The following is a 72089-nucleotide window of genomic DNA, read 5'->3' as shown; positions in this document are numbered from 1 at the left end:
TCCCTGGTGGAGTATTGGCACCCTATAGGAATGAAATTAGAATGTTTGGGAGTGGGAGTCAGACTTCAGTAGGTTTTAAAGATTCCCAGGTATGAGAAGAGCAATAAAAGTGTCTTTTGTTATGTTAATTAGGTGACTTTTGGATCCCATCTAAGGATGGGGGATGGTTACAAGGAGAACCAACCATGTGATTAGAGGGTTGGAAATTTTGGTCTTGCCCCTCTGCCCACAACCTTCTGGGAGAGGAGAGGGGCTGGAGGTTGAATCAATCGCCAATGGCCAGTGCCAATGATTTGATCAATCTTGCCTATGTAATCAAGCCTCCATAAAAGCCCAAAAGGCCTGGGTTTGGAGAGCTTCCATGTTGGCGAACATGTGGAGGTTCTGGGAGAGGACGTGGAAGCTCCTCACCCTTTTCCCATACCTTGCCCTATGCATGCATCTCTTCATCTGCTGTTTCTGAGTTATATCCTTTTATAGTAAACCTGTGATCTAGTAAGTAAAATGTTTCTCTGAGTTCTGTGAGCTGCTCTAGCAAATTAACCGAACTGGAGGGGGTTGTGGGGGCCTCTGATTTATAGCCAGTAGGTCAGAAGTACAGGTAATAACCTGGACTTTCAACTGGCATCTGAAGTCCAAGGAGGAGGTCAAAGCAATCTCCAATTTGTAGCGTGTGGCTCAGAAGTGATGTGGGCTGGGTGAGCCAAGGACTCAAAAGAAAGATTTCTTGGACTCTCAAGGTCTAGTAGTAGTGCTCCTTTATTCAGAGAATAACATGGGGACAGGACCCACGGGCAGTGAAGAGCTGCAAACATGAGTTGAAGGTGGGGCTAAATTTATAAGGCATAGGTATGTGAGTTATCTCATTACAAGACAAGAAAAGATTACGTTAAAAAGTTGTTAAAATGGTATCAGTATAGGTGGGGTCTGGTTATTGGGTGGTCCTATAACTTTAGATAACAATCAGATTGGCTCCAGGTCAGGATGTCCTGTGCTTCCCAGAGAATGATATAGATTGGTATGTAGGGCAGGACTCCTTGGGCTTCTCTCCCTGGGGCAGCCTTGATCTTCATCAAGAAGCACAAGCAACAGCCTGGGCTTGTGATTGTCATCTGAATCGGGGGAGGCAAGACAGTCTTGATACAGGCTCAACACAGGTTGACATAAGGGAAGCCATATGGTAGAAAAGAAACCATATTGTAACTTTGAATGACCTCTGATTAACTAATCCAGCCCTGAACCTCTTTTTCTGGAGAAGATTGGCCCTGAGCTAACATCCATGCCCATCTTCCTCTATTTCATATGTGGGATGCCTGCCACAGCATGGTTTGATAAGCAGTGCATAGGTCTGCTCCCAGGATCTGGACCAGCAAATGCCAGGACACTGAAGTGGAGCCTGAGAACTTAACAGCTATGCCACTGGGCCGGTCCCTACATATTAACTTTTTTGATGGTCAGATAATTCCTGTCTTTGAATGAAGTGGAGCTCAAGATAAGATATGGTGAAACACATTAGAGGAAGACCAGGAGTCATGTGGAATCTCCAGGTATTGGAAATGGTGCATTACCAAGTGGTTCCACTTGGCCTTTATAGACTGGAAAGGAAGGGCTTAGGTGGCAAATCAGGGGTAACAGAGAAGGAAGCAGAGAAGAGAGGAAAGGAGGAGAGGGTACTGGGGAGAAGAAAAGGAAAGGAAGGAGGAGGAAAAGCCAGTAGTAGGGCAGGCATGCTGAAAAGTGAGAAGCAGGAGGGAAGTAGATTCTGAGAGAGATGGTCTTCTCTAACTGAAGAAGCCCTTAGAAGTATGTCACCTCCCTTTTTTTTTTCCTGATCCTAAACAATCCAGGAAATCCCAATGATGAAAGTACAGAAAAGACTCCAAAGAGGGAAACAGACTTAAATCTCCTGTCTTATAAGTTACAACCTTCATCCTTCATTCCCTGTCTTTTGATTCTCCTGAGGTTCCTCCTTGTTTCCTCCAGTCATTACAAAATTGGACACATCTTCTACTCAAGTTCAGAAAAGAACCTACATGTCCTGCTCTTATCCTGTCTTCTGCCATCTTCCAGGGCTCTGCTCTGGCCAACTACCCCCTTTCTCCAATCCCTGACTGACTCCAGCGAAAATGCTCCCAAATGGATCCTGCCCTTTTTTGAGCTAGACTTTCGTCTTCATTTCCCCTGCAATTGTGCGCTTTAATTGGTTGTTTAGGGAATGTATAGTGTGGGGGTTAAATGATCTGCACAGTGATAAAAGGCTCCTGTGCCACTTGGAGGCCCTAGGGTAGAGGAATACTTCTTCCTCCCCTGCAGTCTCCATGGTCTCTCTCTATAGGTGCCCAAAAAAGTCTCATGAACCAATAAACACTGAATGAACCATAAGCACTATTTCCTCAAGTGCTAGGTCATTCTTGTCTTTGAATGATTTGGGGTTCAAAATAAAACATGGAGGAGAAAATTAGAGGAGGCCCTGGATTTTTTCCACCCCAGCCCTAAAGAACCCAGACATCTCATTTCTGCAACTGCGGGGAAAACATCGAAGGAGACAACTGGACTTGATTCCTCTGCATTGTGTCAAAGTTACAAGCTTCGTCTTCTTTCTCCATCTTTCCACTACTTCGAAGATTCTCCTCAATTATGTATTGCAATCGTTGCTAAAAATGATCATCTCCTCGCCCTCGCTCACCGGTTGGGGAGGTGGCCTGTGTGTCTGCTCTTCAAACACATCTGAAGAGTAAATGCAGTCTCCAACAGTCCTTCTGCCCAAACCGAAGAATTCCCTTCGGCAATAATTGACTCTAGGAATAATCATTTTCCCTGCAATTGTACACATTAATCAGCTGCTTAATGAATGTACAGTGTGGAGGTTAAACAATCTGCTCAGTGATTAAATGACCCAAGTGGTTGAGCCACACTTTCGGAAGACCTTAGGATTTCCTGAAGCCATGGATTGCTCCAGTTTATCCCAATGATCAAAATTATTTATGGAGTTTAGTTATTTATGGGACAAATTGGAGCCATAGTCAGGGCCTGGATAGCTCAGTCGGTAGAGCATCAGACTTTTAATCTGAGGGTCCAGGGTTCAAGTCCCTGTTCAGGCATAAAGTTCAAGTTTTATTTCAGTCACCTATAGAAGAAGGACCCTGTACTTTACCCAGTCGAGCTCATTGTCCTTACACAGTTTCAAGTGTAATCTAGCTTCATTTAATTTTTCTTTCTAAGGACAAACTGAACCACTCCTAGATTTTGCAAGAAAATTTGGAACCATGGGTGATAGGAAAAAGAGTATTATAACAATGAAAATAATTCGTGGTTGGATTACTATGAATTATGCCATTTAAAAGTTCCCTCGTATGGTGTGGTTGTAACACCACGCTCTTTATTCTAGAAGGCGGAGTGCAATTTGGTTGAATCCTACTAGAATATTAACTCTCTGACAGCAGTGGCCTGTATCTCCTTGATCTCTGAGGTTCCCCAGGTCTTACACGCAGTGGTAGACACGGAAATTTTGCCCACACTGCAAAACACAGCTGATAAACAAAAATCCAAACATGTTTTGAAACTGTTAGCCATGCACATTGTGCTTTCATTACAGTTACTCTCCTTACCCTGGGATTTAGATAATCTGTAAGAACTCTGGAAATGGGCATTTGTGGATTTTTCTGCGTACAATGCTATAGATTTTTGTAAGACTTTAAATGGTTTTTGGACAGAAAGTTGAGATTTTCACCTGGTAGGTATTGTGCATGCAAAGCAAGATTGTATTTATTTATTTATTTATTTATTTTAAAGATTTTATTTTTTCCTTTTTCTCCCCAAAGCCCCCTGGTACATAGTTGTGTATTCTTCGTTGTGGGTTCTTCTAGTTGTGGCATGTGGGATGCTGCCTCAGCGTGGTCTGATGAGCAGTGCCATGTCCGCGCCCAGGATTCGAACTAACGAAACACTGGGCCGCCTGCAGCGGAGCGCGCGAACGTAACCACTTGGCCACGGGGCCAGCCCCAAGATTGTATTTATTTTATAATCATTTCCCTTATTTCCACTATGTCGCATGTCCCCAGGAGAAGAGGAGTGAAGGGATTCCTGTGTGAGAAACAGGTATCTGAAAAGTTATGGGGGATTTTCCACCTCCTTAAACTGGACCTCAGAAATCCTCCAGTAGACAGAGCAGAAGGAATCCTCTGCATCTGGATGCGCCTGACAAAAAGTCTGGTAGCTCCCCCACAGAAAGATTTATTAAAAGATAAGAAGTCTGCTGTTCTCCAAATTGAATCTCTGGCCCATGCGCTCTTGAGTCCTAATTCGGTCAGTGGAAGGATAAGATTCCCAGGAAGAGCTGGAAGAATCCACGGCTTCAGGGACTGTCAAAGTCTCCCCAAAGTGTGGCTTAATCACCAATCAACTGGTTCATGAGACATTTTTTGGAGCACCTACAGAGAGAGCCCATGGGAGCTGTAGAGGAGGAAGAACTATTTCTCTACCCTCTATGTCCTCCTGCTGGTTTAAGAATTAAATTGATGTGAGACAGAGTAACAGGAGAAAAACAAAGTTTAATAACATGTATACATGTTATTATACATGTATATTATACATGTATGTATTATACATGTATACATGTAACTTGTATAGGAGAAACCCAGGAAAACTGAGTAACTCGCCAAAATGGCTGAAGCTACCACCTTAAATACCATCTCCAGCTAAAGACAAAGGAGGATGTTGGGGGTAGTGGTTTGGGACTACAAAGGGGAGGCAGGGAGGAAGGCAATTTATATGGAGTTGAAAAAGCAAATGCTTGATAAACAAATGTTTGTTGGGCTATCTATAGACAATGTGACCCTTAGCAAGGGCCTCTCCCAGTCTATCATACCCAGGGTTATCTATGGTGATGGTCTGGCCTGGGGACAGGCCTTCTACCTTAAATTCTTTTAGGCAGTTAGGGGTCAAAGTTTCTTTCAGAATCTTTAGCACTTAAAAAGTAATCAAGCCAAAGAGATGCACTTTGGGGTGGCAAATTCTGATCCCCCACAGGAAAAAATCCCTCAGCAAAGGTGGCAAAAGAGGAAGATAGGAAGAGCCTAGCTCCATGAGGAGCCACACCAGCCCAAAACTGCCTAACCCAAGACGACTTACTTTTGAATGAATAATCATCCTATCATTTAAGACATTATTTACTGGTTTTTCTATAAATGAAGAGAAATGGAATCCTGACCAAATATGAAGAAAATAATCCATAAAAGTCACACATTACCCATGATACCAACTATTACAAAGTAATATATGTGTATATGTCATTGCATTATATGTTGTGCATAGAATTTCGGGAATTAAAAATAATGTGAGAAATATATACCTGGGGGAGCAGCATTTAGATGTTACTAAATATTGATCAGAGGTGAATGTTCTGGTCACAAATTCCAATGTGTGTTTGTGTGTGGGATTTCCTCACATCAGCAATTCTCAGACACCAGCTAGGTGTCCTACAATTCAACTCTAGCATTATCTACTGGGAGATAGCATCAGATTCCACCCACAGGTCTTAACAATCCCACAAGACTGCACTCCACTTCAGGCACCAATCACAAGTCCAGGTTGTTACTTCTGACTCACAACTATAGAGGGGGCTCCCAGACCCCCTCCTTGGGTTCAATTAATTTGTTAGAGCAGCTCATAGAACTCAGGAAACCCATTTACTCACTAGATTATGGATGTATTACAAAGGATATTAATGAATACAAATAAACAGCCAGATACACAAGGCAAGGTATGGGGAAAGGGCACAGAGCTTCCACGCTCGCTGAGGACACCACTCTCCCCAAATCTCCACGTATGCATCAACCCAGAACCTCTCCCAATTGGCTCCTTTCTGGGTTTTTATGGAGGCTTCATTACATAGGCATGATTGATTAAATCATTAACCAGTGGTGATTGACCCTCACCTAGAGTTCTAGCCCTCTAATCACCTGGTTGGCTCCCCTCGCAACCAGCCTTCCCACTCCACCATCCTTAGGTGCTTTCCAAAAGTTACCTTATTAACACAATAAAAGACACCCTTGTCACTCTCATCACAGGAAATTCCAAGGGTTTTAGGAGCTTATATCAAGAACAGGGACAAAGACCAAATATATATTTCTTATTATAAATCACAGTATCACCGAGATCATTTTGACTTCACCTATTGTCCAGGAAAGGAATGAAATAGACATCTTCATTCTGTCTCTGAGCTTTGCACAATTTTAGGCACCTTGTTCTGACTCTCAAGGTCATTGATAAGATAAAAATCAGAAGTGGAAGAAAGGATGGGATAGGAGATCAAGTGAGGACTAGAGATGGAGTAGTGGGCTGGAGAGGATGATAATCTTGGTTGGGAAAGAGTGGAGACAGGTTAGGCAATGAGATTGTGTGTTGCACAATTTCTATTCGAGCTTTCCTTGCTCTTACTCAAAAACACCAGACTTCATCCCGTTTCATCAACTTTGCCCTTGCGATTCCCTTTGCCTGGAAATATCTACCCCAGACATTCACATGACACAATCCCTTCATTCTTTCAGGTCTTTGTTCAAATGTCACTTTCTCAGGGAGGCCTTCATAAACAACACTATTTGATATTGTGAAAATCTCTCTCAAATCCCATATGTCTTCCTTCCTTACTGTTTCTTTATGGCATTTGTCACCATCTAGCTGTCTACATATTTTAATTATGAGAAGGAGAAAAGCAGCCCTGGACATCTAGGAGCTGACCTGGCACTTACAGCTAGGTCTTGATGTTTTATTGTTGAATTTAAACAATTTCCCAGAACATCAATATCAGATGAGGTCTCTTTAATAGATTAAGACAAAAACAAGACCACTCCATAATCATGTCTGAATGCAAACAAAACATGAACATTGTCCAAGCCACAGAATACCAAACATTTCCCTCTCCCACTGAATATAAATAATTTCTGCTTCTTTACCAATTTCAGCTTTACGTTAGCTCTAGTCTGCCCTCCCTTTAGACAAGATTTGTTACAATATCCAGTCATAGGGTCTGGCCCTGTGGTGAGTGGTTGGATTCATGTGCTCAGCTTCAGCAGCCCAGGGTTTCCTGGTTTGTATCCTGGGCATGGACCTACACACTGCTCATCCAGCCATGCTGTGGTAGCATCCCACAAAGAAGAACCAGAGTGACTTACAACTAGGATATACAACTATGTACTGGAGCTTTAGGGAGAAAAAAAAGAGGAAGATTGGCAACAGATGTTAGCTCAGGGCCAATCTTCCTCACCAAACAAAACATAACTTAAAAAAAAAAAGATATCCAATCATAGAATTGCCCTCACCTCCTGACAGTATACAGACCAAAGCAAAACTACTTCCTTAAACCCTCCCCCAAATCGCCTAATGTTACCACCAAAGGGAGGTTGCCTACCGCAAGACATGCCAATAGTCAGGAAGCAAGGTGGTAGGAGAGAATGGGTTTTATTACTGCTTGCTAGCAAGTGGGAAGATGGCTGACTAATGTCCGAAAGAACTATCTTACAGAAGAAAAACTACAGGCTGGTTATATAGGGGGCTGGAGGCCACCTCTCCGGGTGGGAGCATCCATCTGATCTCCAGGTGGGAGAGACATCTGGTCTTAGTTCCTGATAGTCTTTCGTTTTACTGGATATGCATCAGAGACGGGAGCAATGCCCTACACCCAGATCTTTCAGTTGTCCTTGATGATGGCTATCAGCATAGATGCTCTGCCTAGGGGGTCATCACATTCCTAAGGAACTCAAAAGAACAAAGTTGTCTACTTATAGCAGCTGGGAAGGGCCATAAAACCTACAGAGCATGTATATCTCCTGGAGAATGCATATCCAGCTGGGTTAATTAATCAGCTCATTCAAAGTTATAGTATGGTTTCTTTTCTACAATATGGCTTCCCTTATGTCAACCTTGTGCTGAGTCAGTATCAGTAACCTAAGTCCAAATCCTGTCATCGGTTCTTTCTAACATTCTCTTACTGAGACCCCCATGGTTCCCCTGGTGTGCTTTCTCCCTCACTGCAACATGTAATAAAACTAACTTGTTCAACTACAGGTGTGTCCCTGGGGGGTCTTTGGTAGGAGAGCATTGGCATTCATTAGTTTGGTGTACCGTCTGTCCCCCCACTGTTCCATTTCTGCATCTTCAGTACCAACTATGGAATCTGAAACTGAGTCTACAACCAATAAATATCTCTTAAAGAAATAAAGTCAGCTTTATCCACAGCAAAGCAAAAGGTAACATTCTTAGAAAGGGATGGTCAAGAAAGCAGCAGATATTGCCATATACTTGGCTCTCCAGAAAGGTTGGATCAGTATAGCTGGAAGAAAGCTAGCTGTTTTCATTCAGAGTAGCATGCTGCCCTTCTTGGCAAGCTCTTATTTGGCAAATCCATGTAGTATATATATACTCACTGCACCTCCACTCCCTCCTTACGTTACCAAGCAAAATCTGGTGTGAGTGGGAGTTTTAAAATTAAATCAACCATACTGCAACCGGGAAGCTCTCTTCATCTGTCAGGATCCATGCTGGATTATCCTGCCAACCTCATCAATAGTTAGAGTTTATTGACCTATATCGAAATAAACGGTGACTAATGCAAGTCAGTAAATTTTTCCATGCCTGCTTTTTTATCAGTTTATGTCTCTTCCTTCTACCATGTGACCATATCTCTAAGTATTTCCCACTTTAAAGACCAAAAAAAGGTAAAATCTGTTTGATCTACCTGATAAACATCATCCTATTGAGGAAGCTTTTGTTCACACTGCTCATAGGTCACTTGATTGACTGCATTTGTGACTTCTGATCCAGTCATCTCTGTTCTTCATATGAGTGTCAGGGAGCTATCCTATAGATTATGGGCATTACTGCTTAAAGAAAAAAATAGGTTACCTTTCTAAATGGAACAGTTTCCTTTAAATGCAGACTGTGGAAATAACTTTGTTGATAGTCCTGCTCAAAATCCTTTTGGATATCTCAAACTACCTTCCATCATTTAGACTTTATTAGAGTTCATCCAAAGACTGCCTTCAGTTGTATTGGAACGGGGAGGGGGGGAATCATTGAGTATTTTAACAATTGTTTTACTGGTGAGAATTTCCACATTGATTTTATATTTCTAATGTGTTCATTTTGGATTATGGACATGTGAGTGACAAATTGTGATCTAATATCATATGATGGACCTTGTATGAGGCAGTACCAAGTTTATTTCTGTTAAATATGCTTCTTGCCCATGGATCACATCCTTTCACTCTTCCTTACAGATAAAGCTCTTGGCTCATCTTCCCAATCTGGTGCTTCTCACACCCTGCACTGCTGCTCTCCTAGTCCAAACCATCATCATCTCTGCCTGGATTACTACAATGTTCTCCTGAGGATGGAGCCTGAATTCAAACCCACTTATATCTGAATCAAGTATCTCATTCTTTCCACTTTTCTACAAGGCATTAAAATAATATTCTAGGTGCTTAGTCAGACAAAAAAATTACAGACAAGTAAACAACAGCAAAACCAAAACCAACTCCCCTGTGGCCACTGTCCATACACAAAGTAGCCTGCAGTAACTGATTTACAGTTGGTGTCTGTAATGCTGGGAGCCCTACCCTTAGGAAGTGGAACCAAGGACAGTGTGAACTAGCCAGAACCATTATGTCACAAAATGAAAAATAAACAATAGATTAAAACCTCTCACCTTCACCATTGAGAGAGAGACAGAAACTATTTACTACTTGGTAATGGCCATCAACCCTTTTCACTTTTTTTCTCCACCGTCATATATCATGTAATATTATTTCATCCCCTTTCCCTAGACTATTGGGAAGGAATTAATAGGAGAAGGAAAATGAGGGAGTTTGAAGCCAGTGGATGAAGAACAGAGACGGAAGAAGTGGAGGTCGTGGGGAGAAACACCGGGAAGAGTGTGCAATACTCCCGCCTCGCACTCTTAGAGGGACAAATAGGGTCATAAAAGGGGAGTTTAAGCTCTTCTCACTGGCTCTCTCCTTTCCTATGCTTTTTAAATTTATTGTGGGAAGGAAAGAGCGTGAGCACCGCGGGAAGCTGCCTGAAGCGGTCTTCGCAGGCAGCGCTAACATGATCTACCGGTCCCTTTTATGTGATTTGCAGAATTCCCACGCCACGGGGACCGTCGCGGGCCGTGTGGCTGGCGGGTCAGTGGGAGGAGGGGAGCGCGGTTCGGGGCGGGGGATGGGCTAGGGGGGTGGCGGAAGCGGCCTCTCATCCTCCCGGCTCCCGGGCTCTGGGGCTGCCTTAACTTTGTGCCGTAGCGACAGCCTCTAGCTTCCGTCAACACTTGTCTTTTCGCGCCTTCCCTTTCTCAGGCAATCGCTTCAGAGCTTGTGTTTGACCCTATATGTTCTGGATGTAATACAGGTCTCACGAGCTGTTGACTACAGTAGTTGATTATACAACCTTTGCAGACGAGCGTGTCAGAATGGCCGAGTGGTCTAAGGCGCCAGACTCAAGTTTCAACTTCCCATACTCGGGGTTTCTGGTCTCCGAATGGAGGCGTGGGTTCGAATCCCACTTCTGACAGGATGCTGTTTTGGTTTTACCACGTTCACATTCTGCAACCTCTCTGGTTGAATCACAACCTCCTCCTTAGGTGGCATTACCGAATTTTACCCTTCTCCCTCCGTTATCACCCATATTTCACCCTTCTTAGAGTGGTTTAGATGTCTTTCCCTTATGCCTACCTGCCTGCCCTCCTATCTTTTCTTTCTTCCTCTCTTCCTTTAGCTAGAAATGACATGTTTATGACTATCTACATGGAATAATCATGTAGATTACTGTAATATAATCATAATAATACTGTAATATATCAGCATTAAAATGTAAGCCAAGGTACAGATAAAGTAAAGGTTAGAAGTTCCTATTTTCAGTATTTTAACAGTTCTGTGAGGGTAAGTGGCAGGTGTTTTGAGCATCGTTCCACACTTCTGCATGTCCCTCCTTCTCCATTGCCCTCGACTGATCCTCTCTTTTTCTTCCTCTGTGGGCCTTCCTCTTTCCTTTCTTGCACACCTTCTCCCCCTCATTTCTCTCTGCTAGCCTAGGGGTATGGGCTGTGAAGGGAAGAGGTTGAATGTGATATATTCTATGACATAAGATAAGAAACGTGATAGGCAGAAGCACTAGAACTGTGATTCTCAACCAGGGGTGATTTTGCTCCCCATCTCAGCCCCCATGGACATTTGGCAATGTCTGGAGAGATCTCTGGCTGTCACACTGGGGGATGGTGCATTGGCATCTAGTGGGAAGATGTCAGGGATGCTGCTAAACAGTCTGCAATGCATAGGACAGCCCCTGCAACTAAAAATTATCTGGCCTAAAATGTCAATAACGCCAGAATTGGGAAACCCTGGACTGGAAGGAAACTCTGTCCTTGTTTTATAACCACTGTTGATTCATAAGTGGTGTATTAGTTTTCCATGGATGTCATAACAAATTACCACAACCTCATGGTTTAAAACAATACAAATTTATTTTCTTACAGTTCTGGAGGTCAATAGGCTAAGATTAGACAAGGTTGTGTTCCTTCTGGAGTCCTCAGGGGAGAATCTGTTTCCTTGCCTTTTCCAGCTTCTAGAGGCCGCCTGCATTCTTTGACTCATGGCTCAGTCCTCTGTCTTCAAAAGTACATCACTTCAACCTCTGGTTCCATCAACACATCTTCTTTTTCTGTCTTTTTTGACCCTCCTGCTTTGCTCTTATAAAGACTCTTATGATTACATTGGACTCAACTGGATTATCAAGGATAATCTCCCCATTTTAACATCCCAAACTTAATCACATCTGCGAAGTCCTTTACATGTGAGGTAACATATTCACAGGTTCTTGGAATGTGGACATCTTTGGGAGTGCCACTACTCAGCCTCCCACAAATGGTTTCTTCTATCTTTCCTGAGTCAGTGAAGGTGAGAGTTTTTCATGCACTGGTCGCTCTTCATACTAATATTTATTAGTCCTCTAGTTAATAGCTTTCAGAAAATTTTAATTCCTATGGAAGTCAATCCAAGTATTATAAGCAACAATTGGTGGTCAGTTATCTAAGGTTACCTATTTCATGTGTGGGTGATGATTTGGGAGTGTTGTTTTGTTTGCTGTTGTTTGCTTAATTATATTTGTTTTGGTCCTCAGGTAGAATACCCAGAATATTATTTTAAAGCAATGTAGAAAAGTAAAATTAGAAGGACTTTGAGTCAAGCACATATATGAGTTTGAATTCTGGCCCTCTCTAAAAGGTAGGATTTTCTTGTCTCCAGAAATGTCCTAGAATTCCAGTAGCTGAAGACTTCAAATATCCCTGCCCTACTTCAGATAACCCGAATCCAACATTCTCTACATCTCGGGTCAGCAAATCTTTTCTGTAAAGGGTCAGATTTTGCCAAGAGGCAAAATCAAGGATGTTATGTAGATACTTACATAATGAAAGAGAAAACAAAATTTTTAACCAAATTCAAAATATAATTACAAAATTGAGTAAAATTTTTTGTAATATAGGCCTATTAATGAGAAGAATGGATTCTTTTTGGAGAAATAATGTTTTGCTTAATTGAGATTCAAAATTAGTATTCTCTATCATCAAATAAACTAAGCAGAATTGGTAACATCTATCCACACATCAAAAGCCAAGGAAAATTTCTGAAAAGCATTTGCCTTGTTTGTTGTAATTAACTATTGGCATTGCTCACAATGTTTTCAACTCCTTTATCAACTATTAGAAGGCTAATTAGATTACTGTTGGAATTAACTCGTAGGATTTCCTTCTCTTCTCTCCTTCTGTCCATCTTATTTCCAACCAAATTTTAGTCAATACTACATCTCTTAGCGTTTGCTTTGGTAGCGTTTAATAATCTTTTTTTTTTTTTTTTTAAAAGATTGGCACCTAAGCCAGCATCTGTTGCCAATCTTCCTCTTTCTTTTTTTCTTTCTTCTCCCCAAAGCTTCCCAGTACATAGTTGTATATTCTAGTTGTAGTTCCTTCTGGCTGTGCTGTGTGGGATGCTGCCTCAGCATGGCTTGATGAGCAACAGTGCTAGGTCCATGTCCACGATCTGAACCAGCAAAACCCTGGGCTGGTGAAGTGGAGCAAGCAAAACTTAACCACTCGGCCACGGGGCTGACCCCTAACAATCTTATGCATAGAATATTTGTCATCATTAAATAATATTTTTTTCTCTAAGTTATGAGAGATTAAACATACAGTAAGTTTATTATACTTTCTATGATATTGCTCCATACTCTTTCAAATTTTTAGTTATGATGTTATAGCATACACCATTTCTATTTTCTCTGGTTATCCTTAACTTTCTCATTGTTGTGGGGCTAGATCTTCAGTTTAATACATCCAGTACCCCATCCCAATTCTTTTGCTGGAATTTCTCCCCTTTTTTTGTTTGCCTAGAATACTTCCTATTGTTGTTTCTTCAAGGAAGGCCTATATGATCAATGTTTCCAGACCTCTTGCATTTTCAAATAGTTAATCCATAATATTTGACTTAAAACAGAGCTTAGCTGAATATATAAAACCTTGGCTCACAGTATATGTCCTTGAGTGCATTGTGGATGTTTCTCTACATCAATATTTCCAGCATTGGATGTTATCGTAGAGAAATCTGACACCAATATAATTTTCTTTGCCCCAGTGTTAACTTGATCTTTGGAGCTGCTACCCAAAAGATTCTTTATCTTCAAAGTCAAATAACTTTACTAGAAAATATGCTGTTGCTGACCATTCTGGATCAATTTTCCCTGGTATGCTTTATGACCTTTCAAATAGATATATTCTATCTATATTCTTCCTTTAGATTATGAATATTTTCTCATATAATAATATAGACTCTGTTTTTCTTTTCATGGGAATTCCATTTATGTGTATTTTTTAAAATCTTCCTTGCCTATATTCTATATCAGCAGTTGGCAAACTTTTTCTGTAAAGGGCCAGAGAGTAAATATTTCAGGCCTCACTGGCCATCACGTCTCTATAGCAACGACTCAATTCTGGTATTGAGCAGAGTAACATGAAAGTGGCCGTAGACAATAATAAATGAATGAGCATGGCCACTAAAACTTTATTCAAATAAAGTTTATTTTGAATTTTCTACAATTTTCATGTGTTACCAAGATCATTCTTCTTTTGATTTTTTGAACCATTTAAAAATGTAAAGATCGAGGGGGCTGGCCTGGTGGTGCAGCAGTTAAGTTTGCACGTCCTGCTTTGGCGGCCCCAGGGGTTCGCCAGTTCGGATCCCAGGTGCGGACCTATGCACTGCTTGTCAAACCATGCCTTGGCAGGTGTCCCAGATACAAAGTAGAGGAAGATCGGCACAGATGTTAGCTCAGGGCCAATCTTTCTCAGCAAAAAGAGGAGGACTGGTGGCAGATGTTAGCTCAGGGCTGATGTTCCTCAAAAAAGAAAAAAAAAAAGTAAAGATCATTCTTAGCTTGAGGCCATACAAAAACAGGTAGTGGAGTGGATTTGGCCCCTAGCTATAGATTAGCAACCTCTGTCCTACAACTATAGTTACTTTTATAATTTATTTGATCACATTTTTCTGGGTTTTCTTTTTTTCCATTTTCATTTCTATTCTCACTATCCATTTATGTGCCATCACTGGTGTCAATTCCCCCTTGTGGTTTTTGTAATTTTAGTCTTTAATTCTGACTTTTTTTTTTGGTGAGGAAGACTGGCCATGAGCTAACATCTGCTGCCAATCTTCCTCTTTTTTTTCCTCCCCAAAGCCCCAGCACATAGTTGTATATGCTAGTTGTGGGTCACTCTGGTTCTTCTATGTAGGATGCTGCCACAGCATGGCTTGATGAGTGGTGTGTAGGTCCACACCCTGGATCTGAACTGGTAAACCCTGGGCCACTGAAGTGGAGCATGGGAACTTACCACTCGGGCATGACACCAGCCCCATAAATCTGACATATTTTTGTCTTTTGCTTCTGCTTTATAAGTTATCTCATTCCCCATTTCGCAACCTTCATTTTCTTGTCACAAAATATTTATTTCTGGCACTATATTCCCTGAATTCTTGTATTTCTCTTTTGTGGTTTTTTCTTCATAGCTATTAATGCTTCATTATGATTTTTATAAATTAATGGTGGAATGATAAGTTATTTGTTATTATTCTTTGTAGCCATATTTTGTTGACAAATTTATAAGGTATAGAAGAAGATCAAGCTGTAATTTTTATATTTCTATTTATTGCAGCTTTCATGGATATCAGCATACTTCTATTCAGATCTAAATGAGATAGATTTCCCTGAAACAGTAGCAGGAGGCTACTGGAGATAAAAGAGGAAGCAGGGTAACCAACTTTCCAGGCTTCAGGTCTGAAAGATTCCCTGTTATGCTGCTTCAGTGAAGGCATGAGCTTTGGTCCCTCTGTAATCATGCTTCCCGTGGCTCGCAGAACCCAGCCCAAGTCAGGAGGATTTCTATCCATCGCTCTGAAAAACTTGGACTTCTTTTCATGGACTGAAATGATGAATGGTATTTCCTTGATGTTTTAAGGTGAAGTACTCAGTTTCCAAAGTTGTGTTTTCCTGGCAGTCGTTTAGATGCTCCCAAGTCAAACACAAGCACTTTCTCAGCCTTCTTAGCCTCCTTCACCCGAGACAGTGTCTTATATAATCTTAGTTCTATTTGCAGAGATTTCAGCTCAGGTTTGGTTCTCTACTTCTAGGAGAGATTAGAGCTCAATGTTTCTGAGGCCTGCTCCCTCTGGGATTCCTCTGCATCCCTATTCTGCCCTGAGGGCCTGTCCTAACTCCCTATATGACTCCTGTTTGGCTTTCTAAGGCAGCACTTAGTGCATTTTGCAGTGTCAGATTTTAATGTGTCGTAAATTCACTGGGAATTTTGTTTCTGTGTATGAGTTCTTATTGCTCACTACGGTCTCCGGATGAGGAATCCGGAAGATTCTAACTAAGCAGCTGCCCTTCCCCTTCCAGCAGTACCTCTCTTGGACCTGGCAACCCCGGTTCCTGCTCCGGCCTGTCGCCGTAGGAGGCCCGGCGAGGTTTCCTGAGAATTCTAAGTCTGAGACTGTGTCCAGCCTTTTCGGATGGTCGTGCAGTGTAGAGGAGACCGGTTCCAAAAAACCCACCTGGGAAGCGAACAGCTCCTGCTGATGGGTGTGGCATTCCTTACATGGGATCCTGAGAAATCTTGCCGCCAGATGGTGCTGATACGCCGATTTGGGGTGACTGCAACTCACATCGGACACAATTTAGGTCTCTGGGCTCGCCCGTCCGTGTTCTCACCAGTAGGCTACCTCCGCTCTGCAGCGCCTGAGGGCAGTGGGGGCGATAACAGGCATCCTTTATCCTGTTCTCTGCTCCCACTCCCACCGCTGGCCCCAAAGGCAGTCAACACTTCCCCTCCGCACACTCCACGTCAATGTCGGGGAGTAGCAACACCTTTCTCCTCCGCGACTCTCGAAGCCATTGTCTCACAACGCCAACAGGCCCTTGTGATTGATATCCCTTCTTGGCTCCAATCAATGTTCTGGACAAGGAACAGACATTCTTTGCATGAACAGGACCCTCTTCTAACCTCACCTACAAGACCTTTGCCTAACCTTCTGTATGGTGGCAACGTATGGAGGAATGCATAGTGCAACGCAATCAGCATAGAAAGCAATGATATTTTAGGAGTGTAAAATGTTGTTCTTCATTTTCTCATTACAATTCCAAAAAGAGATAAACTTAACATGACCAGAAAAAGGCATTATATTCACATTATCCTGCATATTCTGAGTAAGACTTGCATTTGTGGTCTTCATTAACAAAGCACAGTGAACTTTGAGTCACCATAAGCTAGCATTTACTGGTGACAGATCGGTGATGCAGTGTCTTGAGTAACGATGTAACCAGCACTAAGTAAATGATATTAAGGAAATGCAGAGGAAGAGATCTGTGTTGTTTAACTACAAATAGACAAGCTGTTGAATTGTGAGTAGCAATAGCAAACTTTTTCTCCTGGTAGGAAATACGAAATTAGTCAGGAACAGTGCATTTGACAATAAAGCATGTGAAGGGTAGTTCTCGGTCCTGACCAGGAGGAGATGGTGCCTGCCCCCCCCCTAAAATTCTCCGTTTGCATCAATTGGACAATAAACAAATATGTAAGCACCTCTGTCCATTATTCTAAATCTTCATCAAGTTACTATGCCTCACACTGGCCCATAACTTTTCAACACACTTTAAAATTAAGTTATTTTTGCAGACAGAAGCCCTGCAAAAAAAAAAAAAAAGGGAAAAAGGAAGAAAGAAAAAGAAATTTGCCTGTGTCTCACTGACCCTAAGGGTGGCTCTGCCTACTAGAGCCCAAAGTATTTATTAAATACATGTTCTGCTTTGTTTCTTTGATGGCAAATCTAGTAATTCTTGTGTTGGATTCCTTTGCTTTTCTTTTTACTTATCCTTGTCTGTCTAACCCTTTTTGAAATTTTAGATCTGTTTTTGTGCTTCTCCTTCTCTATCCTCTGTATTGTTCACTGTTTTTCACACTGTCAATTCCTTTTGTGCTCATGCTATTTTTTTTTTTTTTTTTTTTTTTTTTTTTGTGGCTCTCCAGATTCACTCTTCTTCCTACTCCACGCTGATCTAGGCCTTTGGAACCCACCTGTATGGGTTTTCATGCTCTCTGGGTTCCAGTTTGCTTAGGTCAATGGGAGTCCCAGCAGGAGATAGGTGGGAGCAAAGAGGCAAACTTTAAAAGGAGAACTTTAATGTGCCTAGGATCGTTTGCATCTATTGCTAATTCTTCCTTAACTTCCAAATAGCTTTCAGTAGAGTTTTGCCACAAGATCAATCAAATCAGGCAATCTATCAGCCCAAGTATTTTTTCTTGAAGATATTTTTCCCGTTGACCTCTGCTGGCCTGCTGCACAGCTGTCTTCTGAACTTCTCTTTGCTCTTCTGTTCATAGTGTGTTGTATCTCTCTCCTGAGCTGATTTCCTGCTTCTTAAGTCTCATCTTTTTTGTTTGTTTGTTTTTCTCTACTGTTTTAGTGGAGAGGATTCTAAAGGGGTTTTTAGGTTATAAAAACAACTCAGAATCTGAGGGAATGATGGAAAGAACCCTTGATATGCTTATCTTTTAAGTTATACTCTCCCAATTTACACTGGTTGCCCTACACATATGTTCTCAGTATTTTGATCATTCATTTTGGACTGGTCATTATCTCCAGAGTTTTTCTTTCAGCCTGTCAGCAGGGTAAAGGGCTATGTGGCAGAGATCTGAGAGTAGGGCTTGGGAAAGAGTGAGGATTTCGGCCTTCAGCATTCATATTCCTTTGGATGCTTAACCTCTCCTGTTCTCATTATGGTACTCATATCCTCAACTGTAACAGTCTAACCCCATTCTTTAGTATCTTTGAAAAATAAATCTCCAGATTTTTTCCTGGGTGGGGGAAGGACAAACACTCATTAATACACACGTACAGAGAATGTAGGGGTTTAACACCTTCTCAGATTTCAGACAATCTGCCTTAGTTTAAGTTTCCCTTTAGCCTCCAGTACATAGTGCTCTCAGTTCTTGAGCCTTTTGAAGAACTTTTTATATAAATCAGGTCAGTTCTGCAAAATCTACTACTATTTGTCCATCTGCTTTTTAGCTTTGAAATTTCTTGCTTTTATCTTCTTTTCTGTTCTTCCTATATTTGTGCTTTAAAAAATCTTTTTACTATAGTTTCAGTGAGTTTTAGGAAGAAAAAAATAATACAATATGCAATTTCTATCTCAATATCTTAATTTCAATATGGATAATGTTTGTTATAGAAATTCCATGTAATTTCTAATCCATTTAAATTTTTAAGTCCATCTGAATCAAGCTAGCAATGCTTCAAGTCTTTCCAAAATATGATGACTATTAGGCAGCATACTATGACTTATTAGCATTGTCTTCAAATAACCACACATTGCTTCAAGTGATTTTGTGTTCATGTCTTGTCTCCCATGACAATTCATCTTGACTTGATTTTCCCAAAAATAAGCCTTAAATTCAGAGTACTGAAAAGTAAGATGTCTTTTATGCCTAAATTCTTTAGGTTTTCTAGAATGGCCTCCAGGTAGCACAAAGATTTATTCCTCCACTTTATAAAAAAGAAGAACAGGGCTGGCCCAGTGGCACAGCAGTTAAGTTCACATGTTCTGCTTCAGTGGCCCAGGATTCTCAGGAAAAAAAAAAGAAGAACAATAGAAATAATTAGGCTTACTTAGTCATTTTCAAATTTTGACTAACTCAGAAATATTTGAGAACTCTTTTATTTACCAAGATTGAAATTCAAAAGAGAAAAACAATCTTCCTAGGTTAATTATGCGTGAGAGTATAGTTTGTTACAGATGCCATAACAAAACGAACCAGGTGGCTTAAACAACACAATCAATCACAGGAGGGTGGCTTACACAATCTTAACATCTTAAACAATCACAAACTGAGGGGTTTAAACAACAGAAATTTATTTCACAGTTCTAGAAACTAGAAACCCCAAATCAAGATGCTGGCAAGGTTGGTTCCTTCTAAGGGCTGTGAGGGAAAATATGTCCCGGACCTCTCTCCTTGGCTTGCAGATGATCATCTTCATGTTCACATAGTGTTCCCCCTGTAGCTTTTCATATCATCTTCCTTCTATGTGTATCTGTCTCTGTGCCCAAATTTCCCCTTTTTGTAAGAACACCAGTCATGTTGAATTAGGACCCATCCTAATGACCTCATCTTAACTTACCTAATTACATTTGCAATGACCCTATTTCCAAATAAGGTCACACTCTGAGGCACTAGGGGTTATGACTTCAACATATGTGGCAGGGGGAACAATTCAATTCATAACAGTAAAATATATTAATATAAATATGTTTCAATGATCTTTTACTTTTCAGCTTACAGAGAACATGCTCATGTTCAAGCACAAAGACAGCTATAATAATTGTCTGTAAAGTGATTGTCAATCAAGAACAATTGTAATATATGTTATGATGTAAATCAAAAGATCCTCACTGCTCATGCTCTATTCCTACTCAGAGGATAATCTTTGGCTACACCTCACAAATTATTTGTGTTATGCTACAAGAGATGATCCCACTATCTTAATTCTGCTAGAGCTGACTTATTTAATACATTAGCTGGAGCTGTAGTCTTACAACTATGCCATAGATAAGTTGACAACAATCTTAAACCAGGATTGGTAAGAAAATGTTAAAGGTGCAGCCAACAATGTTTCTAATGCTTATCTGACCTGCTTACAATGTAACCCTCTCAAAACTGTGAAGATGCTGGGGTCAGAGCCTCAAGTCCCTTTTGCACATCCTACAAATTAATTTTATTTCATTGTCCCTAAAAATAGGATATAAATATGCTGGGTCATTATGTGACAATTTTCAAGTGGATCAAAGTTTTTCTTTTGTCAAAAAACCATAATTTTAACAATAGCAAGAATGTTGCATGACTCAGTTTTCCTACTTGATGAAATCTGTATTACCTATTTAGTGAGGTAGACTCAATTTCTCAGAATTGTTACTAAGGAGATTTGTAAGACGCTAATGCTTACTCCTACTCTCCACTGCCCATATCGTCCTTGTTCTGCAGATAAGATAGAAAGGAGAAGTGAAAATTTCAAACTTAAGCTTGCCAAACTTTCAGAACTTCTTAAACTTCGTTAGCCTTAATATTATTTTTGGCTTTAATAACAGTGAGATAAATTCCTCTGGGAGCCCATTGCTCTGCCTATGAATCAGTAACTGAATACCATGAATCTGAGACTACTGCTCTAGTCCCAGTCTCTGCCTTATTACAGGATAACACTGCTAAATATTACAAGAGACATACACAGAAGACAGTTTCATATTCAACAGTTGCCAGAAATATTTTCTACAGCATCCTGTGAAACGTCATCCTGTTTTAAATCCCACCCTTAAATCACTAGAAGACTGTCTCCACTGGAGACCTCCAACTCTGGATTCTTAGGAATCTTTGAAAAGCAGATGACTACGAAAAGGAAACAGCTTCCACCCAAAACTGCTGAACCAAACTGATAACTATATGAAGTAGACAGCTTCTTCCTAAGATCCATGAAACAAATTAATGAAAGCAACAGATTGGCATGCTTTGCATTGTGTACTGTTGTTATTTATTTTCTAAGATATTTTATTTCTTTTTGTTGGTTTGAGATTTTGAGTTGTTAACAGACATGTGCTCTTAACTATGAAAGCTGTAGGGTCCCTATCTTTAATATTACTCTTTGTAGCTTGACTAACTTCTTGGTGTGAATATGGCTTCTGGCTACAACTTGCTTATAATTCAGCTAAAAAAAACAATTAAACCAACTACTGAATTTGTACTCACTTTCCTTTGGATCCCACCCAACGTCTCTGGTGCCTGCTCCTTTTGATATAGGACGAGGTTCCGCAGAACTTTGGACTTAACTACAAAGTGACCTTTTAGATAATAAACGAAATTCCCAAATTCCCTGTCACATTATACCCAGAAAGGGAGATTTCTATCTCCATCAAACACCACTGGTGACTTTTCATGGGATTTAGCTTTCCTAAGTTTGGGCAGAAATAGAGCCACTTTTGATATAATACTGACATTGACATGAAACAAGTACTGTCTCAGGCAAAGGATGTTATACTTGCATCCTGATAGACTTTTCTGGGATCACAAATATTATTAAAAGTTCAAAAAATAAATAAATAAAAAGTAGATAGTTTAGCTATTATGTCCACATTGACTTTGTGAACACTTCAAATTGGGTTGAGGTCTGTTCTCCTGGTTTAATTTAGATACATATGATTCACAACTTTAAAAATATGCTGCAAACACTGACAAAAATCTTTCTTTTACTAATTATCTATATTGCAATGCTCAAATGTTTAATCTCCAGAGCCTTAAGTGCTACTACACAGCTATTGTTACGTCGAATGTTTCAAGAGCTCATCTTACATAAAGAGGAATTAAAAATAAAATGTGAAAGGCATATGATTTTAGAGAGAATGTAGGAAAATTAACTTCTGGCTTCGGCAATGGAAATTTGCTTAAACAAAGGTACAAACATTTCTAAGTATTATTAGAAGAATTAATATAGACAAATACCTAAAATTTAAAATTTTATTTTTATCAAAAAACACCATAAAAAGTTACTGCAGAGATAGAGAAGATATCTACAATGCATATAACTGTCAAAGGACTATGTTAATTATATTTTAAACTATTAAAAATTACTGATAAAAGGCAAATAACCAAATAGAAAATACACAAAAGTCCTGCGCAAGCACCTCAAACAAAATGAAATCCAAGTGGAAAACTAACATTTGAACAGGTGCTTACTCATTAGCAATTAATAAAATGGGAATTAGAAATCACAGTATCATACCAATGTACACACTTCATATGAGAAAAAGAAATATTTCTGTCAAAACAATTTATTGCTACAAATTTAGAACAACAATAGCTCACATATATTGTAGTGAAAATTAAATTGGTGCAACTACTTTGGAAAACAGAGAGGTATTATTTAATAGACTTGAAGATCCAAATGGCAGAGTCTGTTAGTGCTCACCAGTATCCACATGTGCCTCCATAATTGCCAGCCTCCTTTGGGTACATTGTTAGTTCTGGCCAATAGAATATATATAGAAGTGATATGAGTAACTTGTAGGCCAAGAATCTTCTGCATAGTGTGATTTCCCTAAGTTTTTGAATCATTATGGATAGAAGTGAAGCACTAAGAGGTAAAGGATATAGAAACTAGAAGCAGCCTGAATACTTGTGTTACCACATGGAGAAGGGCTACCCAACAAAGCCATACTATCTGAATTGGTCTTTGCATGAGCAAGAAATAAATTTTATTGTGCATTGAGATAAGCCATAGAAATCCTGGAGATGTTTGTTTCAGCAGCCAGTGTTGATTATTCTCACTACTACATCTCCCCTATATCCCCTGCCATATACATGAGAAAATAAATTAATAGAATAAATAAATAATGAAATATTGTATAACAATTAAGATAAATGAACTAGATAATGCAACAATATGAAAAATCATATCAGTATAATAGTGACCAAAAAGAAGGGAATCATAAACAAATATGTATAGTATGACAACGTATTTGAAGTTAAGAACAACCAAGATAAGTCTATAATATTTGGAATGCATACTAAATTAGTAAAATCATAAAGATAATGATGTGATTACCATGGGAATCAGAATACATAATTATTACTTCCGTTGGAGGGAACATTATTATTGGAAAAAGACACAGGGCATTTTGAGGGTGTAATAATGTTCCATCTTGCCCTCTTTGGTGGTTCTACGGATGTTCACTTTAATCATCTGATAAAATCTACATGTAGGAGTTACAGCTTCCAGTCATGATCGAGTCACTTGTACTGGATGAGCTCTCCTGCTGATAATAATTAAAACCCTGAAGAAAATGTAAACTATTTAAAAACCACTGGTGAGTGACCAAAGGCTGGAAGAAAACGGAGGGAATTTTACTCAATAGAAGGAAGCGCACTGGATTATGTCTACATTTACACAGCTCTTTCCCCCTGGAGACCAGTTCATTCAGTGTACAGTGGACTGAGCTCAAGGAGAAAGGGGCAATATTGCTAGACTGAGGAAGGTGGATATCAGGGAAGCCAGAATACTAGAAACTGAGAGAATTAACTCAAAAAGAAGACAGAAAAGGAAGAATAGAGGGACAAAGAACAAAAGTGACAAATAGCAAAACGGTACACTTAAACTCAACCCTGTTAATTATTACATTAACTGTAAAAAAAAAAAAGCAAAAAACAAAAAACTACAATTCTAATTAAAAGAGAGAAATTGCCAGATTGGATAAAGGAGAAGGCCCAATTATTTGTTGTTTATAAAATATGCATTTTAACAGAAAGACACTGAGAAATTTGGAGACAATATCATAATACATAAGAGGAAATGTATCCAGTGACTCTTTTCACCAATTTACATCTACAATAAATTTTTTATTCTATTGTTTGTTGTTGTTTGTTTATTTGTTTAAGTTTCAACCTTATAACTTTCTTTATTAATAGAGATAGGATCTACTGTGAATATTTACATTCCCTCCCACACAATCACACAACCACACCATCAGAGCCAATTCAGAAATTCAATTTTGAAGAAGCCACCTGCTTCTTGTCAGTTGGACCCTCATTTAGTTGTCTGGCTATAATTGTATAAGAAATGCATTATTATATCTCTGAACACAAAAATGATATAACTGAAAAAGAAGTCAGGATTGCAAGCAGCGACCATATTTCTTTCACTTATTGCTGTATATCTAAAATGTAACAGAGACTGGCATAGAGTAGAGTCTCATTGAATTTTTTTAAATTTGTTACACTTATGTATTGTAATATGATTGACATTGTAGTGATAATTAGCACCTTTATCATGTTACATAATTATCATTTCTTTTTAGTGGTTGGAATAATTAAGTTCTAGTCTCTTAGCAAGTTTGATAATTATAGTACAATATCATTGTCTGTACTGTTTATTTGTTCTTAAAAGAAAAATGAAATGGCCATTTCACTTTATATAGAAAACCAAAGGAATTTTTTGTAGTGTCTTGACCACTTGATTTATGGATGATGGGTTGGAAAATAGAGCCTAAGATAATCACTTTATGGTTATCTCTGTAGGTTTTTCTTTTTTAGATAGTGACAGTCCAATGTTCCAGAAGAAGAATTGGGCAAAGCCATTTTAAACTGTTTTATTAAATTATTTTTAGGCAAAGCCATTTCCGCCAGGTTTATTTCTTGTTCCCTCAGACTAACTTTCTCCTTTCTTCCTTCTACCAGAGAGGCTGCTTCCTTGCCAAGCAAGAGTGGTCCTTAAAACTTGTTCAGACATTTTCGGTGCCTTCTTCAAGTCTGTGCAGATCCTATATTCCCTTGGTCCTCTGTATTATTATTAATCTTTTAGTTATCAAAGTCCAAACTTATCATCCTTCCTTCATCAAAGTCTTTGGTGAAGCTAATTTTAGGCTCCTTCTCTTGTGATCAGGTGCCGAGTCATCCAGATTCACTCCTTGGCTTTCAAATGCATAATTTTAGCCTATTTCATTTTTAATGAGTTTGTATCATTCTGAAGTAAAAAATTTTAGAGACAAAATTCTCTAAGGATGAGAGAAGGTTTTAAGTGGGATTCTGCAAATACAGTCCACCAATACCTCAAGAATGTTAAGGAAAAAGAAACAATTGCTCTCCCAGTGATGAGGTGTTGTGGTGAAACTAGGCCAAGATTCCAGAGCCCAGGGCAGCTGTGCCTTGTCCAAACTGAGGAGATGCTGACTGAACTCCTCAGGGAGCCATCCTTTACCCCTTCTTGATTTCCCTCTAAATCTCCAGGGTGCCACTCTTCTCCAAGAGATTCCTAGCATTCTGCCCTTTTCCCTATTTTCTGCCACAGAAGTGTAGGCTTTGTGTTGTCATCCTAGAAGTGAAGCCAGGGCCATCACTTCCACAGCTGGTTCATATCCAGATGCCTCACACTTTTCTTCCAGGAAAAAGATCACCAGCCCTTTACTCTTTCAACCATCACTCTTACTCATAATTTTGGTTATGTCCTAAGGAATGTATGAAAGTGGTGTAAGATAAAGTTATGACCTGGAATCTTGGCATTGTTAGTACCAACTCTCCAAAACTGAGCAAAAGCTCCAAGCAATTTTTCTTCTCACTGTGACAGACCAGATTCCTTGTGGATGTCCTCTCTATGACTATTTATCTTTGGACTCCCAGGAAATGTGCATGCCATTTCTACTTCTGCCTTGTTACTGCATTCTCATTAGCATCAATATAATCTGTCTATCCCCTGCCCCATTTTCAGTTACTTAAAAGTTCTTATTCAGAAGTCCTTGGCTCCAGTAACAGCTCTACTTACAATATGTAGCCACTCAAAGGAATGAGAACGATGTTTTCAGCTTTGAGAGTGACAGAATATACTTTTCCTCCCATAGGATTTCAAGTATAATTTAAGCCCCCAAAATTCTTCCTGATACCTGATGTTCTGATTCTTTCTTTTCTCCTGCTCTCATATCTTGTTGCATCCTGTTCTCAATCTAAAGATTCTAGACTCAGTGTCCTACGGAGAGACCCTAAGCCTTCAATTGTGAATCTAACTACTTGGCAAAACCTATTACAGGCCAGATTTAATAGTGGTTTATTGAATGGAGCTCATCTAGATATATTAAACTAAATTAGTCAAAATTGAATTTCGTTCCACTGAGGTGAGGGAAATTGGACTGAAAGCAACTTGAAGAAAGATTTTTCCCATCTCCAAACTATTTCCCCCACTCTTTCACCTATGTGCATGGAAAGGAATTCTCCCCATATTGCCATATGGAGAGCTTACACATCATGAGCTGCCAGGAGGAAAAGAGGACTCAGGAACTGCAGCAACGCTGAGCTGGAGACCTTCCATATGGACTTTCGGTACTAATTCATAAGTATGAAAGGCTGAATGTTCTTGCATATAAAAGCTAATAAAGGTGGTGTGGATACACACAGAGATATAAAGAAGAAAGAAAGTAGGCACGGTTCTGTGTCTGAGTGGTTAAGTTCAAGCACTCTGCTTTGGCAGCCCAGAGTTTTGCTGGTTCAAATCCTGGACTGGGACATGGCACCGCTCATCAAGCCATGCTGAGGTGGTGTCCCACATAGCATGAAGCAGAAGGACTTACAACTAGAATATACAACTACATACTGGAGAGCTCTGGGGAGAAGAAGAAGAAGAAAAAGATTGGTGACAGATGCTAGCTCAGGTGCCAATCTTTAAAAAAAAAAAAAGAAGAAGAAGAAAGAAAGTAGATTTTCCAGCCCGGCACCTAGGCAGTGGCTTTGGCTTTAGTTTCTTTCACCACACATTTTGTACCTGTGCTTAGCTCTGAAGATGTTTAATCTTGACACGAACAATATATCATCAGCAAAATAGCTTTTGGTATTCTTACTAGGTCTGAAAATAAAATAGGTATTACTAAATCACAAGAAAATTATTTGAAACTGATAAAGCATTAACATATAAGAATTGCCTGTAAACCTTAAATTAAAAGCAGCAGATATAATTAGGGAGCAAGCAATAGAGATTAGCAGTTTACAGGAGTTTACAGGAAAAAATTAACAACCATAAAAACCATGAAGTTCTCAGAGTCGTCGATTAGATGAGAGATGGAAACTCGATGTGATATCACTTTACAACTCTTAGGCTGTTAAGCTTGATAATGCCACAGAGTGTCAGGTTTTTATGGATACTCAGTTTTGTTGGAAATGCTGCATTTATTCTGGATAGCAATCTGGCGCCAATCAACCCAATCAATATATATGCAGAACATATTCTCTAACTATTACGTCTCTTGGGATATATCCAGGGAAAATTTCACACAGGTCCCGGAAGGAATGTGTATGAAGATGTTTGGGCAGAGTCACTTGTTGTATCAAGAACTAAAAGGGCATCTCCTTGGGAGTATAGAAAGGCAAAATATGATGGATGCGCACCATGAGATGTGCTCAGCATTTGAAGGACATATAAATACAATAATGATGGTTATGGAAAAAGTCAGAAATAAAATATGTGTGTAAAATATAATTCACATAATATGCAATAAAATATTCACAAAACATTGCATATTTGGTAAGGAAACATGATAAGAATGCAAACATTTAATGCATTAGAATGATTTCCTATGAAGAAGAAAGATACAGGGAATAGAATACATAGATAAAAAGAAATCAATCAACTGATTAAGAGAGTCTGTACACAGACTTATTTATTGATGACCTCATCAATAAATCTAAAATAAATCTAAAAATCTAACAAAACTACTATGGAATGTTGAAAATAATTGGTGATCTCTGTGATGCATTATTTTTTAAAATGAAAATTCTACTTCCACCCATGAAGGATTAACAGCTAGGGGAGTTACCCTCTGTCTATACAAAAATTAGGGGGAAAAAATGAAATAACCATTAGAAAACAGAGTTTAAGAAACAGGCAGTGCAAGATTGTGATCCTTGAGGGAAGGGAAACAGAAAATGTAAGTCCTGTGATTGCACCAGTCAAGAGAATTTTGAAGAAGAAAAAGATAGTAGTATTTATCATACTAGCTATCAAGACTTATTAGAAAGCTCATGTAATTAAGAGCATGCATTGTTGGTGCAGAGATCAACCAATAAAACAAGTGATGAAATAGAGAATTCAGAAATCGTCAACATATACATGTAAATTTAATATATGACAAAGGTAACTTACTAAGAAATTTATACAGGAATAAATAAGGGTCAGAGGCTGTGAAACCACCACATCCTATTTCTTTGCCTAGCCTGCTAGACACGTGACATAATATGAGGAATGGGTAGCGGACAATATTCTATAGGTGGTTAATTGCGACACCTGCTGATTGTGGTGAAAGGGTACATCATCACCAAATCGTTGTGCAAGTTAAAGAGGGGAAAACCCATCATGTCATATGACACGGCTTAAGAAAAAACTTTATTGGGGGATTTATGAGCACAGGCTCAGCAAGCAAAGGCAAAAGTTAACCAATTCTCCCTTCATATCACATGGAAGCATGCCAGGTGCAGACACTACTGGCAATGCAGTGGATCTGTAGTCCAGAAGAAGAAATATTATTGCAAGTGGAAGACACTTTCAGGGGCCTTCAGTGGGAGTGGGCCAGATTACTTGATGCTAAGCAATCTGGATATAAGATACGAGGTGTTTATAATACAATGGTACAACCCATGCTGTGGAACGTTACATAATTTTCTGGGAAGATACTTGAAACTAGGCACCAGTGGAGGAAATTAAAGAAGTCATGTTCTAGGAGGGAAAGAAGACATTTTTCGGCTCTATCTCCATTTGTACATGGGGAGGGAGGTGGGGAGAATAACTTACAGATCCTGGTTTTGGACCAAAATTAGCGCTAGGCAACCTCATCCATCATCCATTTAAAAGCAAATTAAATTTTAATTAAGCTTTTAGAGCTGAAGCCTTTGTGCTACCAATGAGCGCTTATAGGGTTGAGAGTGAGAGACTGAAGAGCAGACCTGGGTCTTGAGTTTCACCAGCTAGAGAACTGAGGCATTTATAAGTGGACGCTGCAGGATTCTTACAGACACAATTTAGAACGCCTCCCGGCAATCCTCAAGCAAAGTCTGGGAAAACAGCAAGTTGAAATTGTTTTTCATAACAAATATGTAGTTATTAGTATTCATTTAATATTCAACTTGTATCACGTGTATCCATTCTCTTTCCCTTTATTTGGTCTTGGAGCCACTGTAGTGACACGTGGGAGTGCTTATGAAGACACTCCTCAGAACCAAAGACCAGAAAGTAGTAATGAACCTCAGTGAGAAATGTGGGGAAGTGGAATTTGCTCACTGTGGAGAAATGTCCAATTTGTACAGGAACAGAGAAATTATTGGCATGGGTGTCCATTTGGTGTCAAAACATATACGACTCTGGCGGGACTCGAACCCGCAACCTTTGAATCTCTTTGTCTACGCTAGAAGTCCAATGCGCTATCCATTGCGCCACAGAGCCCGTTGGAGTTTGTGGCTTGGCTGGAGTCTCAAGATCGTTGATTATTTATTTCCTTATCAACACATTTCGTGAAAACTTACTGTGTTCCAGTCACCGCCAAAGCTCAAGAAACATAAAAACAATTAAGATAATGCAAGGGACAGGCAATTTCCGACATGGGGGAGTCTCTGAGCCTTCCAGTGACTATTATCATTCTTCTCCATGAGACAAGGAATAGTTTGACAAAGATCAAAAACTACATCTCATTTCATCTGTTCTCTCCATTTCCACACTCGGGACCGTTGGCTTCCCCAAAATGGAATTTGAGAAACTTCTAGCAAGTGGCGTTGGGAAATATTTTTAATACTCGGCCGGTCCCACTACTCCCTTTCCTCTGGCTTCCGTCTGGAGTTCTCTTTCGCTAAAGGGAGGCTCTTCCCTTTATTCTTTTTGAAAAAGATGGGTTCTATATGCTGTTTCGTTACTGGGCGCAAACCCGCTGTCGGCCTCTCTCTCACAGAGGGCTAACGTCTCTAAATGCGTCCAGGTCACTCTGGAAATACCCCAGGTTTTCTAACTCGGGAATGTTCTTTTGGTAACTCTTTGGGCTGAGATACAAAGGACGCCCTTTTTCTTTGCTGCCACTTTTCTGTGAGGCTGTGTGGTGCAGCCGCACTGGCTCCGTTAGCGACCGTCGGTAAAATGGGTTGATGTCCTTATGGACAGAAAGGGAGGAGTTATAGGTGGAAGTCATTGAGGAACTCAAGCGCGAGAGTCCAGGATTTGTCGACGCGAAGAGGCGAGCGGTTGTCATCTGAGCAACCGAAGGAGAGTTGTGGGGGAAAGAGAAGAAATCTTACGTGATCCCTACTGAAGGATGATTTAGGGCAATATAACAAAAACAAGTATGACCCTGACGGAAGCGGAATTCAAGCTCACTCCTCCACGGAGTGGGAGACCAGAACCTTCGGAGTCAGGAGCCTTAAGACCATTCAACTACCCTCACATTCTGGTCATTCACAATGAGTGCGGGAAAGGAGCTTCTCCTGGCCTTCGACCTCTCAACTCTACATAGCATCCAGAAAAGAAAATAATTAATTCTTAAACTTGCAGGGCAAAACACGAGCTCTGAACTGACTGCAAAAACGCAAAGCAGGAAGAACGAATGTTAGACAGGAGCTGAAAGCTGAGCTTAGTCAAAAAGTTCTTGCAGCCTTAGAGCCCTGGTGCCAGCTGTTGAGAGGTTTCCGTTCACACCCGACTCCACTCCCCCGGCCCCCTCCTCTCTGGCCTAATTGCTTTTCTTGCGCTCGGCTTCCTCCAAGGACCACGCGGCCCATCACTTCCTTAGTTCCCCGCAGAGACTTCCGGAAACCAAGGGCGTGAGAAGGTGGAGGTAGATCTGGTCAGTTGCTGGCTGCAGAGACCTTTTTCAGCCAGTTTGCTGCAGTGCTGACGTCTTCTTCCTCCCACAAGCTAATTTAAGGATGAAGATAGGTGGAGAGGGCACCCCTGACACAGGCTAAAGGCTCCTTGTACTATTCTCGCTCAGCATTTTAACTGGCTCCCTAAGGCAGACATACTGAGCCTTATTCCACACTGTTGTTCCTTTAGTCCCCTTCCCATGGTCCCCAGAACTTCTTCCTTCATTTTCTAACCTTTTGTACTTTTTTTCCCTCTCTCTCATGCTTTCTCCCCTTCGTTTTTCCTGTTGGCCGAGGGAAAAGGATGGGAAGTAAAGAAATAGAATGTGGTATAAATTATACGGCATAGAATATGAGGTCCATTAGAGTAAGAATTAGAGGAAACCTCTTTGCTCTGGTAACCACTTGGTAAACACTTGTGAGTAGTGCGTGATTCTCTTTTATTTTATATCTAGATGAAGGTGAATGGTTTTCATCCACTATTTGCTCTGCATTCTGTAACATAGTAACTCTCCCTACTTGATAGCTTTCAATACTTTTATTCTTTATTGGAGAGAATCCAAACATTTTAAACAATAATTGTAGATCATTTATTACAGACTACCTATTCTCTCTATGCCCAACAATCAGAAGGTAGTTGAAATTTTTTGGTTTATTTGTCTGTAGTATTTTGGTCATGTAGAATATTTTTAGAAAGCAAAGTAGGAGAGTGGTGGTTGCAGATGGCTGTTAGCTGAGTGGATGTAGATGGATTGAACTCAAACTAACCCCTTATTAGCTACTTAATATTCAAATTTATTCTGCTTCTTAGGGCCTCTTTCCTCCATCAGTAAAATGGGGATAGCAACTCCTACCTCAAGGTTTTGGAAATATAAAAAAGAGTATAGACATCTAAATTGGCTAGAGACCAGGTGGCTCAAAGCACAAATTCAGCAAATTATTAGCCTGCATATTTCCATTTATTGAGTTTGCATTCACACCTCTCTGTGGTTTGAATTTCACCCAACTCTGTATCTTTCTCATTCTTTGCACTGCATTCCAGGCACATTGAAAAATATCCTGTAACTTTTTCACCTTGTGCAAAGCTGTTTTTGCCCACCAAAGTCTTTCTAAATTGCCAAATCCAGTTCTGTCATATTTTATGTGTTTCAGTTTCTCATGTCCCAGGCAGGAATTCTCTCTCCTTATTTTGAACCCCCCAAATTGCTGCTGTCAATTATTTGATATCCCATATAAGCTGCTATGAACTGTCTCAAGTGAGTTGGGAAGATCAATTCTGACAATCCAGAGATATAGCCAAGGACGCTATAGATTGCTGAATATACTTAATTGAGATAAGTAAATCTATATACATTTCTTTTTAGAGAATTTTAAAGCTTTCAACTAAGAGCAACTCTTTTTGTGGAAAGCAGTAAAAATGTATGCCATTAATTTTATCTCTGCAATAAACAAAATGTGAAGTTGTAATGACTGGTTAACAAAAAGTAAGATGCTTTAGTCTATAGAGTAGTTAGTTTCTTATTTCCAGCAGCTTGATAAGGCAGATATCTGTAACAAGGCCAAAAACTACTGGTAAATAGAATGAAATGTTCTTCTGTAGCTCCTATTCTGTCTTATCTCAATAATATCAAAAATTCATCTGAGAACATGTTTTCAAATAAATGATATGATACTTAAACATTATTTTTATTATAAAGTTCTCAAGGCCATTTCTCTGTCATTGACTTCTCTGATTATGTACCCACATTCTTAAAATACTTTGGAGAATTTCCCAGTAGGATTGTGTGAAATCAAAACTATTTGGTGTAGTGAGACCCTGTGTTATCTGGCATTTATTTGTCTGCACAACTATGATGACCTACCACTATTTCTTCTAAATTATGCAGTCAATTATGGGTAAACTACTTTGATTTTCTGAAAACCCAGATCTCTCAGACCACAGATTTTGTGTGAAAGCAAACTTTTCTCTCCACCAATTATTCCCTCTCCTATGATTCCTGGACCTATATATTGAGCCATTGGTCCACCCCTGCTTCACTGATAACACCTTTCACACTGAGGAAGGTACTAGGCCCTGACCAGTACTAAACTCTGTATTCTTCGTTTGCAGAAAAGGATATTTTTCTTTGGTAGGCTCAGAAAATTGGTTTGCTGCTTCCAGACTGCTGTGATAATTGACTGAATGACAATGGACATCTTTGAGAATCAAGCTTATTTTTCCCAGTAGTCTTGGCACACACAGACTTAATAGTTACCTGTGTTCACATAGACATTATCCATGATCAGTGACCATCCTCTTCAATCTGAACATGGGAAGCATATTGGGAGGTTGATGCTGTTAGTCACAGAGACTAACATTAGACAATGGTAGTTGTTTCACCTTTATTCTCAGACTCTGCTGATAGCAGATCCATATCCTAAGTCTCCTGAATAATAAGTTCTTCACTCTAAATTAATGCCTCTGATGTTGAAACTACCTAAAACTCTAACTGGCTTATTCCTTAATGACCAGTCAGCAGGGTTAGAACCTCCATGGGGAAACCCCAAATAATTTCAAGTCCTTTAACCGGTCTTCCTGGTCCTTCCACAGTATCTTAACTCTTATGAAAGTGCTAAGGTGAGATAATAATGAGTGGGACAGACATTTGCTGTCTGGAGGGTCTGCAAACATTTGGTTTGGCAATAAAGAATTTCCTGGCTCATCCAAGGCTTCTTGCTCATAGATTTAAGGCCTCATCCCTAGCAAATCGAGATCTTATGGAGGATAGTGAGATTCAAGCTGTCTTAACTATTGAGTTTATTCTCTAGCCACTCATCTCTGAGGACATGTCCATTCACGTCTACGTCTCTGAACTGCTGAATGGTGGGCTAGAGCTGAGTGGCACCTCTAGGCAGCCTCAGACTTGCAGATTGTAGTGGGAGAGAGAACCAGAATGAAGGGGAGTCAAAAGAATCAGGGTCACATGCGTTCACTTTCACAGCTAAATAGTAACCAGTGACTCTTTTTGATGGCGTTAAACTGGGTTACCCTTCTGTTGGCCCAAAAGACTATTCAAAATTGCACTTGAGGGGGGATGCCAGCTGAAAGTCAATGGGGAGTTGACTAAACTCCCTTCCTAATGGAAAAGGAGGATTCCCAGGTGGGCTCCAAATCTCTCAAAAAAGTTCGCTTCTCTGCTCCTTAGTGAAGGACTTGTGAGCGTTCCAAAGCAGAAGAAAAGGCACAATCCCAGAGAACAAGTTTTCTAAAGAGCTGGACTTAGTGACATTCTGTGGTGTAAAAAGCTCAAAGGACAAATAGAAACATGTAAATACCAGACAAAATTTGGCAGTATTGTAAATAAAGACTGATTCTGGGTTTAGAGACTATATGGTTCAGGTGAGGAGGATGTGGAGCCAGCTTCTTGTTAATAAGCATGACAGGGACAATAAATTTAGACTCTGGCTGCCAATTTTGGGAACCAGAGGATGTTGCTAGGACACAAACAAGTAAATCTTGTAAAATTTTTGATTTACTACAAAGGAAAAGTTTCCTCAATCTCTTATCCCGAAAACTCATTTGTAGTTAAATTTCACCAGCTTCTCTGTTCCTCTGAGGTGACAGGAATAATATTCCCTTCTTTGTATTCTCACAAGACGTTATTTCTTCCTGCAACCATAGCACTTAACAAATACAGCCATTTCAATTCATTTTAAGCTTGATAACAGTTGACTCAGTAATTTGTTTTGCACAATATTTCCCTAGGGGCTTAATCTTAATAGAGACAAACATTTTGTGCACAAAAACAATTGTGGCATTTTTAAAAATTGATAACAGTAGCACAGCAGAAATAAAACACATGTTTAACAGGGGGGAATATTTAGTTAATTCTTCATCTGAATAATGGAACATTACAAAGCCACTAAAATGACATTTAGGAAGCTCCTCAAAAACTGTTTATGATATTCAATTAAATTAGTAAAACACAAAACTGAGAAAGATAAAAGCAGCCCCTGATGTTTGGGAGCTGACCTGGTACTATGATCCAGAACTTAATGTTCTTTTGTTGAACCTAAACAGTTTCGCAGAACACCAATGTCAACACTTTCTGTGACAATGATGGATCAAGACAAAAATAAGATCACTCTGTAATCACGTCTGAACACACAGACAAAACCAAAAGCAGTGTTAAAAAAATGATCCAAATCCTCTTTTCTTGGCAAATATGAGTGACTACATCTTCTTTACCAATCATAGTTTTAGAATTGCTCTATTCTTCCTTCCTTCGGGATAGGATTTATTAAGCTACCCAATCACAGAAGCACCCCTGCTTCCAGACAGCATCCAGTCCAGAACAAAGCCCTGCTCCTTTGTCTTCCCCTAAATCACCTAACACAAGACTAAATCATGTAAGTACTTTCTAGTAGTCTTTTACTGATGTGCACCCACGATTTCCCGTGTTGTGTACTCTCGATTGCTACAAGGAGTAATACTCCCAACCTGTTCAACTGCATATGTATTCCTGGTGGTTTTTGTCTGGAAGATATCAGCACAATTTATGTTCTATATGACTTCAACGTTTCACATTTTCTTACATTCAAAATACTGGAGGGAGGGGAAGGAGATACATCAAAGTGATGCTATTATTGGTGTCTGGGAGGTAGGATTATGGGTTATTTTCTCCACCCACCATCCCAGTGTGAGTTAGTCATCATTACCCAGGTTTGATGGGTAGAAGGAACATTTATTTTACTTGGCACGAGAAAGATGAATTCTCTAAATGTAGACTCAAGGACTTTGATGTTTTTGAATGTTTCCACAGTAGTCCGTGGTTTGATCAACTGTGTTTTTCACTCACAATCACATGGGCCTTGAGTTTGTTTCTTGAATAATTGTCACTGGTTAGAGGCTTATAGAATTCACAGAGGCTTCTCTACCCCTCTCACCCGCTAACATTTAATTAGACCTTAAAAATTATTTTGCGTGCATACTTTGATGAAGAACTCTTTTATGGGCTTTTATATTCATAACAAAATGTTGCAACTTTTAAAAAATGTTTAGGAGCCCTCATGACAGAGATCTACCCCCAAAATATTCCTCCAGGGACAGGCAGAAAATGAAGAGTTAAAATAAGTTGGACAATCTTTTAAATCAAATGGTTGGGAATTTTCCAAAGAATGCCAGTGGAAAAACACATTAGAAATGCTCTGAATCTATGAAAAGACAGAGTGAGTGATATGCTCTTACTTCCCATGATCACATGCCTTCTGTTTATCAGTCATGGCACAGGTGATCTTTTCTGGACAGAGGTGAAAGGAAATTATTTGATCTTTAATTAGATCTAGTTTTCCCTCCCCCTAAAAATAAGATGTTCTCAGTGATATCTGAATTAAATAGAACTCTATTTAAAGAATATTTTGTTACTTCTGGTTAAATATAGTGTATTAAAGACAAGCAATTATCTCAGCTTTCTCAAGAGGCATCATATTCATCAGCTCTCACCTCTTACCCATTAACAGTTTTTTGGTCATAAAATGAGGACCTGTCTATCTATGCATCTTGGGATCGGGCATCCACACTTAGCCATTTTATTCTAAATCATTTCTGTAGAGCATGTGGAAATTCTGCTGCAGGAACCAGTGAGTTAGAAATGTAAAAAGAACAGGAAACGTGCTGTGTTGGTTGAATTTAGAGAAAATGAGCTCTTGCATTGCTCCCCCCCCCCCCCCCGCCCCCCACCTCCATGTTTTTTTTAGAAAGCAGCTGGGATCTCACAAGAAATGAAACTCGTGGACCGACTATACCTAAAAGTTTCTTCTTAGCGCGTCTGGAAAGTGAAATCGCATTGACATTTGCAAAGCACTGTCCCAAACACGATGGTTGTAATACTTTAGGTGTAAGCCTGGGAGCCTAGGGACAACGAGTGAGGGATCCAGAAGAGGTTTTCAGCGTCGTTTTTCTCTCCCTCCACCTTAGCCACAAATCAGCAGGAGCATTTCCTCCCCCGAAACCCGTTAAGCGCAGTATCATTCTTCGAGGAGGCTGGCCTCCTGGAAGTTCTAGCAGAAGAATCGGTCCCATCCAGGCCTAAAACTAGGATTACCCTGACTCCACCTCAGTGCTGAGTAGATTTGGTTCCAGTTTTTCGGAGACTCCAGCACCCAGCACGAACCCAACTCATCCACCAAGGAGGCAAGCGTTAGCTGATGAATTGACCTGAACTTTCCTCCAAACGAAAATACCTGCGTAGTGAGTGCTCTCATTCTAGTGCTCCTAAGTGTCGGGAGCTGCCAGAGGGTGTTTGATCTCCCTCCCCAAGCCTTCAATCCTCTGACTCTTCTTGCCCAACTCGTTAAACACACTTTGCCTACTCAGGAATCAGCTTTACACCTACTACATTTCCTTTTATGATTTGAGAACAGCTGGCTTACAGCTGTAGTCGTGGCCGAGTGGTTAAGGCGATGGACTAGAAATCCATTGGGGTTTCCCCGCGCAGGTTCGAATCCTGCCGACTACGTCTGAGATTTTACCCTACGCCAAAACGTTGGTTTACTGCGGGATTCCCTGCGGAGACAACACCTACCTGTACATTTCTCCCTTCTCTTATCCTCCCACAGTGGTGCAAGAGGTGCAGTTTCTTGTCTAAAACTTTCCTATTCTTAGACCCAGCAAAACCTCACTGCTACTGCGCTCCACACGCTGCCCGAAAAAAAGAAGTGCTGCTCTTTCCTCAAAAGGTTTGCTGTAACAGAGCCTTATAACACGCCGCCCCCAGTGATGTGCAAGGCTCAAGGGTGCCTCCGAGTTTCCTGTCCCCAAAACGCTGCTCAAAATAAACTATTTCAACAAGATAAAATTGGTGGAGTGTTCCTCAGATAAATTGTAGAGAATATTTAGTCTATGTCACAAAATGGAAGCTATTTTTATTTTTTAAAAAAATTATTATAGAGTAAAACTGACTTTTTGAAAGCATATGCATATATTCCTGTAACCTCTACCGTAATCAGGATATAGAGGAGTTCCATCCATCCATAAACCTCCCGTGTTATCCCGTTACAGTCATCTCCTAACCCCACACTTAACAGCTGACAGCCAGATACATATTCTGTCCCTACAGTTTGGCCCTTTTTGAAAATGCTATTGAAATGGAATCGCACAGTATGTAACTTTTTGAGATTAGCTTCTTACACTTGAGCTAGAACGTGCCCTGAGATTTATCAAAGTTTTTGTATATATCAAAATTTCATACCTTTTTCTTTTGAATAGAATTCCGTGTATGAATGTACTACAGTTTATTTATTCATCCACCCACTGAAGAGCGTATGGGTTGCTTCCAGTTTTGGCAGTTGTGGAGCAAAAAAGCTATAATCATTAGTGTACACAGGCTTTCATTTTTCTTCGATAGTTTCGTAGAAGAGGGATTACTGGGCACATGGCAAGTGTATGTTTAACTTTATAAGAAATTGTCAAGCTATTTTCCAGAATGGCTGTACTATTTTTCATTCTCACCAGCAGTGAAGGAGATTTCTAGTTGCTCCTCATCCTCACCAGCCATTGATATTGTCAGTATCTTTAATTTTAACTGTTTTAAAAGGTGTGTAGTAATATCTTATTATTTTCATTTGCATTTTCTAATGGCTAATCATGTTGAACATCTTTTCGTGTGCTTATTTGCCATCCTCATACTCCTTTCGATAAAGTGTGCCTGTATGTCTTTTGCCCATTTTTTTGTTGGATTGTTTGTTTTCTGATTTTGAGTTTTGAGGATTCTTTACATATTCCAGGTACAATTCCCTGTCAGGCACGTGATTTGCAAATATTTCCTGCCAGTCTTTAGCTCCCTTTTTTCATTCTCTTTACAGCGTCTTTTGCAGAGCAAATATTTTAAATTTTGATGAAGTCCAATTTATTATAATTTTTTCTTCTATAGAAAGTGCTATGTCTAAAGACATATCACGAAACCCAAGGTCATGTAGATTTTCCCCTATGTTTTCTTCTGAAAGTTCTATGTTTACATTCATATCTGTGATCAACTTCTAGTTAATTGGGGTATAAATTGTAAAGTTTACATCAAGACTTCTTTCTTTCTTTCCTTCTTTCTTTCCTTCCTTTCTTTGCATACGAATAACCCATTGTCCCAATACCATTTGTTGAAAAATATAATTTCTTCCTTGATTTTTTTTCACACTTTTGTCAAAAATAAACTTTCTACATTTGTGTCAGTTTATTTCTGGAGTCCCTATTCTGTTTGATTGCTCTACCTGCCTATCCTCTGCCAATACCTCACTGTCTTGGTTACCGACAATTATGCTAAGTCTTAAAATCAGATAGTGTGATCTTATTTAATTTTTATTTTTCAGAATTGCTCGAGCTAGTCTAGTTCCTTTGCCTATCTATATAAATTTTAGAATCAGTTTTTCTCTATCTATAAAAATTGTGCTGGGATTTTGATTAAATTGCATTAAATTTACAGATCAATTAGGAGAATGGACAGGGTAATGCTGGAGTTATTTTCTCGTATATTTGCTGGGGTTTTTTTTTTTTTTAGTATTTTGAAATCCTTCCCTCATGCATTCTGTACATGTTCTATAGTTGCATTCAGTGTGAGAGAAAGAGTAAAATGTGCTTACTCCATCTCACCTGGCAATAGGACAATTCTTTTTAATGATGATGAAGAGACCACGATCTCTTGGAAATAAAGAATATGATAGCAGAAAAAAGTAGTTAATAGGAAATTTAGAAGATAAAGCTTAGAAAAACTCCAAAAAAAGTAAAAAACATCAAAGATGGAAAATAGTAGTGAAAAGAAAGTTGAACAACCAATTTAGGAGATTCAATATCATCTGATTAATGGCAGCTCCAGAAAGAGATGAAAGAAAAATTGGAGAGAAATTTTATCAGGAAATACAGGAAAAATTCTGAGGAGTGAAGGACTTGATCCAGATGGAAAGGATTGCCCTTTATGGTTAGTGCTTTTAGTGTCAAGTTTAAAAAAATACTTCCCTAGTTCAAAGTCATGAAGATAGTCTCCTATGTTGTATTATAGATGCTTACTTGCTTTATTTATTTACTTATTTATCTATCCATTTATTTATTTAACTTTTACATTCAGATCTACAGTCTCCCCGGAATTGGCTTTGTGGATACGGTGAAAGGGATCAATTTAATTTTTTTTTTTTTTTGCTTGTAGATACTCATTTGATCATTTTTTTCTTTATAGATAGTCATAATTTATGCAAAGACTATTCTTTCTCACTCTATCTGCAGTGCTCCTTTGCTCATAAAGCAGAGTATTAAGTGTGGAGGTCTAAATCTGAATTCCATTTAGTGCCATTTTCTGTCCTTGGACAATGTCATATTTTCTTAATTATGCTACCTTTACATCTTTAGTATTTGGTAAAGTCTGTCCTCTAATTTTGCTTTTCTTTTTAAAGACAATCTTAGGCTACTTCAACCATTTTCTTTTTAATATTATATTTTAGTCAATTTATCAATATCCAAAAAAACCTGATGATGTTGTTACTAACAATGCACTAATGCTATAGATCAATTTTGGGGAAAATTGATATCTTTACAATATTGAGTGTTCCAATCTAGATTTTTTCCTAGGAATTTGATGTTTGATATGCCATTTAAGAGAATATTTATTTGAATTTTCTTATTGCATGTAGTAACTTTATAGAAATACAATTAATTGTTACATTGATGGAAACGTAAAATGGCACAGTCACTCTGGAAAATAATTTTTGGCAGCTATTATAAAATGAAACATGAAAATACTATATGATTCAGCAATCTCACTCTTGAGTAAACTTACTTTTACACAAAAACCTGTACATGAACATTCATAGCAGCCTTATTTGTAACAGGCAAAAATTGGACACAGCAAAAACGTCCTTCAGTAGGTGAATACTAAACAGAAGATAGTCCATCCACACCATGGAATACTACTCAGCAAGAAAGAGGAAAAACCTAACAATAGATCAGCAACTTGGAAGGATGTCTAGGGCACTATGCTGACTAAAGAAGCCAGTCTTGATAGATCACACGCTGCATGATTCTAATTATGCAACATGGTCAAAAGGAAAAATTACAGAAACAAGAACAAATTAGTGGTTCCAGGAGTTTAGGGACAGTGGGAGGCAGGTGTGGGCACGACTATGAAAGGGTAGTCAGAGGGAGATTATTGCAGTGATGTTCTGTGGTATCGATTATGATGTTGATTACATGAATCTACAAGTTTGATAAAACCTCATAGAACTATACATAAACATTGTACCAATGTTAATTTCCTGCTTTTGATACTGTACTTTAGTTATATAAGAAGTAACCTGTGGGGGATATTGTGTGAAGGGTACGTGGAACCTCTCTGTACTATTTTTTGCAACTTGCTGTGTATCTGTACTTACTAAAAATAGGAGTTTTTTTAAAAGTTAAAAATATGAATAGAAACTGTTCTATCAAATAATTTCTCCACACGTATTGAGATTATCACATTATTATTTTACCTTATTAATATTATAAATTAAAAGAATTTATGTTTATGGATTGAGTTTTGAATGTTACATCACATTCTATTTCTGAAATAAGCCCAAATATACTATGATTTATTTTCTCTTTTATGCATTGCTGGATTTGCTTTGCTAATACTTTTAAAGGTGTTGCCTCTAATTTCATGTAATATCCTTATCCAGTACCGGTATCATGGTTAGTCTGACTTCATAAAATAATTATCTGAGCCTTTTTCTATTTTCTTTGATAATCTGTGTAAGAATGGTAATTATCTTCCTTAAACATTAGACAGAATTAAACTATACTGATTTGGGTTTGAATTTTTTATGTTTTTGAAGATTGGCACCTGAGCTAACAACTGTTGCCAATCTTTTTTTTTTTCTGCTTTTTCTCCCCAAATCCCCCTAGTACATAGTTGTATATTTTTTTAGTTGGGGGTCCTTCTAGTTGTGGCCTGTGGGATGCTGCCTCAACATGGCCTAACGAGCGGTGCCATGTTCGCACCCAGGACCCGAACCCTGGCCTCCGAAGAGGAACGCGAGAACTTAACCACTCAGCCATAGGACCGGCCCCAGACTTGAATTTTCATTGTGACCATTATTTAAATTACAGGTTAAATTTAGTATATTACATAATCATTAAGACTTTATATTAATCTATTTTAATTTAGGAAAATGTATTTTTATAAATTTGTGTATTATTTTTAGTTTTCAAAGTTATTAACAAAGATTTACTTTGTCACCTTTCACTTTTGATATTTGCTGGAGTTTAAAAGTGTTTTTTCCATTACTGATGTTATTTGTGATTTTTTTTGTTCTATTTTCCAGGAGATTGCCAATTTTATTAGGCTATTACCAATTTTATTAAGAGATTAACATTTTTATAGAAAATAACAAGTATTGGAGAGTATGAAGAGAGGATGAGGAGAAATTGGAACGCTTGTGCATTGCTAGTGGGAACATAAAATGGTGCAGGAGCTGTAGAAAACAGTATGGCAGTGCCTCAAAAGATTGACATGCAGGGGGTGAGAGAAACAGATGAAGGTAGTCAAAGTGTGCAAAGTTCCAGTTATAAGAGGCATAAGTGCTGGGAATGTAATGTACAGCATGGTGGCCATAGTTAACCATACTGTATTGTATATTTGAAAGTTGCTAATAGAGTAGATCTTAAATATTCTCACCAGATACAAAAAGTTGTAACTATGTGAGGTGATGGATGTGTTGACTAACCCTATTGTGGTAATCATTTTGCAATATATACATATATTAAATCATTACGTTGTATACCTTAAACTCACACAATGTTATGTGTCAGTTATATCTCAATAAAGCTGGAAAAAAATTAAAAATAGAAGTACCATATGATCCAGTAGTTCCGCTTCTGGGTATTCCCAAAAGAATTGAAAGCAGAGACTCAAGCAGGTATTTGTAAATCCATGTTCATAGTAATAGTGTTCACAATAGCTAAAAGGTAGAAGGACCCAAATGTCCACCAATGGATGTATGGATAAACAAAGCATGGTGCATACATACAATGAACTATCACTCCGCCTTAAAGAGGAATGAAATTCTGGTGTATACTATAACATGGATGAACCTTGAAGATGTTATGCTAAGTGAAAAATGCCAGTCAAAAAAGGGCAGATACTGTATGGTTCTGCTTATTCTAGATACCTAGAGTAAATTCATAGGAACAGAAAGTAGAACAGTGATTGCCAGGAGCTGGGGAGAGGGGAAAATGGGGAATTATGGATACAGAGTTTCAGTTTGAAAAGATGAAAAAAGTTATGGAGACGGATGGTGGTAATGGTTGCACAACAATTTGAATGTGCTTAATGCCACTTAAAAATGGTTAAAATAGTTAATTTTATGTTGTGTATATTATATCACAATAAAAAAAGAAAAAAGATTACCGTTTTTCTTGGCTTTGTTGATAATCTGCATTTTGTATTTATTTTCTATTGCATTTATATCTGCACTTTGCTTCATTATTTCCTTCCCTAAAGTTTCTTTGGAAATAAATTAGTGGTTGATTCCTAATTTTAGGTAAGGAATGCTGGTATTATTACTCTTAAGTATTTATTTTATTTGTACATGTATTTAAGTATACTTCTAGTTGCATAGTACATGTCTTGATAAGTACTGTTTTTATTAATATTCATTTCAAAATAGTTTCTAATTTCAGTTGTGATTTATTCTTTGAACCATTAAGTATTTAGCAGTGTATTTATTATTTTGTAAACACATACAACTTTCATGTTTTTATTTCTGGCATAATTTTCTTTCTGTGAAATAATAGCTTGTATCTAACCCTCTTATGTTCTTGAAGCCTTGCTTTGTGGCCTGGTAAAATGTCAAATTTGAGACAATTCCATATGTGTTTGAAAAAGTTTGAATCCTGAGTTGATATATGCACTGTTCTCTGTGTATGTATGTTATATGAGTTGCATTACTTTGTTTTATGGTTATTTTTCCATTTATGTTTTTTATTAGTTTTTCAGAGAGGTATATTGTGCAAAAATTTCCCACTATAATTGTGGTTTTATCTGTTTGTGTTTTTACTTCCACTAATTCCTGGACTTTCTCTCCCTTTCTTAATATTCCAGAAGCAAGAAATTCTGGATAGAGCATGATTTACATAACAGCTATGACTTGGTGATACTAGATACAACCTCCAGTTGAACTACGGCAACAAGAAAAGCCTAGGAAAAAAATCTGTGTAATTTATACAAGTTTTAGAATAGTCATTGAGACTTAAGAGAAATATTGTTACTTAGAAATACTTTCATGTTTCCTTTCTCAAAACAAATGTGGAAAATGTAGTTCAAGTGTAATTTCTTTCGTGGGAAATTCTGGATAAAGGTTGAGAAGAAGCTGAAGTAGAGATTCCAATCTCTGTGCTTAAAAATGAACCTCGTTCCATCCGCTGGGCCTGACCTAGATATGTCTGACTCTGGTCTCCCAAAACTGCGTCATCAGGAACCCACATCCCATAACCACTCTGAGACGAGTTAGACACTCAGAACTGGTTTGACTAGAATGTCAGCTTCAGATGTGGGTGAGCCTGTGCCTCCTGCTTCACAATATTGAGGTTAATGAATCATGCAGCCTGAATTTAGGGAGGACGTTTCTTTAGCAGCTTTATGCCTAATTTTACTTGAGTGATTTCGTTTCTTAATAGTTTCAATCATAATATCTACATAATATAACATCTACATGATATAAAGGAGAAACCCAAATGCAGGGGATTCTTAGTCTGGGGCACAGAGCCTTCAGCAATTTTATGAATTCCCTGGAATGTTTTCTAAGTGGTGTGCTGTGGGTCTAGGTTCATCTTTGTGTGAGAAGATGCATAAGTGTCCATTCCATTTGCCGTGGAATGCTAGACCAAAAGAGGTTTTAGAAGTCTTCCCCAATAACTTCACAATCTGTTAAAGGGAGAGACAAGAAATTGCTACCTTTTTTTTCTTGTTTTGAGAAATGCATAAAACGCCTTTCAGTCACCATGAGGCCACAAGCAAATTCTTTTTTAACTAGTACAAGAAGCTTCCCTACGTGGGCTCAGCACCTCTTTCCCCTACGACAACCAAAGCTCACCAATCTACTAAGGATGAAAGCCCCATTTGAAGCTCCTATGCTCACTGGCAGAGCCCTTGTTGGTTTTTCATGTTCATGTACCAATGCTGGCACAACCCCCTAAAAGTGAACAGCATGGAGGCTTGTCTGAGCCATAATTTTAAATCCATTGTGAAAGTTATTCTTTATTTTTCCTTTTATATTTTACTGTCTTGTTGCTGCCCAAGATAAACTACTCCCTTTTTTATAATCGGGATCCACATGCTGCACTCTTACTGTGTATTTTGTATGTGGAAGATCATGGACCAGCACCTTCTGCATTATCAGCATTATCAATTCTTGTGCAAACCAAAATTTTCAGTTTTTACTTGTATTTTGGCTTTCCATCTTATCTGTGCCATTAGACTGCTAGTTACACGCACTTTCTCCAACCCATCCCTGGGTGGGCTTTGTTTTATGTACTGTCTATGGAGCTTCCTTCCTAGTAGAACCAATTTCCACAAGGACAGGGATTGTGTCTTTGTTTTGTTTGCCTGTATGTCCCCAGCACGTTGCACAGTGCCTGACCTTTCACAGGAGTTCAGTAAAACTAGTTAAATGAATGATCTTGAAGAAGGCGCTAACTTAAAGGCTCTTTTTCCACAATAAGAACTTTAAAAAATATACTTCCCTGTTTGAAATCTTTGATTTGTTTCAGTTCTAATTTCTTTTCCTCCCAATTTCTTCTTCCTGCTTTTCAAGTTTATATATATTTTTATAATGGCCCTAAACCAATAAGTGACTAACCACAGGGATATTGGCATGGAATTGATGTTTTGCAGATTCCTTGTGTTTTTGTTTGTTTTTAATCGCTGAGGCTCTTGTAAGGAGAGGTCGGCCCCCTTTGCAATTTTGTTCATCCCAGTTAGCAGGAGAGTTCCATTCTGCCGTCTTCCTCCGCGTGGGTGAGTGCAGCGGAGTGCAGGGAGAGGCTGTGAGGGAGAGGCAGAGGGCACTGCGTGGCGACGTTCTCGCTGCTAACACGGAGGCCTCTGTTGCTAAACTCGAAAAACAGTCTCGAGGGCGGATATTTGTTTTCTCCGGGTAGTCACTGCGCCGCCTCATTTAAGAGGGCAGGATCTCCTTCCATTGAATTAGAAGTCATTCTGCAGGCGTAGGAGAATGCCTGTACATCCACTGAGACAAGTGTAGGCAGGCAGCTTGCACCCTGGAATTTCACCAACACAAATTCCCAGGCTCAGATCCCTAAAGCTCTGTTGAAATCTTGACAGAAACTTGCTGAGCAGACTCCGTGTGTGCAGCCGAATGGAGACGAGACCAGGCGAGCTGGAGGAGAGAGAAGGGATCTGTTGGACTCCTGCGGGATCAACCCCACGGAATCCACCTACCCCCGCCCTAGAAACCTACTCTTTAACTAAGGAAGAAGGCTAGATCTCAAAAAGAAGTCTCTGCAGTAAAGGACGTCTTTAGTCAATTTGGCAGCCTTCGCTGGGCACCTTCCTCTTGATGAAGGCGCGTGTGATGCGTCTATGATCTTGAAATGCTGCCCCTCTGATAATGCTCCTTACCGATCACTACACATGACAAAATTCAGACCTTTTCTTTAAACACACCTTTTCCATTTTTTTCACAAACACCGCTTCTCTTGAAAATTTTCTGCCATGAATGTACCAGAAGCCAACACATTAAAACTTGTTTTACTAGAGGCGATGGACCTGATAGCCAAATAATCTACGCGGAGTAAAAGACCATAGGCCGAAATTGAGCAAAGTAACGGATAAAAAATGTGAAATCCCTAAGCCTCAGTTTCCTTCCCTACATAGGGACTAAAAATACCCACTTCAGCGGGGTTTTAAGCATTCAATCACATAATCACTGTAAGACGTTCAATCCAGTGGACCAAAAATTTTGACTGATAAGCTAGACTAAATGCTTTTAGTAGAGTTGCTGTAACTCGTCATAGACAATCATGGATGTAGTGTTCTTCTGTGGGGTTCCATGGTGTAATGGTTAGCACTCTGGACTCTGAATCCAGCGATCCGAGTTCAAGTCTCGGTGGAACCTGCTTTGTCTTTTAGTCTAACTTCTGTTTTCCTCCCAGGAAAACACTGTCTACTTCAATGGCTGACATCGGTTTTACCTGTGACATCCCCCGTGAGTTTCTCCAAGTCCCGACACACCTACATCTGGGTGAGGAGGCGGGAGTAGAATTCCATTCTGGTCTAATGGAATTTACTTTGTAAGGAAGAAAAGAAGCATCAGAAGCAAATACAGGAGGAAGATGGTGAAAACCCTGCAGTCTGCTGAGACTAGAAAACCAACTCTAATAAAAAGTAATAACCGACTCATATAAAGTTTATTTTCTGTGCACATTAAAAAACATGCTTGAAGTTGTTAAATATTTCAAACATGGGAAATAAATAATTCTAATGGTATTGGAGAATATACAGTTAACAGCAAATTTCCCTTCTACCCATGGCCTTCAGCTGTACAGTTTCTGTGCTACTTCCAGCTGCCCACAGCCTGCAGAATCCAGTTTATACATATAAAATACAGACAGTCAGACACACCACACATGCCCAGAAACCAAATGTGGAGAATCTTAAATTAGGTGACTCTAACTAAAAGGGCATATAGGACTCATCATTGCATTTAAAAAATATCTACAGGTTTAACATATTTCAAAGTAAAAATTTGGGGGAATCTATAATGATATTTTCATAGCAATATTCATCTGGTCATTATGCCATGCAAAAAATACCAAACATTCCTCTTTCTCAGCTAAAATGAGTGACTACTGCAATTTCTTTGCTGATTATATTCTTTGCAGAAATTTCTTTTTTCCATTTGTTCTTATACTGTTTTGTGTAGGTTTTTTGTTTGTTTTGGGAGGTGTTTTTTTGCTTTTGTTTCCTTCACTTTTAGTATAGTATTTCCTGGATAAAGTTGTGCTTTTTTTTCTGGCTTGGAAATTTTCAGATATTTCCTATAGACTATGGGCTTGGAAGATTCCATCCAACAGATAATTTCATTATGATGCCAGGTTGTGTGTGAGATTTTTAAGCAAATTTTTTCCTCACAACCTACACATATCACTAACTTCATGTTCTCGTTATGCAGATTCTCTCCTCACACACTGGTCTTATTCACTGTCTGCTTCTTCTCAATATTGCCCCTTTGTGTAAATTGCTTATCCAAACATTCATATCCAGGTTCTTCTTCATAATAAATGAGTTCTGTGAAATTTCTGCTACTACATGCAAATGTATTCCATTGTTCAAAACAAAAAATTGTTGGTTTTCTCTCTCACAGTGTGCCACTAACTGTAAAACACTATGGACTTCTGAAGTTTTTGCAAGTACTGTACTGGAAAAACACTACTTATGGTCTCATTACACCCCTTTGACCTTCAGAGAATGTAGAGTCTACCCTTCATACTCCATCATTCATATATACAGATCACTTTTAGTTTGGTTGCTTTGTTCTTTTTTATATTCCTAGATAGATAAATTTTATTTTCCAGATGAAAATATGAAAAATGTCTCTACTCTGCAGCTGTAAAACCCTAAGACTTTATTGCACTCCTTATTGCCATCAGAAAATTGTGCAGATGAGTTGAAAACAGAAAATTTAAAGAAGATATGGTCAATAGGTATTTTCTCTCTACTCAAAAACTGGCAGCTGTGGTTGATTAAGACCTATAGATAACCATATGGATTAGGGTGATCACCACAGAAGAGGAGAGGAACAGTTGCGGAGATTCTTTTCCTTTCTGGTTTTTCTTATTAAGCCTGAGAAGATCCAGCTTAATTTAGGAAGAAGGATGGCATAATGAAGTGCATAAATATATGTCCAGAGATGGTAGAAGTTTAATATACCCGTAATTGATATCAATCACTCATTACATATTGATGGTAAAGTTGTCATAGGAAAAAAATGAAGTTGTTTTCTATTCTCCAATTCCAACAAGAATAAAGCATTTATTCAAGATTATACATATATTTGAGCCTTAAATCCTCACAATAAAATCTTCAAGTAGTACCAGCTGAGCTATTTAAGCTCTCTGGAATCCTTTATTGCCCCATTAAGAAAAGGAAAGATCCAGACAGTTCTTTCAAATGTGATCATGGTCATTTTTCAATGCACCCCCTTCAAGAGTATTGCCACCTACATTTACATCCATTCAGTGTCTGTTTCCTAGGATATTCTATGGATAGATCATTTTACTGTCTGCAAACTAAACCAACCCTGCCACTAGGTCAGAAATTTTCTGGTATAAGTATTGTCCTAAAATGGAATAATCATGCCAGTGACCTTTGATCTTCTCAAAGTTCAGTCATCTCTCATCATGCAAGTGACTCCATTGAGATTGTTTTAATATCTCTTATTACCCACATGCTGATCTGTTATGAGACAGACCTCAAAGAATTTGGTCAAAATCAATATTCCTCTTTCCTATCCTGAAATAAATTTCATATATTGAATTTCAATTTTGAAATTAAGAGGTAAAAGCATTTGACACAAGAGAAGTGTTGATATAAAGGAAGAAAGAAAACAAAAACTAACCTACAACATCCAGAAGCTGGCCTGGCACTCAGAGCTAGGTCACGTTATTCTCCTATTGAACATAATCTCCAAGAATACCAACATCAGACACAGTTACTCTGAGACAGCAATAAAGTGAGACAAAACAGACAACTTCACAACTTTGTCTAAGCTCAGACAAAAACAAGGTCGTTGTGCCGCACACAAAATATCAAACATCTCTCTCAGCTAAAATGAGTGACTGCCACTTCTTTCCCAGTTACAGCTTTATCCTCTAGATAGTCTGCTTCCTTCTAAATAAGATCAATTGAGATACTCAGTCTTCAAATAGCCCCTGCTTTCTGACAGCTTCTGACTATAGTGGAGCCCAGCTTCTTTAGGCTTTTCTCCAAATCACCCAACCAAAGCCCAAATCCTAGAATAGGTTCTTTTTAACATCCTCTGACATGAAACACCTCACGATTCCACCAGTGTGTGTTCTCCCTCACTGCAATGGAAAATAAGCCCAACTTGTTCAACTACAAATGTGGTCCTCGTAGTCTGGCTGGAGTGCATTAACACTATCCACATAGTGTCAAAGAGTTACAATTTGTTTTTGGGATTCAAAGCAGACATTTGAGTTAATTATGTTCCACAGTCAAGGCACATTATTGTTATTGGTCCATAGAAGGTTCTTCTTTTGACCTGATTGATTGATATTTTCCCTTTCACACCATAGCATTCTATGTCTTCTAACTCCAGTAGCAACTATTTTACTGTTTACTGCATAGCCATTTATTTGAATGTTTCCTTATGAAACATGCAGCTCTGTTTGCATGTGTCTTTGTTATTCTATCTGAATGGTAAAATGTTCCATACATATTTTTCGCATTTATAATTTGTTACTTCCTCTCATTTTCTCATACTTCAGTGTGTGCATCCACTTAGTTTTGCTTATCAACTTACCGAGTCCTAGACAAACAGATTGGCTAAAAATCCCACCATTATAAATGCCACTAAATTGAACATATTCATAGATATCTTTGTATAGACTTGTGGGATATACAGCATAGAACAGAAAGAAAAGTTGGATCATGATATATTTATCTTTTATTTAATTAGACAGTGACAGATTTGTCTCCAAAATGACTCCATAATTTCCAACCAACAGTTCACAAGCATTGAATATTCCTACAAGACTAACAATACTTTGAAATTTCTGTCATTCTAACTTTTATCCATTTAAAAGAGGTCAACTGATACATCATTGTTTTAAATTGTGTCTCAAAGATTACAATGATTTTAAAACACTGTCAAATTTTTAGGCTATCTTATCTGTAAACTAGTCTGCGTAAAAACAGTTTCTTTTTTTTTTTAAGACCATCTCTTAATTGATAGATATTCTTTTTTGTCTCCATAATGGACTCCCTCTAATCTCTCCCACAAAGGTAACTTTAAATGTATTTACTGTTTCCATTTTTTTACTAGAATTTCTTCCTGCAAAGCACATGTCAATATTTCTTGTGCATTTTATTTCCCATAAATGATATTTTGCTATATATCCCATTCTGCTCCTAAAATTTTCACAATTTTTAAAAGATTTATCCATATAGTTACGTGTAGATTGATTCCATTTAAATGCTCCATATTTTCTGGTGGGAATGCACTTTCTTTGACATAAAATACTTCTTAGCTGAATATAATATAAATATAATATATCCTAGACTTACATTATGTTTCCATAATTATCTTGTAGGTGTTTTTCCTACTCTTTCACACCCTTGAATATTATTCTAGAGAGGAATAATCACACTGGAATATTATTCCAGTATGATTTTTTTCCCCTTAGCAATAAAGTGATGTTTTTATTGGCTCCCTAAATAATTATTTACCTTCAAAGTCACATAATTTTATAAGGAAATATCTTGCTTTTTTTCCCCCCCTCTAATTGTTGTCATCTTTTTCTTCTGTCCCATCCTGGCCATCTCTTCTATCTTATACAAAACTGCTCCCATCTTTCTTCTGGACAAGAAGTTATAAGCCTCTGAATCTAATATTTGTCTCTTCTCATCATTTGTGAAGCCCACAGAAACACTTTTGTCCCCTGAATGTGCTCAAGGAAGTAGAGAGTGCTGACAAAAAATCTGCTCTGAGGTTTCTATGTAGCAGAACTGAAGCATTAATTCTTTCTAACTAAGAAATATGTGGGTGCTTGCTTTGTAGAGTTTTAAAAATCCCACTCCCTTCCAATATATGTGATTTAACTCCAATATCTCTCCATCTCTGGAGCCAAGATAGTTTTTAGCTTTCTCTCAAATCAGTCTTAGACTCTACACCCAAATCTTGTTGGTTGAAAGTCTTTTCCAGGCTCTGGTGTCCAGGAGATGCAAAGGTCTTATGTGTGGAAACTCTTTATAGACTGTTAAGAAACGCTCCACTCAAAAACAGACAAACTTCCATGGACCGATGAGTGATACTCCCTGCATCAAAGATAACACAATCACTAAACACCCAATGGGCAGCAATATTCTATCCCAGGCTAAATCCAGCATCTTAAATCACATCCCTTTTGTGGCCTTATCACCAGAGAGGATAAATCCAGAACAGCAAACCAACTCTGAATTGTAGAGGCAGTTGGTGGCATGAATCCCCAGGAAGGACAGAAGCAGGCCGACAGCTGTTGAGGTGGAGGTGGGGGACTTGGAGCCAAAACCAGCTGACACTCAAGTTCCATCCTCTTGCTTTCTAGTTCTGAGACCCCAATGGTATTATTTAGCTTTGTGGACCTCTACGATGAATATGTTGTGAGGGTCTATAAATAAGACGTGTAAAGCCTTTGGAATGGTGGTGTGTAGTAAGGGCTTGAAAAATAGTACCTACTATCTATCATTCTGAGATAATAACAGATCTAACCTTGAATCTGCTAACTTGATAATTTTAGGAGTGTCTCCTGAGGAACTTAAGAAAATCTAAGCTCATAAACCTATCTGAAAGCCCTCAGTTCAAATACCATTTCATTGTGCAACATTGAGCAGTTTCTTCATCTTCATTAAACAGAGATAAAAACATCGAGTCGTGCTTAACTGATACCTTCTTGACACATCTTAAGTGTTCAATAAAAATTATCTGTCAGTGTCGCTACTTTTTATGAATTTTAATATCCCTTGAATTGACAGTAGTTAAGGAGCGCATCACGGCGCTATTAGAGCAAGAGTGGCTGGAGTATGACACGACCTTGTGTCCTAGTGACTTCGTGCTGGCTATGATCTGAGGCATTTAATGGAGTAAAAGGAATTGCCCTCCGCAACTGATGCCAAATTTGAGGTAAGCTCAACAGAACGTCAGAACGTCGGCGTGGCATTGACACTTGAGAAAGTAGTGTCCATAGATAGGAGAAAGAGTAAGTTATTTGAACCTACAGGTGGAGGACTCGTGTTGGAGAAGAATAACTTTCAGTGCAGGAACTTGGGTTGACTCTGGTTAATTTACCTCGGAAAACCTGAAGAAAGTCACGCAGCGTTTCCGGTAAAACCGTAGTCGGCAGGATTCGAACCTGCGCGGGGAAACCCCAATGGATTTCAAGTCCATCGCCTTAACCACTCGGCCACGACTACCGATTCACAACTGTCCTTAAGGGCTGAGGTCAACTAGTAGTGGATGTGCGGAGCGATCGCAAGCAGTAGGTCTGGCAACAAAAAGTTTCCTAGTTCCATCCAGTCCTATCCCTCAAGAAGGAAAGAGCTCATCCAGAGCAATCAAGAACCAGCTGGTGATGTTACAATTTAAAAAAAGGCTCCTAGACAAGCTACTCTAACTTCCTGGCGCTGGAGCTTGTCCACTGGCTGCTGACATCCGCGGACACACACGATCACACCCAATTCTCAGGAACAGGCACAAGAGGAGTCTTGAGTGGAGATTGAGCTCTATCTAACAACCTCGAGGTCACAAATACCAATGGGAGAAGGAACGGGAATGAAGGAATGTGCAAGATTGAAGGGCCATCTGCACTTACAAAGTTAAAATCTAAATCAGGAATCTCTTCGATGACGTTAAACTGACTTCCCCTTCCAAAAGAATGGTTAAAACCAGGCTGGGGCCAAGGTTCCGTAGGAGAGGCGGAGAAGGGAGGCTATTCTCCATCCTGACTAGGAAAGACCAGACAGGGAAGGTCTCCCACCCCTTCAGGGAAAGGTCACTCCAGCCGTCCTGGTGAAGGACCAAGACCATTCCAAAGGGAGGGAAGCCCTCAGCCGCCGGAGCCCGGGGAAAAGGGAAGCACTCAGAATACAGATTATTCAAGAATCCGAACTCAGATCGAGGACTCTCTCTATACCGCCCAACTCAGAAAAGTGGAAAAAAAAAAAGACAACGTGTAAATCTTAGAATAAATCTAGCTAAATTAATAAAGTTGATTCTTGGGTCAGAGACTATGTAGTTTATTAGAGTGGAATAATGATGGGGAGGCTTGGACCAGATTCCTTTTTACGGAATATCAGGAACCCCCAAACCACGGACTTTCTCTTTGAATTCTAGGAATGGAAGTGTGTCACCAGTGCATAAATTAGTAGATATAGACAGAGTTTCAGATAAAAAAGAAAGTGATCTCTGTGATCGAGGCCGAATATGTCTCTCTGATAGTTTGAGAACCACTCTCCTATGGAAATAACCTTAACCCAAAGAAAAAGAAGATTCAATGACAAGAGCAGGATGCAATAAACAACTTCGACTCTGCAAAAAATTTTGCATCTGAAATACTGGGTGGAATGGAGAAATACTTCAAAATGTTGCTGGTGCTAGTTTCTGGGTTGTGGAATTATGAGTTAATTTTTTGTTTTCTACAATGTGAAGTAATCATTATCAAATTTTATAAGTGAATGGTAGAACAATGCATTTTATTGATTTCTTGATTTATTGGTTATTTTTTGATGCTGCTCAAGAGTTGATATTTGCCTCAAGTGCTCCTTGGATTAATCATCTGTGTTCAAGGCACTCCACAGTGAACACATTCACCTTGAACATGTTTCTCAAATAATCAATGCCAGTTAGAGATTGGTACAATTAATGAAGACTTTTCCCCTCCTTCTTGCTTGCAGATGTTTAACTGGATTTTTTTTTTTTTTTTTAAATCACTTTCAAAGCACATTGAGATAGAAAAAAGTTTTATACATCTTTTACATTTGTAATACAAGTTTCCGCATTTTTAAGGTTTGGAGAACTGTGGGGTTTTTTTTCTTTTTTGTTTTTTTGTTTTTGAGGTCTGTTCCAAAATTATTCCTGCATATGGATGTAGAAAAAGAAAGTTCTGACATAGTTGAGATAATCCTTTAATTCACATGGTTGTGAGTTTTTTTTAAACACTGCTACAGAATCTTCCTCTATACGGATGTCTCAAATTTTATTTTAAAAATTGATTGTCATTTCGAGTTTTCCGAATCGTCAATTTACTCATAATTCTGCAGCGAATAGTACAGCAAGTCCCAGTTCTTGGGTGTATCATCTCATGGACCCCCTTCAGAAGCTAACAGAGCAGGAAGCTGGTCTCTGGGGATGTCTCCTGCTTATTCTCCTTCCATCAGGCCATCAGATTAAGGGGCCCCTACAATCTGAGGAGGGAGTTACTTGCCGCTTTGCCGCAACAGCATGATATTCGTCTAAATGGTGTCAAAGAGTAAGAAACATTGAGAACAAATACACTTTCTGGTAGAAAATTTGACCGCTTGAAGGGAGCTGAAGTCGGCACGGCTACTTAGGCTAATAAGCCATGACGCGTCCACGTAGTCGTGGCCGAGTGGTTAAGGCGATGGACTAGAAATCCATTGGGGTCTCCCCGCGCAGGTTCGAATCCTGCCGACTACGATAGCGTCCCCCTTGGGAAATTAACCTAGTGACACTTTACCGGTTTGAGAATTTGCTTGAGGTTTGATTGTTCCTCAACCCGACTAAGCAGCCTCTTATTACTTACCAGTAAAAAATGCGTAATTCTCCAGAGAGCGATTAACAGAGTTAACACTACTTCTCTATCTTTATTACCTTTTAAAAAGTAATTCCACTGCAGTTTCTAATGGTGTTTTCTTTTCCCCCAAGAAAAGCCCAGGCTTTGGTGATGCCTTTCTGTTTCCTTAAATCAAAATTCTGCTTTGAAAGCAGTCTTTCTTGAGGAACAAAATTGACAGACGTCTTTGCGTCTCCAAGGAATCGCACCCTTACCAGGCCTCTTCTGTAGTCGTGTATGTCCTCGTTGACGTGAGAAAAGATAATTCCAGGAAATCTTGCATCAAATACAAGTGAAAGCCAAGACTCAGCTATAGTCGCCAAGTCGAGAATCCAAACTGGATATTAATAAACAAACCACTACACAATTAAAGAAATTAAGTAATGCCATTTTCTTTGAAATCCAATCAAACGAGTCATTGACACTGGCTGTCTTGCCCTCGCGTCCAAAACAGTGATGAGGAGAGAGGGACTAAAAACAAGGTAAGGTTTTGACTCGTTCAGGGCACAGAGGTCAGACACAAAATTCCGTTGTATGATAACAAGTATAGGTTAATGTATTAGACCAATGTATTAAAGGAATGATAACCACAGTGAGTACCTTCCTAGGAGAATTCAATCACTGCCTTGTCAGCTTAGTGGAGCTGATCCTCACCTCTCTTGTGGAGATTTGTGCAGAGTTATCATACATTAGGGCACCTCACCCAAGAATGCTTCTAATAATTTTTCATAAACCCAGTGCTTGCCCTACTCATTGATTAAATATCAGATCCCTTCCTCTTTAATGTGTGTCTTCAGAGGCGTGAAACATAATAAAAAGATGAGTTACAAAATCATGTGGGTCAGTGATGCTAAGCTGTGACAAGTTCTCTTTACTGGGCAGTGCCGGCAGGATGAACACGACTTGGCTGTATCTACTAAGACCTGGGCTTCTGGAGGATGAATTTAATCTTTTTTCTTTCCAAAACTCATCATTTCTTATCTTTCCATCTCTCACATCCAGCATACTTGTTGCTTTGACTCTGAGAAACTCCTAGAATTCTAGAATGTCAAAGCTAATGAAATATTAAGGCTCTTCTGTGGAAACAATTCCTAATTTTAGAGTTGAAGAAAGTGATCCACATGACACCAATGTACAGAATTTAAAAGCAAAATTTTTTTTTAAAGATACCTTAGGGAAGAGTCTTAATAGTATAAAAAAGAGTTCCTCTCATTCTGAATTCTTCCTCTGGAGGAGCTCATGGAGAATCAAGTTCGGGTGATATGGGCTGGAGCCGAGATCCTGAGCCAGGACTGATCATTACAAAGAATTTTGATTTTGGAATACCAACCTGTGGCCTTGTTTCTGAATACTGCTATTGGGATTCTGGAAGGAGTTCTTCCCTCTTTGCTTTTAAATTGCTGAGATGTCTTGCAGACAAGGAAAATAAAACAGAAAACAAGACACACCAGTGGACAGTGTCACAAAAACCAGAGCATCAGCAATTGCAATAGAGAATGTAAGTAAGGAAATGGAGACCTGATGGAGCCACACTTCACTTCCCTAAGTCATTTTGATGTTCAGAAAAAGCTCTAGAGCAGCAGTACATTTCACTAGAAATGTATGTGAGCCACAGGTGAAATGCAAAATTTTCTGGTAGCCATATTAAAAAGTAAAAAAAAGAGAATAATTAATTTTAAGAATATATTTATTTCAACTTATATATTCAAATTATCATTTAAACGTGAACAATTTGGAAAATTGACGAGGCACTTTACTTTTTTTCTTGTATTAATCTTCAAAGTCTAGTGTGCATTTATGCTTAGAATGCATCTCATTAGGGACCAAGTGCTCAATAGTCACATATGTCAAGCGGCTGAAGTATTGGACATTACACATCTAGAGTGTTTAGAGAGCAAAAAACTGAGTTGGTAGAAGATTGAAACCAAGGGACAGTCTACACTGGAAACAACCAGCTACAGTCCAAGATACAAGACTTCCTAGTGACCACATCTGGGTATCTTTAGGACTGTTGTCTCTGTAACACCCAGTAACTAAACTCACTAATTCCACGCCCTCTTTCTTATCTCTCTCAGTGTCTGTGAAAGGTTCTTGATGCGGTCATAGATGTTTTAATTCTTCCAGAATTGCATCAGTGTCTTCTCAGTGTCTCCCTCAGTTACAGCAATAGCCTGGGGAAAGGTCTTCCTCAGGTAGTAGGCCTTAAAAGCTGCTATAACTTCTTGAGCCATTGGTTGGATCAAGGAGGTGGTGTTTGGAGGGAGAAATGCTCCTTTAATATTGCTATGAAGATCACCAATAAAAGGAGGATGTCCAGAAGCATTATCAACAATAAGCAAAACCTTGAAAGATATGTTATTCTCCAAACAGTATTTATTCATTTTGTTAGCATAGCAATTCAGGACGGCATCTTGAAAGAGGAACTGGGTCATCCATGGCTTCTTATTGCCCCTCTAGTACACTGGCACTGTGTGCTTACTGATATGCTTGAAGGCCCTGGGTTCTCACTGTGCCAGATCACAAAGGGTTTCAATTTGTAGCCTGCAACATTGCCCCCAAGCAAGACTACTACCCTGTCCTTAAAAGGCTTGACACCTGGCATTGGCCTCCTTGTGGATGAAAGTCCTTTCAGGCATCCATTCCTAAAGTATAAAGTTTTCATCCATATTGAATATTTGCTTTGGCAAGTAATTTTCCTCCACAATCAGTTTATCTAGCGTTTCCAAAAATTCTTCAGCTGCCTTCACATCATCACTCACAGAGTCACCATTCACGTTCGCATTTTGCAATGAATAACAATTCTTGAATTCTGGGCTTGAGACAGTGCCTCCGAGTCATTTAACTCCTGGTTTTTTTTGTTTTTTTTTTTTAAGATTTTATGTTTTTCCTTTTTCTCCCCAAAGCCCCCCAGTACATAGTTGCATATTCTTCGTTGTGGGTCCTTCTAGTTGTGGCATGTGGGACGCTGCCTCAGTGTGGTTTGATGAGCAGTGCCATGACCACGCCCAGGATTCAAACCAACAAAATACTGGGCCGCCTGCAGTGGAGCACACGAACTTAACCATTCGGCCACGGGGCCAATCCCTAACTCCTGCTTTTTAAATCTCAGGTTTTTGTGTATGGTGATGGATGGTAATTAGTCTTTAGGTGGTAAACATGATGTAATCTACACAGAAATCGAAATATAATGATGTACACATGAAATTTATATAATGTTATAAACCAATGTTACCTCAATAAAATAAATAAATAAAATAAATAAATAAAATTTTATGTTTTTTCCCCATTGATCACTCCCAAAACCCAATCCCATGTGTATTTCCATGGCTCCTGCTGGTACATGCTAATTCCTGCAACTCCTTCACAGTCACAACCCTCAGGGACATTCACCCAGATATCTCAGTCTGTGTTTCTGGGTTCCAGTTTTTCTCAATGAGGGCCCTGACCATTGTATAACACACCTGCATCTGCTAAGCATTCAATCATCTTCTAAGTTCAAATGACGCTAAATATAAGGTTCTGAGAGTGCCCCTCAGCTGTGTCAGTGCTCCTACAGCAGGAGAGAAGGGCCTCTCTGCAAGCTACTCTGTGAGTTCTGGTTCTTTCTTCTTCCTCTTATGCCTTTAATCAGACCTTGATCCTACTTTACCCTTCCCACAGTTTTCCACTAGACCCTGATTTCCATGTTTTAATTCTGAAGGTAAAGCGGGAACTGGTTAGAAACACTAATGAGGATGCCCATTCACATGAAGGTTTGTCTTCCAACAGTAGAATACATAAAAGAATTGTGCTAGGTTTTTACAGTGGAGTACTATATGGCAATACAGGTAAATGAATTCTTAATACATGAATCATGGATTAATCTCACAATATGTAATATTGAGTGAAAGAAAACAAAAATAATAAATCTGTATATTTCTACTTATATACAATTTTTTAAAATGCGGAAGTTCCTTATGTCATTAGATATTAAGATAGTGGTGAGAAGTGCCTGGGGTCAAGTGAGAGCTTCTGGGATGCTGGTTGTGCTCTACTTCCGTCTGGGTCACACTAGTGTGTGGACATTGTGAAAAGCCACGCAGTCATATGCTTAAGAGTTGTGCATATTTCTGTGTCTGTTTCACTTTGATAAAAACAAAAATCACTGTTCACCTTGATTGAGATATTTGCTTAGCAAAAAGAATAAAATCCAGCATTTAATATAGAGGTTGCTCTACGGTAAGCATTTTTCTAAGAACGTTGCAACATGTTAAACCATTACATCCTCATTATTAAGGATAAGAAACTGATACAGAGATCTTAACTCGCTCAAAATCACACAGGTAGAAGTCATAGAGTTGAGGTCTGAATCTCCCAGTGAACTAGGGGAATTTGGCAGCAGAGTCCAGGTTCGTAATTCTCAATCTCTACTAAAGAGGAAAATAGGAGCTTTGAAACGCGATTCTCCCATAAAGTAAATTACAGGCTGAAAACGGTAACGAATTTGGGAAGGGATTAATTCTAGGATGGTAGGTGTATAATGGGGGAAGAAATTTTACCCGGAAAATCGGGAGCAGTAGGAGAGAGAAGGAAGGAAGCGGATGAAGGACGTGAGTTTTGGAGAGACACCTGGAGGTCTGATGCGGATTTTATCAAGCGGAGATGGAGGAGGGGCACCAGCAGAGCAAGTGCGGCTGCCCTGGGGACTTCAGTGACTGAGAACACTCGGCTTTACAGCGACCTGCACGATCCTGCAGTCAGCGCTACTGGACGCTTCTCTGATCCGTTTCTTTCACCTTTTCCTTTCACTCACCAGGAATTTTCTTTTCATCTTTCTTTCTTCTGGTTGGGAACCAAAGTAAGTGAATCTACTATTTGTGTCCCAGAGGAATCGTTTGAGAAGCTCCCAAAGGCATTTAAAGCCCCTGAAAGTGCTGGAGAAGGTAAGGAGAGAGCAGGTAGGGAGTGGGGATTGTAGGGTGCAGGATAGAGGCATTCAACACAATTGTTACAGTTTTTACAGACAGTAAAAGGCCTTTGCCGAATTACAGCTGCCTTTTTGTTTTTCCCAAGAAAACTGGTTTTGCTTTGTTGAATTTTAAAAATCCACTTATTTCTGGATTAGGTGGGAACTTACTTAAAAAAAAAAAAAAAGCATTAAAACCTATCCCTGTTTTGAGAAGCAACAGGAGTTGCTAACTGGGACCAAAGGAGGGAAAGTTGTCAAGTGGGACAGGATCAAGTTTCTTCCCTGGAGGCAACATTAGGCTCTTAAACTGGTCATAGGTAGATTGCAGACCATGATCTTATCGCACTGGGCCATCACTAAAATATCAGTGTATTTCTTATTAGTAAATAGCGGTGCTCCTCATTGTTCCGTTACATGGAGATTCCAAAGTATATTTAAGAAGTTAAAAATTGATGGCCATTTCTGTTTTTTTTTTAAATCGTTGCTATAATCCCTAATTCTGTAGTAAATGTTAGAGCCTGTCCCAGTTGTTGAGCGGATCGCATGGATCCCCATCAGATAGTGACAGAGCAGGAAGCTGATCTCTTGGAATGTCTCCTGTTTGGTCTCCTTCCATCAAACCATCAGAATAAGTTCTTTCAGTTCTGAGGATAGAATGTTAGTTGCCGATTTGGTGAAACAGCATGATAGCCATCTAAATGATGTCAATTAACAAGAAACATTTACTATAGATACACTCTGATATGGAATGTAGACTCCTAAGGAGAGCTAAACTCCACCAAAGCTCTTTAATTTTTAGAGGTTGCATGTTGTGTGGCTGTGACCGAGTAATCAAGGCGATGGACTAGCAAGCTCTTTGAGGTGTTTCTGCGTAGGTTCAACTCCTGGTGCCTGCGAGCTGTGGGCTGTTTTGTAAAGGTGTTCTCAACATGTATTAACAGTTTGAGAACGTGATGTTAACTCCTGGGGGCCGGGAACTGGTGCCAGTTACAACTTCTCCCTGCTTCCCAAAGAGGTTACTGGAATCGGCCTGTTTTTCTTAAAGTAAACTCGATTCGAAACTCCAACAGTGAGATTGTTTTTTTTAAGTAAATTCAACTCAGTATAACTCAGTTATAAATGGATTTTTAACTTCTCATCTTAACACACTAGACCACGACAGAAACACCAGCGGATGCTCTATCAGTAACCAGAAGTGCACCTCTTTCCTTTTATCAGCTACAGGATCTTCCACTATGTAGATGTTCAAAACTTTATTTTAAAAATTGATGGTCATTTCGGGTTTTCCAAATCGTCACTTTACTCATAATTCTGCAGCGAATAGTACAGCAAATCCCAGTTGTTGGGTGTATCATCTCATGCATCCCCATCGGAAGCTGACAGAGCAGCAAGCTGGTCTCCGGGATGTCTCCTGCTTATTCTCTTTCCATCAGGCCATCAGGATAAGGGGCCTCTCCAGTCGGAGGAGGAAGTGTTACTTACCGCTTTGCCACAACAGCATGACTTTCATCTAAATTATGTTAAAGAATTAAAAACATTGACAACAAATACACTTTGTGGTAGAAAATTTGACCTTTTGAAGGGAGCTGAAGTCTGCATGGCTGCTTATGCTAATGAGCCACGAGGCTCCCGTGTAGTCGTGGCCGAGTGGTTAAGGCGATGGACTAGAAATCCATTGGGGTTTCCCCGCGCAGGTTCGAATCCTGCCGACTACGGTGGCTTTCCCCTTGGGAAGGTAGTCTATTGACGCTACCGGCTTGAGAATCTGCTAGAAATCTAATTGTTCCCCACCCCAACGAAACGCTATATACCAGTACAGTACCGTAAAAAAAAAAAAAAATCGCATTCTTCTCCAAACAGCAGGAGATTAACATTACTTCTCTATTGTTACTACTTTTTAAGAAGTAATTCCACCACAGTTCTAATGGTGTTTTCTTTTCCCCCAAGAAAACCGCAGGTTTTGGTGATGACTTTCTGTTTCCTGCACTCAAAACCCTGCTTTGAAGCCAGCCTTTCCTAAAGAAAAAGTTAGCAGGACTGTTTGCCTCTCCAAAGAACTGCCCCCTCATCAGAGCCCTTCTCCAGCCGTGTGTGTCCTCCTTCACGTTAGAAAAGAAAATTCCGGGAAATCTCAGATCAAATCCTAAGCCAGGACTCATACCTCTAGGCACCAAGTCGAGAATCCAAACTGGATATTAATAAGCAAACCACTACACAGTTAAAGAAATTAAGTAAAGCCATTTTCTTTGTAATCTGATCAAAAGAGTCATTGACATCTTGCCAGGCTGGCTTATCCTTGGGGCCTGGACAGCGGTGAAGAAAGATGGACTTAAAATGAGGTGAGGTTTTGACTCATTCTGTGCACAAAGTTCAGACAAAAAAATCCCATTGTATGATAACAAGTATGAGTTAATGTATTAAATTAATGTATTAAAGGAATGACCACCACAGTTGAGTACCTTCCCAGGAATTCCTAGAAGAATTCCATCTATCACTGCTTAGTCGTCTTGGTGGAGGTGGTCCTCACCTCTCTTGTGGATCTGTGCAGAGTTGTCATACTTTAGTGCACCTCATCTAAGAATGCTTCTAAAAATTTTTCAGGAACGTAGTGCTTGTCTTTTCCTTGATTAAATATCAGATCCCTTCCTCTTTAATGTGTGTCTTCAGAGGCATGAAGCATAATAAAAAGCTTTGAATTGCAAAGTCATGTGGGTCAGTGATGCTAAGCTGTGACAAGTCCTCTTTGCTGGGCAGTGCCGGCAGGATGAACACGGCTTGGTTCAATCTACTAAGATGTGGGCTTCTGGAGTTTGAACCTGATCTTTTTTGCAAAACTCATCATCTCTCATCTTTCTGTCTCTCACATCCTGCATACTGGTTGCTTTGACTCTGAGAAACTCAGGGAATTCTAGAATGTCAAAGCTAATGAAATGTTAAGCCCATTCTGTGGAAACAATTTCTAATTTTAGAGTTGAGTAAAATGACCCACATGACATCAATGTACAGAATTTAAAAACAAAAATTTGTTTAAAAAGATATCTTAGAAAAGAGAGTTAATAGTATAAGCAGGAGTTCCTCTCATTCTGAGTGCTTCCTTCTGGAGAAGCCCCTGGATGACCAAGCTGAGGTTCTGGGGACAGGAGCAGAGATCTGAGCCCGGACTGATCACTACACAGAATTTTGCTTTCTGCAGTATTGACCCGTGATCTGGTTTCTGAATACTGCCATTGGGGTTCTGGAAGGAGTTCTTCTCTCTTTACTTTTAAATTACTGAGATGTCTTGAAGACAACGAAAATAAAACTGAAAACAAGACATGCTAGTGGACAGTGTCACAAAAAACAGTTATAGCAATTGCAACAGAGAATGTAAGTTAGGAAATGGAGACCTGATGGAGCCACACTTCACTTCCCTCAGTCATTTTGATGTTCAGAGAGAAGCTCTAGAGCGGCAGTACATTTCCAATAGAAATGTGTGTGAGCCACAGGTGAAATGTCAAATTTTCTAGTAGCCGTATTAAGAAGTAAGAAGAGACAAGTGTAAATAATTTTAAGAATATATTCATTTCAGCTAATATATCCACAATATGATTTAAACATCTAAGCACTTTGAAAAATTGACGAGATATTTTATGATTTTTTTCATACAGAATCTTCAAAGTCTGGTGTGTATTTTGCACTTTGAATGCATCCCATTAAGGACCAAGTGCTCAGTAGTCACATATGGCAAGTGATTAAAGTATTGGACATCACAGATCTAGAGTGTGTGGAGAGCATAAAACTGAGTTGGTAGAAGATTGAAACCAAGGCACAGTCCACACTGGAAACAATCTACTACAGTCCAAAATACAAGTCTTCTTGGTGCACACTTCTGGGTGCCTTCAGGGCTATTGTCTCTGTAACACCCAGTAACTAAACTCACTATTTTGGTGCACTCTTCCTTATCTCCCTCAATGTCTGTCTGGGAAAGCCCAGTGAATGCTGCTCACAGCTCCTGTTCCAGCGGTGGAGAGCACATGTCCCAGCATGGTGGGTAGCTCCTGTCTGAGCATGATAAGCAGCTTCTCTTTCAGCACCTCGGGCATCTCATGCCTAAGCCTGGCGGGTGCCATCAGTCCATTTCCAGGACTATTTCTGGGAAGAATACGCAGGAAGTTGGTGCACCTCCTCCACTCATCAACTCTTTTCATTTTTCATTTGTTTAAGCAGTGGGTGTCGTTCGTCTCTGATTGGCAGAGTTGCCCTTAAAGCCAAGAGAGTGTTCCTCAACTGTAAAAATTGAGGACTAGCTTCTCCACTTTTGGAGTCTCCCACCCCCAGGTTCTCCACCTCCTGAAATCCTGTGCATCCTTACAGACTGTCTTCCCATGTCTCCTACTTTGAAAAGGCTTCAAGTTTATCCCTTATCCCCTGCTTCTATGCCCCTTATGGTGTCTTTACCATAACATTGTTTAAGAAAATGCAACAATAATATTAGTGCTTCCATACCTCTTTGTACGTATATCTCTTATCAAACTGTTTCTATATCTATTATTCATCCTGACTGCTAGGATGTGTATTTTTGAAGAAATGGACTGTTTAAGTCCTAATCCTCGAAGTCCAGGTGGTCAGTTCTTACATCATTCTAAATGATTTAAACTAGTGTACTAGAAACCAATCCTATTTATTAATCTCACTAATATTGTGTCCTCTACTAAATAGCAAGTTCCTTTAGAGCGTCCTTTCATCTCTTTTTTAATTTGACACCATCTAAAAGTCTCAATAAAGTAGGTGATCAATTAATCCATCCTTTTCTTTACATATTTTAAGAATCATTGATATTTCCTTTGCTACATCTGTTAGTCTTTCAGAAGCAACAAAACATCCTAAACAAAATGCTATTTATGCAACATCGGTGACTGTGAAATGGAAAGTGCCCCCTCTAAGTGGCAATTGCAATAAACACTCAGTAAAAACACAAAGTTCGCAATATTTATTAAGACTTAAGAGAACAAATGTTGCCTAGTATCTGCCTCCCTTTTGCATGCTTCCTTTTCAACAAGAAAGGGAGAATATCACAAATCAAGGACTTCTTCTCAGTGGAGATCTTAGAGTAAGGGTTGAAAAGGAGCTGAAGTAGAGATTCCAGTCACCTCTGGTTCAAAAAGAACAAGTTTCCATTTCACTTTGTTGGACCTGCATATGTCTCATTCTAGTGTCCAAAATGTGTACTGTGAGGAACTCACACCAGATGAGCCCTCTGAGAAGGCAGAGAGAAGTTCCAAGAACTGGTTTGACTGGGATCTTAGCTTCAGGCATGGGTATAATTTTGGCCTCCTAATTGAGATTAATGACTCACACAGCAACATTTCAAAGATGGTATTTCTTTAACAACTTTGTGCTTAATTATAGTTTAGCGATGGTGAAGCTTATTAGTTAAAATTAGGTTATGTAACATAAAGGAGATTCTTAAATGCAGAGAGTTCTCAGTGTGCTGTCCACGGTCTCCAACAGTCTTTGTGAACTCTCTGACACGGTTTTCACAATTGTTTTGTGTCAAGAACATATCTCTAAAAGAGGATAAATAAGTTTTATTTTACGTACCATGGGATTTTCAGCCAAAAAGTGAATTAAGAATCTTTTTAAACAACTTCCCGACCATTGAACGAGAAGAAGAATAATTTGCTAGCTCTATTTTGTCATTTTGGGGAGCATACAAAACGACTATGAAAAGACGTGTGGGCTCTAAAGAAATTCCTTCTATCTGTTATAATAGGTTTGTGTAACATGAGTCAACATTTGTCTTCCTAATGACAAAATCGCACTCACCACTATATCAGGGAAGAAAGCTTTAATGGAAATCTCTATGCTCACTGCCATGTCCACGGGTGTTCACAGGCAAAAACAGGCACATCGTTACCTAAAGCAAATAAATCTCAAGGCCTTGCCTGATCCATCCTTGCTAAGAGCATTGACAAACTCGTTTTTTTCTTTTATATTTCACAATTTTGTTGCTTCTAAGAATAAAAAGGCACTACTTTAAGGATCTATCCCACAAACTACCTCTTGTATGTGGAAAGATGTGGGCCAGGACTTTCTTCCGATCAGTATTCAAGTCCTGTCCACCTAAAAATGACAGATTTCAATTTAATTATGCTCCCCACTTTATCTCTGCCACTATTCTGTCAGTCTTAAGCAGTTTCTTCAAATTCTCCCTGTGTGGGTTATATTTATTTGCAGGTTTTTAGAGTGTCCCTCCTTGTGGACGCTAATGATCCCAAGGGCAGCGACCACGCTCTTTGACTTATTACGTTTGTGTTATTATATCCCAGTGAATAAGATTAAGGCTGTTCAGAAATGGGGTTTTTTATCACTTGAATCACATGAAAGAGATTCTTTAACCAAGGTGGTTCCATGGTGCAATGGTGAGCACTTTGGTCTCTGAATCCAGCCATCTGAGTTCCAAGAACTTGTTTATTTCACACCATTGTTTCCCCGTTGTTGATTTTTTGCATGTCTGTTCATTGTTTTGTCTACATAAGCTGTACTAAGCAATTTTGTCCCTGATATCTCTCAGCACATAATATCTGCATCTGGGAGGCTTCAGACAGCCGCATCATGTTTCACAGGAAAGAATAAAAGGGTCAAAAGTAAAGACTTTCATTTGAAATAGCATCAAAAAGAATAAAATACTCAGGAATGAATTTAACAAAATAAATGCAAAACTTATACCATGAAAACTATAAAACATTGTTGAAAAGGATAAAATAAAATAAAATAGATGCAAAGATATCTCAAGTACATGGATTACACCTTAATATTGTTAAGACGGCAGTTCTCTCCCAAATTGATCTATAGATTCGATGCAGTCCCTATCAGAATCCCAGCAGACTTCTTTGTAGAAATTGATGAGTTGATTCTAAAATTCACATGGAATTTCAAGGGACCCAGAATAGGCAGAACAATCTTAAAAAAAAGGAAAAAAGTAAAATGACTCACATTTCCCAATTTCAAAACTAACTACAAGAAAACAACAATCAAGACAGTGTGGTACTAGTATAAACATATCAATCAACGGGATAGAATTGAGAGTCCAGAAACAAAAGTTTATATCTATGGTCAACTGTTTTTTGACAAGGGTGCCAAGATCATTTAGTGAGGAAAGAATAGTCTTTTCAAAAATGGTGCTGGAACAGCTAGATAACCACAAGCAAAAGAATGAAATTGGATGCTTACCTCATGCAATTTATATAAATTAATTCAAAATGAATCAAAGATGTAATGTAATAGCTAATATTATAAAACTCTTAGAAGGAAACATGGGGTAAATCTTCATCATCTCAGGTTTGGCAATGAATTCTTACATATGACACTAAAAGCACAAGCAATAAAAAAAGAATACATACATTAGACTTCATCACAATGAAAAACTTTTGTTCTTCAAAACGCACTATCAAGAAAGTGAAAAGACAACCCAAAGAATGGAAGAAAAGATTTGCAAATCGTGTGTCTGATAAGGGACTTGCATGTGAAATATACAAAGAACTCTTACAACTCAATAAGAAAAAGACAAATGATCCATTAAAAAATGGGCAAAGGGCGTGAATAGACATTTCTACAAGAAAGATACACAAATGGCCAATAAGGACGTGAAAAGTGCTTGATATCGTTAGTCATCTGGGAAATGCAAATCAAAACCTCAGTGAGATACCACTTCATACCCGATGGGATGGCTTTAATGAAAATGTCATATTACAGTAAGTGTTGGGGAGAATATGCAGAAATCAGAACCATCGTACACTGCTGGTGGGAATGAAAGTGGTGCAGGCATGTTGGAAAACAGTCTGGCAGTTCCTCAAATGATTAAACATAGAGTTCACATATGACCCAGAAATTCCACTCCTAGGTATATAAACAAGATAAAGCGAAACATATAAATAAATAGTAATGAAAGTAAAACAAATTATTTTGAAGTATATATAGTGAAAACTAAGATCCCTCTTCAATTCAGATGCTCAGATATTCAATTTCTGTTTACAGCAGCAAACAAGGTCTGGTATAACATTTCCAGAGTTAAAATATAAACATGTACATAGTCTTTTCAGTCTATTTTTAAAAAGTTATTGTTATTACATAGAATTCTGCAGTGAATGTTAAAGCTTGTTCCAGTTGTGAGATGTATCATATGGATTTTCATCAGGGGCTGGCAGAGCAGAAAGCTGATCTCATTCCAACAACCTATCAGAATAAGGAATCCTTCCATTTGCTACTCGCCTACAGTGCAACAGCATAATAGTCATCCAAATGACGTCAACAGGAATAGGAAACAGTGACTGCACATAGATTTTCTGGTATGTGATTTGATCTTATAAGTGGAGCTAAATTTCAGCACAGCTATTTACTTTTAGGGAGCAATACCTTACCGTGTAGTCGTGGCCGAGTGGTTAAGGCGATGGACTAGAAATCCATTGGGGTCTCCCCGCGCAGGTTCGAATGCTGCCGACTACGTTATCTTCCTCTTTGGAAAGATCATCTATAGACACCTTACTGGTTTTAGACTGTCCTGCTGCCTTTCAGGAAGAAACTTTACTGTTCCCAACATGGCTCTATATGTTTCTTCTTTTCAAATTAATCAGCTACCATTCTAATGTTCTTTTCTTTTCTCTCAAGAAAACCCCAGGCTTTGATGATGTTTCCTGAAATCAAAACCCTGCTTTGAAGGCAGACTTTCCTGAAAAACAAAGTTAGCAGGAGTGTTTGTGTCTCCAAAGAACTGCACCCTTATCAGGGCTCTTCTCCAGTCATGTGTGTCCTCATTTGCATAGAAAAGAAAATTCCAGGAAATCTTGCATCAAATACAAGTGAAAGCCAGCTTCAAGAAGCTGAGAATCCAACCTGGATATTAATAAGGAAACCACTACTCAATTAAAGAAATTAGTTAAAACCATTTTCTTTGTAATCCAATCAATGACTTCATGCTGCAGTGGCTTCTCCTGGGGTCCAGGACAGTGGTGAAGAGAGAGACTAAAAATGAAGTGAAAGTTTTACTCATTCTGAGCACAGAGCCAGGGCCAGGTCAGATGCAGAATTCCATTGTATGATTAACGAAGTATGGTTAATGTATTGCTCAAAGAAATGATAACCATAGCTGAGTATCTTCCTAGGAATTCCCAGGAGAATTCGGCGTATCACTGCCGTAGTAGCTTAGTCAGCTTGTCCTCACCTCTCTTGCCATTCTGTCTTCTTTCTTACTTTTGAAGTCTGTGAGGCATGCCATTCTTCTTCTCCCATTTCTGATAGCAGTTATTTACACGTTCTTTCTTTATTACTTGATCAGTTTATCCAAAGGTTTAGCAATTTTATTATTTGTTTCAGATCAAATTTCAGCTTTGCTGGTCATCTTCATTTTGTGCTTCTATTCTAATGCATTAAATCAGCAATTTTCTTCATTATTTTCTTCACTAGTATTTCTTTGGAAAATATTTTTTGATTATTTTCTTGGGATGGATCATTAGATCAATGCTGTTCAAGTTTTATTTTATTTATACATATGTAATGAAGAGCTTGAACATCCATCTAAGTGCATCTTTGGCTACTTAAAATGTATTTTCATCTGAATTATTTTCCGTGTCATTCTTTTCAATATAGCTTTTAATTCCCATTTAGATATCTTCTTTAAATTATATGTGCATTTTTAATCTTTCAAACATGTCAGAATTTTCCATTTTTAATTGATAGCAAGCAAAATGTATTGTGGTTAAACACTAGTATTTATCTTTTAGAATTTTTAGAATTTTGGAAATTTACTTTATAGCCAGCAAAGCAAAAGGTCTGGTTTTTTAAAATGTTCTGTGTCTTCTTGAAAAAGAGGTTTGTCTTCAGAAGTTGAAGGGTGTAGTGTTATCTATATGTAAGTTAGGTCAAATTTTGGAATTGTATTGTTTACGACTTTTATATCCCTATGGGTTTTTTTTCCCTCTCTTCTCTATTTGTTTCCTTTTTTTCTTGAGGGATGTGTACTGAGTTAAAATATTCTAACTATGATTGTGGAGTTATTTCTTTCTATTTCTAGTTTTGTAAATTTTGCCTTATACAGTTTAGGAATCTTTGATCTCCCTTTTCCACATCTCTTTGTCTTCCAAGGCAACAAGGTCTTTAAATAAAACGCTATTTATGAGATATTTATCATTGGCAGATGACTAGTGTCATCTTTAAGTAGCACTTACATAAACAAGAGGACACTCAGTGGAAAAAAAATCTGGGCTTAAATTACGTTCACTTCAGAATACTCTTAGAGAGTTGAGACAAGGAGCATGGCTTTGATTCTGTCTGCTTTTCATGCTTCTCTTCTCAATAAGAAAGAGATAATATCACTGATCAAGAGCTTCTTAATGGAGATCTCAGAGTAGGGTTGAAACAGACCTGAAGTAGAGCTCAATCACCCTCTAACCAGGTGAGTTCCACTCCATTCTGCTGGACCTACATATGTCTCTTTCTAGTGTTCCAACTGTTTTATGAGGAACGCACGTCCCATGAACACTCTGAGAACAAAAGAGAGAGAAATTCAGAGAACTGGTTTGACTAGGATCTCAGCTTAGGGTCATAGATGCACTTTTGGCATAATCAAAAAGGTTGAAATTAATCAATTCAAAGGTTATATTTCTTAAACAGTGTCATGCTTAAAAATCACAGTTTGGTGATTTTTGAACCTTATTAGTTAGATTAGATTATTTGACAATGAAGAGAATTCAAAATGCCAGGAATTCCCTGCTTGGTATACATGATCTTCCACAGTTTTTGTGAACTCCCTGACTTGGTTTCCACAATTTTATGTTTTGTGTTGGGGGCATCTCTCTGTGAGAAATATGTTTTATTCTATATGCCTTGGATTTTGAGTAACCTTTCCCCCTAAAAAGAAGTTAAGGAATCTATTTCCTAATAACTTCAATAACCATGAGGTGGGAGGGAGAAGAATTTACCAAGTGCTTTTTGGTGTTAGGGGAAGCAGATAAAATGCCTATGAGAAAATAGGAACTCCAAACAGGTGTCTTCTGTTGCAAGCAGTTTCTCTGACGTGGGCCAAGCATCGTTTCCCTAGTGACAAAGGTGAACTCACTACTAAACCAGGGAGGAAAGCTTTATTGGAAATTACTGTGCTCACTTCTATGGTCCATGTATATTTCTGATGTTCACAGACCAAAGCAGACACATGCACACTGAAAGCAAATGACTTTCAAGGTCTTGCATGAGCCATGCTGATAATCCCATTACCAAACTTATTCTTCATCTTTTCTTTCAAATTGTTGCTCCCCAGAATCAATCACCTCTTCTGATGATCAGGGCCCACAAGCTGCCTTCATACTGTGTTTTCCTCCTACATGTGGAAAATGGGAGACCCACAATTTCTTCCAAACAGTCTCTCCAATGCTCATCCCCCTAGATACTGCAGTTTTCATTTCTATTTGTGTGTGCTACCTCCTTTGCACCATTATGCTGCTGGCCACCAGTAGTTCCCCAAAGTCTCCATGTGTGAACTATATTTTATTTATGTTTGTAGAATATCCTCCTAATAG

At 38.9% G+C, this 72089-nt stretch overlaps 9 non-coding genes across 9 annotated transcripts; 7 read left to right on the top strand and 2 right to left on the bottom strand.

The window, feature by feature from the left end:
• Positions 1-3028: 3028 nt before the first annotated feature.
• TRNAK-UUU (transfer RNA lysine (anticodon UUU)) lies at positions 3029-3101 on the top strand. Its single transcript has one exon. It is a non-coding gene; the product is annotated as a tRNA-Lys (tRNA).
• Positions 3102-10459: 7358 nt separating this feature from the next.
• TRNAL-CAA (transfer RNA leucine (anticodon CAA)) lies at positions 10460-10566 on the top strand. The gene is made up of 2 exons: positions 10460-10497; positions 10521-10566. It is a non-coding gene; the product is annotated as a tRNA-Leu (tRNA).
• Positions 10567-29519: 18953 nt separating this feature from the next.
• Positions 29520-29606, bottom strand: TRNAR-UCU (transfer RNA arginine (anticodon UCU)). The gene is given in 2 exon segments: positions 29520-29555; positions 29570-29606. It is a non-coding gene; the product is annotated as a tRNA-Arg (tRNA).
• Positions 29607-37424: 7818 nt separating this feature from the next.
• TRNAS-AGA (transfer RNA serine (anticodon AGA)) lies at positions 37425-37506 on the top strand. The gene has a single exon. It is a non-coding gene; the product is annotated as a tRNA-Ser (tRNA).
• Positions 37507-47068: 9562 nt separating this feature from the next.
• Positions 47069-47140, top strand: TRNAQ-CUG (transfer RNA glutamine (anticodon CUG)). Its single transcript has one exon. It is a non-coding gene; the product is annotated as a tRNA-Gln (tRNA).
• A 5992-nt stretch (positions 47141-53132) lies between these two features.
• Positions 53133-53214, bottom strand: TRNAS-UGA (transfer RNA serine (anticodon UGA)). Its single transcript has one exon. It is a non-coding gene; the product is annotated as a tRNA-Ser (tRNA).
• Positions 53215-55374: 2160 nt separating this feature from the next.
• On the top strand, positions 55375-55456 carry TRNAS-AGA (transfer RNA serine (anticodon AGA)). Its single transcript has one exon. It is a non-coding gene; the product is annotated as a tRNA-Ser (tRNA).
• A 6717-nt stretch (positions 55457-62173) lies between these two features.
• TRNAS-AGA (transfer RNA serine (anticodon AGA)) lies at positions 62174-62255 on the top strand. Its single transcript has one exon. It is a non-coding gene; the product is annotated as a tRNA-Ser (tRNA).
• Positions 62256-68942: 6687 nt separating this feature from the next.
• TRNAS-AGA (transfer RNA serine (anticodon AGA)) lies at positions 68943-69024 on the top strand. The gene has a single exon. It is a non-coding gene; the product is annotated as a tRNA-Ser (tRNA).
• The last annotated feature ends 3065 nt before the right edge of the window (positions 69025-72089 follow it).

Source organism: Equus caballus, chromosome 20, assembly GCF_041296265.1.
Source record: "Equus caballus isolate H_3958 breed thoroughbred chromosome 20, TB-T2T, whole genome shotgun sequence".
Taxonomy (NCBI): domain Eukaryota; kingdom Metazoa; phylum Chordata; class Mammalia; order Perissodactyla; family Equidae; genus Equus; species Equus caballus.
The sequence above is the reverse complement of the archived record's forward strand: the minus strand, read 5'-3'. Positions and strand labels throughout refer to the sequence as shown.